General features: G+C 40.4%; 2 protein-coding genes and 2 pseudogenes across 2 annotated transcripts; 2 read left to right on the top strand and 2 right to left on the bottom strand.

Annotated features, from left to right (window-relative positions):
- Nucleotides 1-5,668: 5,668 nt before the first annotated feature.
- Nucleotides 5,669-6,751, bottom strand: LOC134485752 (TD and POZ domain-containing protein 2-like). The gene has a single exon (XM_063282777.1). The coding sequence runs from the start codon at nt 6,749-6,751 to the stop codon at nt 5,669-5,671; it is 1,083 nt and encodes a 360-aa protein (XP_063138847.1).
- Nucleotides 6,752-26,564: 19,813 nt separating this feature from the next.
- LOC134485801 (60S ribosome subunit biogenesis protein NIP7 homolog) lies at nt 26,565-27,894 on the top strand (annotated as a pseudogene).
- Nucleotides 27,895-49,108: 21,214 nt separating this feature from the next.
- LOC134485800 (60S ribosome subunit biogenesis protein NIP7 homolog) lies at nt 49,109-49,722 on the bottom strand (annotated as a pseudogene).
- Nucleotides 49,723-70,440: 20,718 nt separating this feature from the next.
- Nucleotides 70,441-71,535, top strand: LOC134485799 (TD and POZ domain-containing protein 2-like). The gene has a single exon (XM_063282819.1). The coding sequence runs from the start codon at nt 70,441-70,443 to the stop codon at nt 71,533-71,535; it is 1,095 nt and encodes a 364-aa protein (XP_063138889.1).
- The last annotated feature ends 554 nt before the right edge of the window (nt 71,536-72,089 follow it).

Below are 72,089 nucleotides of genomic sequence, written 5' to 3'. Positions count from 1 at the left end.
TTTCGATTGTTCTTCCCCTTCACTGCTTCCGGGGAAACATCCCCCGAACCCCTCCCCCTCCCCTCTATATGGGTGTTCCCCTCCTCATCCTCTCCCCATTACCACCCTCCCCCCAACAATCACGTTCACTGGGGGTTCAGTCTTGGCAGGAACAAGGGCTTCCCCTTCCACTGGTGTACTTACTAGGCTATTTATGGCTACCTATGAGGTTGGAGCCCAGGGTCAGTCCATCTATAGTCTTTGGGTAGTGGCTTAGTCCCTGGAAGCTCTGGTTGGTTGGCATTGTTGTTCATATGGGGTCTCGAGCCCCTTCAAACTCTTCCAGATCTTTCTCTGATTTCTTCAACGGGTGTCCCATTCTCAGTACAGTGGTTTGCTGCTGGCATTCGCCTATGTATTTGCTATATTCTGGCTGTGTCTCTCAGGAGACATCTACATCCAGTCCCTATCAGCCTGCACTTCTTTGCTTCATCCATCTTATCTAATTGGGTGGCTGTATATGTATGGGCCACATGTGGAGCACGCTCTGAATCTGTGTTCCTTCTGCCTCTGTTCTAAACTTTGCCTCCCTATTACCTCTCAATGGTATTCTTCTTCCCCTTTTAAAGAAGAAGTGAAACATTCGCATTTTGCTCATCCTTCTTGAGTTTTATGTGTTCTGTGTATCTAGGGTAATTCAAGCATTTGGGCTAATAGCCACTTACCAATGAGTGCATACCATATGTGTTATTCTGTGATTGGGTTACCTCACTCAGGATGATATTTTTCAGTTCCATCCATTTGCCTATGAATTTCATAAAGTCATTGTTTTTGATAGCTGAGTAATAGTCCATTCTGTAGATGTACCACATATTCTGTATTCATTCCTCTGTTGAAGGCAATCTTGGTTCTTTCCAGCTTCTGGTTATTATAAATAAGGCTGCTATGAACATAGTGGGGCACGTGTCTTTGTTATATGTTGGGGCATCTTTTGGGTATACGTGCAAGAGAAGAATAGCTGGGTCCTCAGGAAGTGGAATGTCCAATTTACTGAGGAACCTCCAGACTGATTTCCAGAATGGTTGTACCAGTCTGGAATCCCATCAACAATGGAGGAGTGTTCCTCTTTCTCCATATTCTCTCCAGCATTTGCTGTCACCTGAGTTTTTGATCTTAGCCATTCTCACTGGTGTGAGGTGAAATCTCAGGGTTGTTTTGATTTCCATTTCCCTTATGACTAAAGATGTTGAACATTTCTTTAGGTGTTTCTCAGCCATTTGGCATTCCTCAGCTCTGAATTCTTTGTTTTCATCTGAACCCCATTTTTAATAGGGTTATTTGATTGCCTGCGGTCTAACTTCTTGAGTTCTTTTTATATTTTGGATATAAGCCCTCTATCAGTTGTAGAATTGCTCGAGCTTACCTCTGATCTCTTCACATATTGTGGTCTAGGGTAGCATGATTTTGGGCCAATGCACCAAAATGTTGTAAGACCCTATAGTGGCCTTACCCCAGGAGTGCCACCCACAGAGCACAGATTGACTAAGTGACAAGTGCAATAGCCTAAGGGTATAAGGTTTTAATCCACATGTGTTGGGTTGTAGGGAGAGGCAACCGGAACCCAAAAAGCGCACAACTTTTATTCATTACAGAGGACAGACTTCAGCAACAGTGTTAGCTGGCTTATTCTCATTGGTGGTACACAGGACAAAAGATTTTGTCAGGTATTGTCTGTCCTGCTCAAGGGGCAGTTCTTGCCTCAGTTAGATATTTTCCTCATCCAGTGCTATGATTGGCCTTGGTGAATCACTGGGAAAGGGTTAAGTTGGCATATCCCTTGTGGTGGAGTTGAACTGGGTGGTCTGGCAGGGTCAACATGGCATCTTTGGTCGTTCTCAGAACTTACCACAAGGAGGGGTAAGGAGTCTTTCTGAGAAAATTTGTTTTTGTTTTGTCCTAATTAGCTTGGCCTTGGTCTGTGAGGCCTGGTCATTCTTGACTCAATACCTTGATCACCGAAACTACATCATATCACTTGGCATCCTGACATCAGATGTATCTCTCAGAAAGGTCATAAGTTTGTTATAGGCATCCTGACCACCAGATATATCTCTCAAAACCTTGTTTATACAGCTTTGTTTCTCATATCGATGAAACTATGATACTTTATTTCATCAGCATCAATTCTCTTCTTCTCCTCTTAAATATAAAGCCAGAGACACATGGCTAAATCTGCTCAGTTCTGCTTGCAGGAACTGGAACATGGACCCCTTACTCTATTATACTATCACTAGCCTCCACTTTTCTAACTCCTTCACTGTCTAAACTTGGCTGTCCTGGATATTGCTCTGTAGATTGACCATGAATTTAGACATCTATATGCCAGTCTCCTGGGATTAAAAGTGTGTACCACCACACCTGTATTTAAGCTTGGCCTCACCTAGAACTTGCTCTGCTCTAGTCTGGCCTTGAAATCAGAGCTCTGCTTGTCTTTGCCTACTAGGATTAAAGGTTTGTAGTAGGTTGCCTGGAGCTAACTTAGTTGAGTGGGATCTTGCTCCAAGGTCATTACTTCCTTAATTAAACTTAATATCCTTGAACACAGGATTCAACTCCATTTTACTTCCTGGTATCCCTTTAATACTTGAATCACATAATTTGTTTCCTCCTTTTTAAACTTCCTTTTCTCATTAAAATGCTCTTCGTAACAGTGAATTTTAGTAACCGTACAAGAGAAGTTACACTAGGCTGTTTTGAGTCTTTCTTTTGCAAGGAAATTAATCTAAATCTCTTCACCTTAACCTCAGGCAGACATTTCAGATACGGGCAAAAAGTGGCCACATTCTTCACCAAAATACCACACAAGCAGCCTTTATAGCAGATACAGAAATTCTCTAAAACCTCTGGGGCCAGGCCTGCACAATTCAAATTACTCTCAGTAACAAAATCTTCCCCATTTCTACTAAGATGGTCCATTAAGCGCCATTTAAAACATTATATGGCTTTCCAAATCCAAAGTCTCCACATCTATATTCCCCCTAACAAAATCTTGGTCAGCCCTATCACAATACCCAGCTCCTGGTACCAACATCTATCCTAGTTAGGGTCATATTGCTGTAAACAGACACCATGACCAATGTAAGCTTTATAAATGACAACAATTATTTGGAGCTGGCTAACAGTTTCCAAGGTTCAGTCCATTATCATCAATGAGGGAGCATGGCAGCATCAAAATATCCAGGCAGGTATGGTGCAGGAGGAGCTCAGTTCTACATCTTTACCCAAAGGAAGCCAGGAACACACTCAGCATCCTCAAGTAACTAGTAGGAGGTCATCCAATCCCAACCCCACGATGACACACTTCCTCCAACAAGGCCATGCCTTCCAATAGTGAGAGTCCCTGGGCAAAGCATATGCAAATCATCACAAATGGAAATATTTTATCCAGCACTTTCACACCCTCTGGGTCAAAATGGAACTGTGCTCCTTTTTGGTGAAGAAATGTTTTCCATCTGGGAGTATGGTCATTCAGAAATAACCATGAATGAATCAATTTATTACAAAATCAATCTTTCTTTGGCTAGACCTGGATAGGTCGTGGTGGCTATTGCCCCTGTACCCATATTTTTTTTACTTGAAATTAGTCCCAGTGCTTGTTAAAAGACAGAATTTTGTGCCCTGTGCCCACCAAAAACTATCTGGCTTTCCCCTCCTTCTTTAAGTTTACCCAGGGCATGGAATGGAGCTGAGCCACAAGGCTCTCGGTCATATCGCTCTTCTTATATAAAGTTATAGAACGTTGCTTACCAGCAAAACAATCCAGGCACTGAAGTTCCTGACAGATATCAGGGTCTGTTTGTTGAAAAAAAAAAAGCCAAGCTTCCCATTGACAATTTTCTCTCATTTCTGGGTCTGAGAGAATGTAAATCTTATGGGTCAAACAATTCTTTTTAAATATTCTGTAGAGCTCTCATTATTTCACCTGGTTACCATAGGCAAATTTATAGGCCAACTTGATTGAAGCTTCCCTGAGGCTCATCCAACAGAATCTGGTAGTAGACACTTATATTCTCCCTACCTTCAACAGCCTTAAAATCCCAGTTGGGTATGGTCAAAGTTAAGGCTGTATCAAGATTTGCCTGGACTTGTGTGGGCAGACCATTTACCTCTGGAACCAATTTCCAAGCTTCTCCAACAATTCTCTCACTTTCTTCAGTTGTGAAAAGAACATGGAACTGTTGTTGACAGTCATCCAAGGTGGGTTTATGAGTCAACATGATTGAATCTAAAAGACCTAGGGGATCTGAGGGTCTTTTTGAAAATGGAGGGAGGAGGACTATAACTTCCAATTATAAAGGTCATTACTGGTCAATGGTACATAGGACACAAACTGTCTCCCCTGTACATCTGGGTGTTCAGATGACTAGAGGAGTAAGGTCATAGTAGAGTCAATCCCTCTGGGCAGTATCGCATGAATGTGTGTTGAACTCATATTAGGTAAGGACACTAATACTCATCAAATTAAAAATGCCTAAGCTGCCATTTAAATTCTCACTATGTGTGCACCAAATCAAAGGCATCAAAGTATAGCAGCAGCCATTAAAATCTCCCCATCCAAAAATGCCCAGGACCATAATTTTCCCCTGCTAAACTAAGAGGTGTTATGGCATATATTCCTCAAATCATTTCACAAAATAAAAAAAGAAGGAATATTTCCCACTCTATTTTATGAGAGACTACAGTTACACTGATATGTAAAACACGAATCAATTTAACTTATGGACTTATGCAAACATAATCATAATTATTTAATAATTACAAGAACACATTAAAAAATATCATTAACAAAACCAAAGTAGGCTTTATCTCAAGGTGAGTAAGGGTGGTTCAATATACAAAAATCAATAAAATTCAATTGACCACATAAACTAACGGAAAGAAAAAAGCAAAACAAAAGGAAACAAAGAAAAAGCAAACATGATCATTAAACTGGATCAGGAGATGGACTTTAGGAAGTGATCCCTTAATGATAAAACTTCTCCAGAGATTGGCACAGAGATTATATGGCTAAATATAATAATGGTAATATAGAAGAATCCCGTATCAAGATCAACTTAAATGGGGAGAAACTCAAAGCCAGTATACAAAAGCAAAGGTAAGTCAAGGTTTTTCATTCTCTTAAGTAGACTCAATACAAGAATTGAAGTCTTAATTAGAACAATAAGGCAACTGGCAATTAAGAGGACAAATACAGTAAAGTTGAAAGAATTTTTATTTGCAGATAGATAATACACATGAATTAGGTGGAAAACTTTACATGTCAGTTAATGCATACAAGTTAGGTCACCTATTCTGCTCAGTCCAATGCAAACAGGTTTCTCCAAAGAAAGTCAGGCTCTGCTTCAGGCCAGTTGAATGCCAGTTCCAAGACATCAGACAAGAATAAGACAACATCAACAGGATAGATGTCAGGTAGAATGTCCAAGACCCTAGTGCTGCCCTTTCCCCACACACCATTTTGAAATATTACAGCTGTATGAAATCCATTGCCACCATGCTACCTTGCCCCAGATTCACTGTAAATGTTCCAGCAAAACTGTAATCTAAACAGAAGTCATTGTTAAAAACACTAGTTGTAGCTGTTAGAAACCAGGTGTCGGTCATATCTGTCAAGCTCCTAAAATATCTTTCAGTGTTTGAGTGAAGGCTCCGAGGAAAAACACTGTATAGAAGCCAGGGAGAGAAATGCTTCCTCCACCAAGTGGGGATGTGACTCCACCATTGACTTCCACTCCAAGGTCTTAGAGACTTCAGAAGCATGAAGTATAATGAAATCCATGACCCTAGTCTTCAGGTGCTCTGTGCTGTGGAGGTCAGCCAGGATCAGAGTTGGTACAGCATTCTTCACACTGAGGTTCCTGCACAGGGAATCCTCACACATGACCTTCAAGTCCTGCAGGTCATACATGTCAGCAGCTGCCAACAAATCAGTGGCCATTGAGTGGCTGTGGAGGTGTGGTGCCTTCCCTGTGTAAATGAAGGCCATCATTTCCTTAAAGACTTGCAGGTGAATGTCATGGATCTCCACACGGTTTGTTAGGCTCTCCAGCATTTCATGTTCAAACATGGCTCTGAAAACTGGAGAGCGAGCTGCTAGAATGGCCTTGTGAGCTCTGAATTCCTGGCCAGCTACCACCAGGCTGCAGTCTGTGAAGAGGGAATATTCCCACAGCTCTCCTATGTCATCAGCAAGCTTCTGCCTTGGATCCTTGTTTGCAGGTGTCATGTTATGTCCAGGTGTGCTAAAGGAGGGTCCTACTATGAACACCTTACAACACAGGATGAGCTGGTCTTCAGGGAGAAGCCAATGCCTAAGGGAGAGGAGGAAATCTCGAAGGATGAACTTTCTCAATCCCCATTGTTGTTTTGGACTAAAGCTTAAAATATTTGGGATCTCTTCTATTTGATGTTTCTCTCCTTGGGCATTTATGATCCAGAAGTGCACCTTTGCCAAAACTGGGCTCTTTGGACAACTGTGCAAACACAGGGAAACAGACAGGTAATCTTTGCTTTCTTCATCAACACCATTTGGGAATATTCTCAAACACCATTTTACTTCTTCATTGGCCTCTAATGAGAACTCTGGGCTTGTAATATTTTCCCAAATTCCATCCATGCAAAATGAAAAGTTGCTAATGGTCCACTTGTAGTAGAATTTTTGAACACTGATATGTGTGTAGCCACAGATCTTGGCTTCCAGGTCCCCTGACATGTCTTCTGGAGGTAGTTTGGAGGTTAAAGTTGATCTGAAAGAAAGTAATAGAATTTACTCAGTCCTTGTAAGATACAATTATAGATACCATTTAGATTTTATTTTCATTTTCTGCTAAATTTCCCCTTTTATATACTTGGAAATGTCTATTTCTATGTAGGTTCTGTAGGTTTTCATATTTGATCTACCAAAGATAAAACAGACCCACTATGACTGTTAAATCTCTCTCTCTCTCTTTCTCTCTCTCTCTCTCTCTCTCTCTCTCTCTCCTTGTTTGTTTGTGTCTGTATGTCTCTGTCTTTCAGTGTTCGTGTCTCTCTCAGACTCCACTACCCCCACCAAACCTACCTTGGTTCTATATATCTCTGTGGATGTTTATTGAATCTTAGGTCAATGTTAACTGGTTTTGACTATTGTATCCAACTGTGGAACTGTTTGGAAATGTGTAAACACTATCATTTCAACTGTGTTGTACTAATCAGGGTCCTCTACTAAACATAAGGGATAAATTTCTCTATATAAATAGAAAGTGGTTGTATGAGAAAAATCTGTAGGCAGAAGTCAAACTAATATAAAGTTAGCTAATGTCAATACGTACTTATTCCACAAGGTTTGAAGTCTCAGGTCCTCTTCAGAATTAAAAAGAATCCTGCAGAATTAGGTTCGGATGCCAGTGAAGAAATGAGCTTGCTATTAAAATGAGAGCAAGCAGGCAGACTCACAGCTTCCTTCTTCTATGTATTTTTATAGGCCTGCAATAGAAGTGGGCCCAGTTAATGGTGTGTCTTCTAGACTCAGATTAAAGGTGTGTTTTTCTACCAAAAGAGTCTGTAGATGAGCTGGATCTATCTACTTCAACTTAAGCCAAAAACTATTAAAAGGCATCCCCTCCAGCTTTATAGGTTACTTAAGTCCACAGTAGTCAAAACAGGAAGACATTTGGTACTCCTTCACCACCAAAATGTTGTTTCATGACTGTGTGCATTGGGGTGGTGAGAGAGGTGGGGGTGCCTGAGGTAGAAAGGAAAATAAAGACACTGCTATAAGTTTTGTCAGATAGGCTCCTGTCTGTTATTTGGGGGAAGGGAGTGGTGAAGAACTCTGCAAGGATAAACTGGAATGGGGTAACATTTGGGATGTAAAAAACTAAATAAATAATGAAGGAAAAGAAACCAGTACAGAGAGAAAAGTAAGAAAGGAGGCAGTTTTTCCGGGAGAGTTTTTCAGAGACAGGTTGAAGAGAGAGAAATGGAGACACAGGGAAAGACAGAATGATTCAGAGAACAAGAAAGGAGCCAGAAGAGTATAATAGTTGGTGAAAGTTAGTATGAGGCAAAGAAGAGCAGCTCAGGAAAAACTGAAATAATTCAGATTGAATCAGGTACAATGGAGAAGAGTTTTAAACTACCCATCCAGACCTCAGAAGAAACTAAATAGGAGTGACTTATTCACCTATAAGTTTCAGAGGCTAAATTTTCTCTAGGCCTAGAATAGACTAAGAGTCTGGAAGCTTTAAGCTCTAAGCCTAGGTCGACAGGTAAAGGGAGAAAATCTCACAGATGACAATAAATACAGATAATAGTCGATATTTTTACTATAAAAACACTAGAAAGTCTTTAGCAGCTCTAAACCAGATGTGACAGCTGAGATGCCACGAGAACAGGTCAAACAGTCTGCTCTGCATTCAGCAATAGAGGATGAATGACCACAGGGAGAGGAAAGACCACTTATCCCTCAAAGAACACATGCCCATTTATCTCTTTGTGTTTTTCTCTCTTTTTTTTTTGCTGATACACAGCCATTTCTGCCAATTTCAAGATATAACAAAGCTGTGACTTTCCTTCAGACAGAGGTGTAGCTTCAGCACCATCTTCATTAAGGGCAGTCCGCTGAGTGACTGCCATCTTTGTTGTGGGCAGGCAAAGTTTTCCTATGCTATTGTTTCAGCACCATCTTATCTAAGGCAGATCATATGACTGGTTGTAGCTTCAGTGCCATCTTAGTTAATGACAGACCCTTGGCCATCTACCGTAATTGTTATAGGCCCTTACTTAAACACTGCTTCCTTATATTAGAACAGCCTTAGAATCTCTAATTTCTATCCTGACTTGGTAAATCTTTATTTAATATTAATTTAAAGATTTACAGCAGTAAAAACTTAAGATCACAGCATTAATGATTCCATAACTCATATGCTTAATAGATATTCACTATCAATCTTTTCAGAAATCTGCTAAATGTAACCTTACATGTTTAAAGTTATTAGGACAGAGAATCCCATGGATAGCAGTTACAGCTGCCCCACCCGCACCCACCAAGGTCTCTGAGAAGAAATAGGCATCCTGACAAGACTGCCTAGATTGTGGTATGAGAACCACTGAGAAACAGTGCTCAGTTGCCTTGCTGCTGCCAGATATCAGCCTACAATGCTGTCAAACTGAGGATACAAGAGTGTTAAATGTCTCATATTGCCTAGGACAAGATGACTCATTTTTTCCAAAGTTCCTACTCCACAGGAAAAATCTTCTCCTCTACTGGGCCTAATGACTGCACTATCTCTGGCCGAGTTGTGATGGAGACCACAGGGACCTGGGAAAACTGTCTAGATAGTAGACTATTGACTAACCTCTGACATTTTAATTAATGACATCTAGATTAAAATTCATGTTTTTCAACTTTCTGACTGCATTTGTAGCTAAGCTAACTACGACTAGAAAACATACGTCTACTTCCTTAGCCAAGGTAATCTACCACCTTATTACCTCAGTAGTCATTCATTAACTAGTTAAGACTACCAGATTTCAGAAAGGCTTGCATGAGTCACAGGCTTCAGGACAACGGATACGCATATTCAGATATACTCATGCTAAACTATATGATCAATTATCTTCAAAATGTTGTCAAATATTCAAGGTCCTTTAATTTTCTTTTCAATACATACCTAAAAATATTTCCCATTATACTAAATTTATATACATTCAGTCTCCCAGACAGAAGTAAAAGCCCTTCTTGCTTCTTTCTGTTCCTGGAAAGGTTTTGTCATCCCTAAGTTCATCTTAAAGACTACTCACTCTGTTAACGAATCTATCTATCTCTTCTGTAATCATATAAGCTCCAAGAAACACAATAAGACCTACATCCCACAAACCAATTAGACTGCATCTGCATAAGTAACCTGTCAATCAGAGCCTAATTCCCACTTGTAACCTATTCCAGAGGGTGAGATTCCTCTCCTGTTCCCTGGGATTGGAATGTTCCTCATCCAAACCAACAAGAACTAAGGGTTTCAAATGTACAGCTAAGAAAAATTCTTTTCTCCCAAATACACTTAACTTTAGTCTATACTATATATAATCTACTACGATTACTATTAAATCCACCTCCACACCCTAGCCTCGCACACATAATGTTTCAAAATCATGTCAGGTTCAAGAATTTACTCATAATCAATATTCATGACAGTTCTAGAGGAGCAAGCTACATGCTCCAATCTACTTTCACAGATAGAGACTCTTCAAATGGACCTGCTCATAGTACCTACAAATGGTTCCACAGACCCTTGATAGCAAGGAAACAGTCAACTCTCCTAAGACTGGATCAACAACATCCACATTTTCTTTGTTTTCCCAGAGACATGTCATTCCAAAGTCTGCAAGAAGTAGTTAAAGATCATGATGAACCTATTCCTGTTCCACCATAGTTTCTATCAAATTATTCCTCTAACTTTAAATTAATTCATAATGATGGAATTTTAGCATTCCTCCTAGGCTCCACCTAACAATAACCTGGCAAAAGACAGATACACATGACTCACTATAAAAAGGCTGCTAGCCCCCTTCCTACTCTCTCATTCTCCTACTCCTAATCTCCCTGATTCTTTAACCCCTATCTCTATCTCTTTCCCCCTTTCCCCATTCTCCCTCTTTCTCCACGTGTTCCTGGCCAGCATTTCTGTTTCTTTTTCTCTCTCTTTTTGTCTTCCTCCCTCTCTGACTCACACAGTCTCCTCATATGTATGTATATAATAGTATTTGTATATCCAACTACCTACTGATCTATCATCTATCTGTACTATCTATATTAAAAATAAACTACATCTAAACCATATAATAAACTATATTCTATACAATGGCTGGTAACCCTGGGGGAAAGGATACTTCAGGATGGGCCTGAAAGTGCAACCCTCCAACCCACATAATACCTAGTCCTAACAAATCTATCCTGGCTCAATTTTCATAAAACAAAACAGATGTAATGTCGACCTATCAATGGGTTTCAAAAATGTTCTACATTCTGATTTCAAACTTGTTATGTTAGTCAGAGGCCTCTAGAGGATGAACAGAATGTTTGTCTGTATGAATAGAAACTGGATATATGAGAAAAATTTAAGGGTGAGGTCCAGCTACCCAACAATGGCTAAAGCCAGTACTTACCTAGTCAACAAGGTTTGAAGTATCAGGTCTTCTTCTTCAATATATAATAGAATTCTGAAGAAGTGGGCTCTAAGAGGAAATGGGCTGCTAGTAAGATGAAAGCACTCAGGCAAAGACAGAAGGCTTCCTTCTTCCAAGTGCTTATATAGGCTTCCAGCAGAAGGTGTGGCCCAGTCCTGTAGTCCCAAAATCTGGATTAAAGGTGGGTAAGTTTCTGACTCAGCTTTCAGATTAAAGGCGTGTTTTTCTAGCGAGTCTCTATTTGAACCAGCTATATGTATTTCAACTTATGAAAAAAATAAAGTTATGTATGCAAACTAATTTTTGACTTGAATTAATTCCAGAGTTAGTCCAGATTGGAATATGAGTAGCCATAACCAGTGTACTTCGGGAACTGTGGTCAATCTTCCATAAATGAATGGAATTTTCTGCAGAGCTACTATGTACACTTGTGCTAGTCTTACAATAATTCCTTCCACAAACATCATCAGAGATGGGATCTGAACTTGTTACAAGTCTGAGTGTTCACAAAATGGAGAGCAGGTGGTAGAACTCTTATATGGTGGGCATAGCAGAGCCCCAAACCTCTGATAGTGGCTTTCTTCTATCATGTAGTCCAATAAGACCCACAGACCTTGTGGTGACTCCTCCAAATTTGTTTGAGGGGGTTGTAATTTCCTCTGAAGGATTCCTACTTAAAAATCCTTTCCAAGATTTACTTAAAAGTGTGGTTTAGGAATATCCTAATTGCTTTTCAATTCAATCACTTTAACTATCAGGATTCACCTCATTAGTACTTCATAGTCTACATCCTCTACAGGTGAGTTCTGAGGTGGACAGAGCAGGAGAGAGGAGAGAGGAGAGAGGAGAGAGGAGAGAGGAGAGAGGAGAGAGGAGAGAGGAGAGAGAGAGAGAGAGAGAGAGAGAGAGAGAGAGAGAGAGAGAATGAGGTAGAGAGAAACAAAGATGTACAGAGAGATAAAGAGACACAGTGACACTACACAGACAATGAGTTGTGGGTGGCACACGTCCATACTCCTAGAGAGAGGAGAATCTGGTGATGTCTTTCACACTCTGTAGAAACTGGTACCTAAACTGAATAGGCTTTATCCATACTTACCTCTAGAGGTTTCAGTCCAGGCAGCAGTCAAATACTTTCCTGTAAAAGTCACTTTTATTTACACATATTAATTGTCATCTTTGAGGCTTTTTGCCTTGGTCTGCTGACATAGGACTAGTCCTGGAAGGTTCTAGCCTCTGTCCAATCAAACTAGGCTTAGAATGTTCTCAGCTTCTGATATTTATGGCTAAATAAGCTCACCACTTTCTAGTGATTTCTGATCTCTGGCTGCCTGATTTCATTTGTTCTGGTTTCAAACTTCCCTCCACTGTAACTGATTCATTTTGGCTTTTCTCAGCTTCCTGTGAATTGCTCATTTGGTCTCATACTAACTTTGGAAATCAGTTCTAATCTTCTGTCTCCACCTCACTCTCTGATTTGTTCTGTCTTTACCTGTGTCTCTCTTGTACTCTCTTCAACCTCTCTCTGTACCATTGTCCCATTAAAACTGGACTCTCTATCCTTTACTCATAGCACTGACTTCTTGAATAGCTTCCCTTCCTATATCTTCTTGTCAAAGTTGGGCACATCCTTTTCTGTCTAATACCTCTCTGATTTTTCACTTTCCATTCACGCTGGTGCTTCTTTCTACAAACTAACTCTACCTTCAGTGTTTGGAACTAATGGTGGATACTAAGGGTTTATCTGTATTACAACCAGAGGGATGAAAGTTGTCTCCCAAAGCTGAGCCACTTCACAACTAAAAATTTCATTTATATCAATGGAGTTTTGATTTCTTTTTGTAGGCATTTTGGGGTCGAGGATTTACTGTTATAAATCTGGCTAATAAATTACAAGCTGGGGAAGATTTGATTTTATGGGGTCACAGGTACTTGTACAGACTGGCAGCCGGCTTTCTGGTGGCTAGTCAAAGCTTTTGTTTGTTTGTTTGTTTGCTTTTTGTTTTTTTTTCAGGAAGTAAGACAATTATGATCAAGTATGCTGTAACAGTTTCCTTTTTGTGGTAGAGGTGTCAGGCTCCTTGTAAGTGTTTTAGGAAAAAATGGATCTAACAAAATCTTCCCAATCTGGAACTCAGGTTGAGCACACTCTGGAATACCTTGTTCACTGCCCGCTCTTCCTTGCTCTGAAGGGGTTAGACCCTAGCATCACAAAGTGAAGTTTCTAGAATTACTGTGGAGCCTCCAGGAATCTTGTTTGAGAGTCTCCTGAGAAGTCTTGAACATGAATCATTTTCTATGGTATTTTCATATTTATTGATTTTTTTCTCTTATATATTACACCTTAGCAAGAGTTTCTCCTCCCTCATTTCCTCCATATACCACCCCAACCCCAATATTCCCTCTTTCACATCAACTCCTTTGGTTCCTTCCAAAAGAGAGCAGGCCTCCCACGGATGTCAACCAAACAGGACAGGTTACATTAAGCCTGGCACATGCCATCATACTGAGGTGGGACACTGCAAACCAGTAGGATGAAAGAGGTCCCAAAAGCAGGCAAAACTGTGAGAGACACATACCTGGTGATTATAAAAAATGGTCCATGGTATATCCTGCTGCCAACAACAGTGATCTTTTCTGCCCCCTTGGTTCCCATGGATAGCAGGGTTCAGAAATGCCCTGGTCTTCCCAGGCCAGCCTGGAGAAAGAGGGATCCTGCTGGAATAAGTCCTCATAACCCCATTGAATCAAATGTACAGAGTCTTGTAATTTATCAGCCAGATTTATATCAGTAAATCCTCAACTCTGAAAAAGCCGAAACTAAAAACTGAAAACTCAATTGATATAAATCCAAGCCGCATACCCAGATGGGGCAAATGTAGCCTACATTACTCTTCTGCCTTTGATAGCAACTTGGGGCTCTTTCAGGCCATGTGGTTCTGGTTAAACATTTCTCTCAATATCCTGTCTCATCTCCCCCTCTATCTAACTCTGTCTCTCCCCTCTGTAAACCTTCAGCTCTGCCCCTTCCTCCCACTCCCCTATTCCATGCTATAGCCTTATCTGACTAATTAAGATCTTACCTGACTTCACCTGAATAGAGGCACTCTTGAGAAAGCAGAACATACACACAGCAATCCACAATAGAGACAGGCTGACTTCCAGTTGTTACGAATACCACCAGAACACCAATCTACTCAACTATAAAATATATAAACAGGGCATGTGTGAACCGATTCAGGCTCCCTAATTTTACGTGAAGGCTCTGCAAGCTCCATGGGACTAGGTTAGGTCAGTTGATATTTTGAGTCCTGAGCTTGTGGTGTCCTTGACACTTCTGCCTTCTACAATGCTTCTTCCCCTCTTTTGCAGGATTCTCTGACTTCTGCATAATAGTTGGTTTTAGGTTTCTTCCTTTACTCCAATCTATTGCTGGATGAAAACTCTCTGGTGACAGTTATGATAGACTCCTTTCTACAAGTATAGCAGAGGATCATTAGGAACAACTCCATTGACATTTTCCCCAGTTGTATTTGATTCTACCTAACATCTCTGGACTATTCATCCTCTGGGTCCTGGCCCTCCAGACACTGCCAGGTAGGTATGGGCTCCTGCTTGAGGCATGGGCTCAGGTTGTACCAGTCACTTGGTATCCACACTCACAATTTCTGTGTGATTATTACCCTAGGACACCTTCCATATGGAATAGATTATAGGTTGAAGATTGAGTGGCTGTGTAGGTGTTCCAATTCCTTTCACTGGATGCCATACCTGTTTACAGAAGATGGCCAGTTCAGGCTTCAAATCCCTACTAAGGGTCTTTGCTAGAATTGCTCTTGTAGATTCCAGGGAGTTTCTATTGCACTGGATTTCTTTCCTCACCCCTGAAATGAGTCTAACTTCCACTGATCTCTCCCAGTACTCTCTGCTTCCATAATGTTCCCTCATCTTTGCTTTATCCATCTCCACCTGCCCACTGTCACCAGGGAATCTATACTATTGTCCCTCCGTGGAGAGGACCCTGTATTCCACACTTGAGCTCTCTTGGTATTGATCCCATGGGTCTGTTGTATGATTGTTCTTTGCATTACAGCTAATAACCAATTTCAAGTGAATTCATTTCTGTGTGAATTTCTGGGAGTGGATTACCTCACTACAGCTTTTGCCTGCAAAATTCATGATTTTTTTTTTCAACCTTGTAATGCTCCATTGAGTAAATATGCAATTTTCCCTATCCGTCCTTCTTTTGAGTGTCATCTAGGTTTCCAGTTTCTGGGTATTATGATTAAAACTGCTCTGAACATATTTAGGAAATGACCTTGTGGTAGGATTGAGTGTCCTTTGGGTATATGTCCTGGAGATGGATTCCCAGTTATCTGAGAAACGGACATAGTGATTGTCATAGCGTCTGTACATGTTACCATTTCTACCAGCACTTATTTCATAGCCTTAACTGCATGGGCTCTCACTTGTGTTTTTGAACTTAGCCATTCTGAGAAGTATCAGATGGATTTTTAGAGTCATTTTGATTTGCACTTTTCTGAGAACCTAGGATGTTAAACATTTGCTTAAATGCTTCTTAGATGTTTGAGATTCCTCCATTCAGAATTTTCTATTCAGATCTGTACCCCATTTTTAGTTGGTTTATTTGGTTTCATAGTGTTTAGATTCTTGAGATGTTTGTATATTTTGTAAATTAGTCTGCCATCAGATGTTGGTTTGGTGAAATATTTGCATTTCAATAAGCTGCCATCTTGTCCTATTAACACTCTAAAAATCTCTCATAGAAGCATTTCAGTTCCGTGATGTCCCACTTATTAAGTCTTGATCTTGGTGCCTGGGCTCCTGTTGTGTTAAACAAGCTATCTAAGCAAGTTTCAGGGCTCTCATGGTTATTCATGTAAACTTTTCAATAGAGGAAATGAAAATCCTACTGATTTATGAATATGGGAGATCTTTTCACCTCAAATGTTCTTCAATTTGTCTCTTAAAGATGTGAAGCTTTTATTATGTAAGACCTTCATTTGTTTGGTCACAGTTAGAGTATTCTATTTTGTCTGAGGCTATTTCTTTCTCAGGCTGTTTGTCCTTTGTATAAAGGGGGACTGCTGAGTTTCTTTATTTGTAGTTAATGTTGTATCCAGTTCCTTTGCTGAAAGTGTTTTTCAGCTGTACGAATTCTCCAGTAGAGTTTTAGGGTCAGCAATGTTTCTCATATCATCTGCAAACAATATTTTAATTTCTTCCTTTCTGAATTGTGTCCCCTTATTCTCCTTCACTTTTCTTAGTGCTCTACATAAGACATCAAGTATTATATTAAATGAGTATGGAGAAAGTAGAAAATCTTACCTTCATTTTGTTTTTGCTGGAATTGTTTTGAATTTCTCACCATTTAACCTGATGCTGTTTATGGTTATGGTCTAAATTGTGCTCTTATTTTTAGCTATGTCCCTTGTATCCCTAATCTCTCCAAGACTTGTATTAGTTACCACGGGGTCCTGATTTTTGTCAAAGGCTTTTCTACATGTAATGAGATCTTCATGTGGCTATTTCTTTCAGTTCTTTTATATGGTAGATTGCATGTATTGAATTTTGTCTGCAGAAACGTCCCTGCCTCTCTGGGATGAAATTTTCTTTGTCCTAGTAAGTGTTTCTCTTGATGTGGTCTTGGATTTGGTTTGCAAATACTCTATTTCTTGTTTTTGCATCTGTGTTCATAGAGGAAATAGGTTTGTAATCTCCTTGCTTTTCTGGGTCATTGTGTGATGTGAGTATCAAGGTAACTGTGGCCCTCTAGAATGTATTGTCAATTTCTTCCTCTACTTCATTTTGTGAAATCATTTGAGGAGTACTGATGCTAGCTCCTCTTTGACATTCTGGTAGAATTCTGTCCTAATGTCACCTTATCCTGAGATGTTTTTTTTCTTGTGGAGAAGTGATTTATAATGACAGGTTCTATTTCACTAGGGCATATAAGTCTCTTTTTATTCTTTTTTTCAAAAAATTTGTTAGTTATATTTCTTTACTTACATTCCAAATGTTATTCCCCTTCCTCGTTTCCTGTCCATAAGCTGCCATCACTTCCCCTCTCCCTCCCCCATGATCATGATTTTACTGTTGTAAGTGGGAGCTATTGACGAATTTAACCCTATCTCTTAGAGATTTCACTGTAATGGAGTAAAGGTTTTTAAATATGTCCAGAGGATTCTCTGGCTTTCTCTAACGTTTAGTTAATTTCGATAAGGGATTGCTGATCTTATGATTTTCTCAAAGAACAAACTCTTTGTTTTAGTTTACCTTTTTTTTATATGTCTGTGATTTGTTTTGACAATATTCAGCCTCCGTATCCCTCTCTTGTCCCCCTCCATTCACCCTGGAATGCTTCCCTTCCAAATATCTCCCTGATTCTTCAATATGTATGTGTGTATGGGGGGTATGCAAAGTGCATAATGTGTAATGATCAAATCATGGTAACGATGATTGCCATATTTTTAATTGCTATCATTTGTAATCTGAGCATCTCTACTTGTTTTTTTTTAATTACACTTATTTTTTATTGAATATTTCTATTTACATTTCAAATGTTATTCCCTTTCCCGGTTTCCCAGCCACAGGCTCCCCTCTCCAATCCCCTTCTCTTTCTTCTGTGAGGGTGTTGCCCCTCCCCAACTATCCACCTGTCTGACACCCTCCTTACATTCATCTGTCCTTTTGGGGTCCAGCCTTGGCAGAACCAAGGGCTTCTTCTCCCATTGGTGACCAAAAAAACCATCCTCTGCTACATATGCAGCTGGAGCCATGGGTCTATCCATTATAGTCTTTGGGTAGTGGATTTCTGCCTGAGAGACATTTGTTTTATTGATACTTTGTATTGTTTCAACTTTATTAACATTAACGTTCAGTTTGACTATTTCTTTCTGACTACTCCTTTGTATGTGTTTTGGCTTTTGTTTTGTTTTTGTTTTTTTTTTTTTTTTTCACATTTCTATCTAGAGCTTACAGGAGTGCTCCTATGTCTCAAGTATGATATCTCTCCACGTGTTTTCTGTTCTAAATTATCTTTGACAGTTGGGTTGATGGTTTCTATGGAATCTTCTGCTCCTCAGATTCTCTCTTATATCTTTTTATTCTGTTGGTGATGCTTGTATCTATGGCTCATTGTCTCTCCTTTGGTTTTCTATATCGAGGGTTGTCTCCCTTTGTGCTTTCTTTATTGCTTCTATTTCCATTTTTAATTCCTTCACCTGTTTGATTGTATTTTCCTGGATATCTTTCAGGGATTTTTGTGGTTCCTCTCTGTAGGCTTCTACCTGTTTATTTATGTTTTCCTGCGTTTCTCTAAGGGAGTTCTTTATGTCTTTTTAAAGTCCTCCATCATCATGATCTAATGTGATTTTAAGTCTAGATCTTGCTTTTCTGGTGTGTTTGGATATTCAGTGTTTGCTTTGGTGTAAGAATTGGGCTCCGATGATGCTATGTAGTCTTGGTTTCTGTTGCTTGGGTTCCTGTGCTTGCCTCTTGTCATCAGGATGTCTCTGGTTTTCCCTTATTCTGCTATTTCTGACAGTGGCTAGACCGTCCTATAGGCCTGTGTGTAGTGAGTGGTGTAGACCTGTTTTCCTGTTTTCTTTCAGCCAGTTATGGGAACAGAGTATTCTGCTTTCAGAGAGTAGTCTTTCCTGTCTACTTGTCTTTACCTGTTCTTGTGGGCCTGTGTCCTGAGTCCACCAGGCAAGTCACTTGGATCAGAAAAGTTTGTCTTGTCTGTGGTCCCAGGGCTGAAGTTGCACATGGGGGGGCTGCTTTTGAACTCTCCATGAGGGCTGCAATCAGGAGGGCCTGAACTGGTTTTCCCGGGGATTCCAGTGCACTGGGGTCCTAGATGGCTTTAGGTGGATTCCACTGGAGTCAGAAATGTGGGAAGAGTGTAGTCTCTTCTGGCTTCCCAGGCATGTCTGCCCCTCTGAAGGTTTAGCTCTCTCTCCCACAGGTTTGGGTACAGGGAGCTGTTTGACCTGGTCCCTTCAGATCTGGGTGGTGTCTGAACTGCAATGTTGAATGCCCCTAACTTCCTGTTTCCAGAGGCCCTATACAATTTCCTCTTGGGCCAGAGATGTGGGCAGGGGTGTGCAGTACTTGTGGTCTCTCCTGCCCTGAAGTCTCAGGAGTGCCTACCTGTCTGGGTGGTGAGCTCTCTCTCAACGGGTTTGGGAGCAGGGAGCTGTTTGACAAGATAAGCAAGGTGCCAGCTCCAACTAAAGACCGGAAGTGTCCGATCCCAGAAGAATTTTGCCCCTGTGAGTCCTGAGTCCACCAGGCAGGTCGCTTTGAGCATAAAAGTTGGTCTTATCTCTGGTCCTGCGGCTGAAGTTGTTCCTTGGGGGCTGCTTTTTAGCTCTCCGTGAGTGCGGCAACCAGGAGGGCCTGAACTGACTTTTCCCTGGGCCCCATGCACCGGGGTCCCAGATGGCATTAGGCATTTTTCTCTGGAGTTAGAAATGTGGGCAGAGTGTAGTCTCTTCTGGCTTTCCAGGCGTGTCTGCCCCTCTGAAAGTTTAGCTCTCCTTCCCTCGGTTTTTGGGTGCAGGGAGCCGTAGATGGGGTCTGTTCTGGTCCAGACAGTGTCCCTGGTGCTCCAGGCCTGAATGCCCCAATCTTCTGGTTCCTAGAGGCCCTATACAGTTTTTCTTGGGCCAGGGATGTGGGCCGGGGTGAGCAGTATTGGTGATCTCTCCTTCTCTGCAGTCTCAGGAGTGCCCACCTGTCCGGGGGGTGAGCTCTCTCTCCCACAGGGTTTGAGAGCAGGAAGCAGTTCTCTCCACTTTTCAATTAGTCACATATTGCTATGAACTTTCCACTTATATCTACATTCACTGTGTCACATAAATTTTGGAATGATGTATATCCATTTTCACTTAATTCTAGAAAGTCTTTGATTTTTCTTTAAGTGCCTCTATCATTTTCATAAGGCTGCTCTAAGGTCTTGTCCCATTCTTTAGCTGTGTTGAAATATTTCTGCTATGGTAGGGTTGCTGGGTTCCAATGGGTACATGCTGTCCTGGATGTTATTAGTTGTGCTCTTCAGGCTGACATCTAGGCACCTGAAGCTCTGAAGATTATAGGTCTGGGTGATGAGATCTGCTTTTGTCTCTCCAGGATGAGTATTTTGTTCTTTCTCTCTGATTCCTGGATTTTAGGAGGATAGTATGGTGGCTTTCTGGTGCATTGTAGAAACTTTGTATGCATCTGTTCTTATAGCCTGCTCTGCTTGCATGTTTCCAGCCTGTGCCTGCTGGGATTGGTGGGTGCGATCATGGGGTCATTAGGAGGAGTTAGAGTTAGAGATCTTTGTGATCCCTGTGATCCCCACTAATATAGCAGGGAAATGGAGACTGCAGCAGGTTTTATGCTACAGAGCTGGGGATGGGACTCAGAGTTTGTGTTTGGAGAAGCAGAAGGATTTCTATGGATCCAACATCATCCTACATGTAGCCCTGGCAGTAGTGACCTTTGAAATTAGCAGGAATGGGAACAGTGGTTGTGTGTTCGGACAAAGCAACAAGTGAGGAGAGGGAGAACAAGTGAGGAGAGGGAAGGTCTTTAGGATCCACTGATGAGAGGAAAGGATGGGGCAGGTAGAAAGCCACAGGGGTTTGATGCATTCTAGGAGGTGAGACTGCGGTTGAGCATCTATGGGAACTGAGGGAGAAATGAAGTTTGATAGGCAGCCTGCCAGGTTTAAAAACTTTCAAGTTAAACTAAGTTTAATAAAATAGAATTAACATTTGATCTAGCCAACATTGATATACTTTTTAAAATAGTTAACATAGGCCCACATTCTAATCTTCTAGCTTTACACATAGAAGGTGTAATTATAGGCTGTAATTTATGAATAGGTAAACAATATGAGGAACTAAGTGTCTTCCTAAGGGCACAGTACTATGACTTTATAAAAAATAAATCTTAGAAAGGACTGAAAGAGCTTGAAGGGGCTTGAGACCCCATATGAACAACAATGCCAGCTAATCACAGCTTCCAGGGACTAAGTCACTACCCAAAGACTATACATGGACTAACCCTGGGCTCCAACCTCATAGGTAGTAATGAATAGCCTAGTAAGAGCATGAGTGGAATGGGAAGTCCTTAGTCCTGCCAAGAGTGAACCCCCAGTGAATGTGATTGTTGGGGAGAGGGTGGTAATGGGGGGAGTATAGGGAGGGGAACACCCATAGAGAAGGGGAGGAGCATTCGTTAGTGATATGTTGGTCCAGAGACCAGGACAGGGAATAACAATCAAAATGTAAAAAAGAAATACCCAAGTTAATAAAGATGAACAAAAAAAAAATTACTGACCTATCAACAGTTTGTATTTGAAGGAAAATAAGCTTGTGTCCTGTAGGATTCTGGGGTCTTCCTGGTGGACACCCACAACTGTAGCAAACACTGTTTTCATTGACATTACTTTAAATGTTTTTGTCTGGTGTTTGAATTATGTATATATGAGACATCAATGGAATCCTGTATGTTGGGATTCTTCTCTACACTGGGGTGTGAGATTCACATAGGCTGAGTTGTCAGGAGGGCCTTTCACCATCCTTGAAATAAGGAAACTATTCCTTAAGTTTGCAGCAAATCGAGGCTTCTGCTCACAGACACCTTGCTTGTTTCTACTTCAGTGTTGTGGTAACTGTGAGGGACACAGGGGAGGGTCCTCCTTGCCTTTTTATTAACTCATTTATGTTGCAGATATCATAGGAGTGGAAATATTAGGGCCAGAGCATCCTGAAATTTTTCAGGTTGGAGGGACTGCCAAAAAAGTAATTTTGTCAACTCAGACGTTTTCCAGACTAGACAGTGGAAAACTTCATTTTTCCACAGGTTCACTACTGCCTGGTTCTGACAGATTTTAAGGATAATTGTGATAGATGATTAACTTGTGATTTTCATTTCCCTGTTGTTTTGTATCATTGAAAGGATTAGTATTGCTGTTAGAAACACTATGACCTGAAATACTTTAATCAGCCTACACCTACACGCTCACATTGCTATTAATCCCTGAAGGAAATCAGGACTAGAATTCACACAGGAAGCAGGAGCTGATGCAGAAGGCATGGAGAAAAGAGACTTATTGCCTTGCTTCTCCTGGCAATGTCAGCTTGCTCTCTTATGGAACCCAAAGACTACCAGAACAGGGAACACACCATTAACAATGGTCTGGCCCTCTCCCATCAGTCAATATAGAAAATGCCTTGTAGCTGGATTTCCTGGAGGCATTTTCTCAGTTAAGATTCCCTTCCATCAGATCCCTCTACTCTGTCTTGTTCGTTAATATAAGACAGGCCAGCATTTGTAGTAAAGCTGGAGATCCCTTGACTTTATTATGAATCATGTGCACATTCTCCTTGATGATGATGTGCCTGCTCGACTGTTGTCATAATTGCGCAACTTTTTTTTGTTGTTTCTTTTATTTAATATTTGCTTGGCTGTTTTTGTTTTGTTTTTTGATATTAATTTGTTTAAGAAGAATGACATCAATTCAAATAAACTAATTTCCCATGGCAGCCTTACTCACTGTGCATTTCATGCCACCACTTCAGTTTAGGTCCTTCTGCTTCTACTTCTTGAATATAATGTTTAGAAGGACACCTCTGACTTTTCAGAGTTGATCTTTTGGGGAGTTATAAATAATAGTGTGAATATTCATGTGGAATCTGTGAGTTTGTTTTCGTTTTGGAGAGAGAGAATCAACATATATGTGAGAGACACACCTATCAAACATCCAGGAGACTGACTTTTTCCAACGCAGGCCCCTTAGAATATACAGCTTTTCGGCATATAGAGAAAACAGAGATTTTCATCTCTTCTAGGCCTAATTTTGAATCATTTTTCACAATGACCTTCTTGTATATAAGCAATTTCCTCTGACAATCACAAGAAAATTGTGAACTAAAACATTAATCACTCCAAACATAACCACAGACCAATTTCAGGTTGATTCGTTCTCTCTCTCTCTCTCTCTCTCTCTCTCTCTCTCTCTCTCATTTGAAATAGAATATCTTTATATAGCCTTGGCTGTTTTAAATTCACTCTATAGAGCAAGCTGGTCTAAAAATAACACAGAGATGTTCCTACATCTCCCCCTGAAGTCTGGAATTTAAATGCTTAACTTCTTAATTCATAAGGCACAATATTAAGAATGGGAAAGGATATGAAAATGGAAAATATATAATGTAAATGTATTTTTATATATATGAAATGTACATGGTTGTCGTGCAGGAATTGGGACCTATCAGTGCAGAGACAGAGGAAGAGGAATAGGTGTCCTGTAGTTTGGGCTGCACACGGAGCTCACCACAGTAGAAAGAGATGAATGGAAATATCAATGTATATCTTTCCACCCCAAAATTTGCTTGATATGATTATTCCATCTGGCAAATGCAAAAGGAGATCTTTCTCATGCTCTCTTCTTCTCCTCATATGTATACATTCTCAGTTTGTTACTGTTGTAACATCTTTCTGCACTTCAGGATAGCCTTCATCCTCCTATCCTATCTCTGTCTCCCTGTTAAGATTAGTCATGAGTACCACACACCCTGACTCACTTACTCCATTAATGAATGCCCCAGAGAACAATCAAAGTAAATGTTCAGTGTGCCTCTGGCATCCTCTGCTTAGTCTACAGGCAATTTTCTTTTTTCTGGAATCAATCTACAAATACAGGCAGGAAAGTTGCATCTGTGTGTTTAGCAGAAGAGAGAATTGGGGACCTCAACATGCTAGGCAAGTTCCCTACCATTGAACTAAGTTTTTACACTTCATAAGTTTATTACTCCTATGAGTTCTTTTAAAAGAAGTGTACAGCAAATCAGTAGCCAACATTAAATAAAATGGAGAGGAATTAGAATCAATATCACTAAAATCAGGGACAAGACAAGGTTGCTTACTTTCTCCCTATGTATTCAATATAACACTTGAAGTCCTATGCAAAACAATTAGAGAACAAAAAAGGGTAAAAAATACAAATTATAAAAGAAGTATTCAAAATACTACTATTTGCAGATGATATTGTAAACTTAAGGAATACCAAAAATTCCACCAGAAAAGTCCTAAACCTGAAAAACAACTTCAGCTAGGTGTCTGTATATAAAATTAACTTAAACAAATCAGTAGCCTTTTTCTACTCAAAGGAAAAACATGCTGTGAAAGAAACTAGGCCAATGACACTCTTCACAATAGTCACAAATAATAAAAAAATAATACCTTGGTGAAACTCTCACCAAGAAAGTGAAAGGTCTGTATGACAAGAACATCAATTGTCTTAAAAAAAAATTGAGGAAGATCTCAGATTTTGGAAAGAACTCCCATGCTCATGGATTGGCAGGATTAATATAGTAAAAATGGATAACTTGCTGAAAGCAACATGCTGATTCACGGCAATCCCCATTAAAATTTCAACTCAAATCTTCATAAACTTAGAAAGGGAAATTTGCAAATTCATTTGGAATAACAAATACACAGGATAGCAAAAACTATTCTTAACAATAAAAGAACTTCTGGGGCAATCACCATCCCTGACCTCAAGCTGTATTACAGAGCAACAGTGATAAAACTGTATGGTATTCGTACAGAGTCAGGCAGGTAGATCAGTGGAATAAAATTGAAGACCCAGAAATGAACCCACATACCTATGGTCGCTTTACCTTTGACAAAATAGCTAAAAGAATCCAGGGGAAAAATGACAGTATTTTCAATAAATGGTACTGGTTCAACTGTCAGTCAGCATGTAAAAGAATGCAAATTGATCCATTCTTATTGCCTGGTACAAAGCTCTAGTCCTAGAGGATCAATAACTTCCAAATAAAACCCAGATATACTGAAACTAACAGAAGAGATAGTGGGGAAGAGCATCAAACACATGGGCACAGGGGAAATTTTCCTGAACAGAACACCAATGGCATATGCTCTAGGATCAAAAGTAGATGAATGCGACCTCTCAAAATTGCTAAGCTTCTGTAAGGTAAAGGATACTGTCAATAGGAAAATATCCCAACCAACAGATTGGAAAAGATCATTACAGATCTCACATGCAATAGAGGGCTAATATACTATATACACAAAGAACTCAAGAAGTTAGACTCCAGAGAATCAAATAACCCTATTAAAAATGGGGTACAGAGCTGAACAAAGAATTCTCAACTTTGGAATATTTAATGGCCGGGAAGCTCTTAAAAGAGATATTCAACATCCTTAGTCATCAGGAAAATGTAAATTAAAACAACCTTGAGTCACAAAAGTCAGAATGGCTAAAATTAAAAACTCAGGTGACAGTAGATGCTGGCAAGGATGTGAAGAAAGAGGACTACTTCTCCATTATTGGGGGATTACAAACTGATATAATCATGCAGATATCAATCTGGCAGTTCATCTGAATTGGACATAGTACTTTCCCCCAATATTACAAGGATATATGCACCATTATATTCCCAGAAGCCTTACTTTTAATAGCCAGCAGCTAGAAAGCACTCAATTGTTCTTCAACAGAGGAATGGATTCTGAAACTGTGGTACATTTCCATAACCAAGTACATTGCAGAGGCCAAGAAGTGCTTGCTGACAGGAGCCTGATATTGATGTCTCCTGAAGATGCTATTCCAGAGCTTTACAGATACAATGGGAATGCATGCAGCTAAGCATGGGGCCCCAATGGTAGAGTTAGAGAAAGGACTGAAGGAGCTGAAGGGGTTTGGAAAACCATAGGTAGAAAAACAATATCATCTAACCAGAGAACTCAGAGCTCCTAGGGACGAAACCACCAACCAAAGAGTACACAGGAGGGACCCATGACTCCAGCAGCATATGTAGCAGAGGATGGCCTTATCTGCCAACAGTGGGAGGAGAAGCCTTTGGTCCTGTGAAGGCTGGATTCCCTAGTGTAGAAGAATGCCAGGGCATGAAGCCAGTAGAGAAATGTTGGTGTTAGGGGGCACATCCTTAAATGAGCAGGAGGATGGGAATGGGAGTGGGGGTAACCAAAAAGGAGATAAAGTTTGAAAAGTAAATACATGAAATAAAATAAAAATTCTTAACCAGTTTTTCTAAAGAAATCTTAGGTCAAGAAGGACACAGAGCATATATTACTGTGTTTCTGAGACTGATGTCACTTATAATTTGTTATATCAGTACATGGGGCAGCTGAGGTCTCTAATCCCAGCACTGCAGAGTATAAGACAGAGCAATCATTATTACTTAGAGGTCAAAATAATCTACATCAAAAATTGTAATATAACAAAAAAATGTAGGTTTCTGTAAATCCAATAGAGGGGATTCAAAAAGTTCATTTATTGGGCTTTCTATTCTCCCATGGTCATTGGTTTCTCCCTAAGACCAGCGCAGGCTCTGCTGCAAGGTGAGCATAGTACAAGGGTCCTTTAGCATTTCTGGACAAACCAGTAAGTTTTTAATCAACATTCCAAGAAATGTGAAGCCCCACCTGGCTTGTTATGTCTTCACAATGATGGGTAAAAAAACCTTCTATTTGGAAAAATAGGAGAATTCAGCCAGGATCAGCTGATTCAGTGTCCAGAACATTTATGAGATGCTACCAGATTTTTAGTGTAAGTCAGTCTGCAACCTCTGCACACACAATGCACTACCTGTCAAATCAGAAACCAAGGAGTATTTGATCATAATCCATAGTGTTGGAGTGTAGTGCCAGGGAACTCTTCGTAATCTCCTAAAACATGGACAGAAGCTAATCTGAAACAAGTTAAATCAGGGTCTTTATTCTATTCTAGCTAACGCAGGCCCCTCTAACACATCACATTTACTGGCACAGAATGATTATATCAAATTTGATATCAGGGCCTACAGGAGGACTCCTTTTCTGATGTTAAAGGTAACCTTGCCTATCCCTTGTTGATCTGCATTCATCAGTCCAGTGGCAGAATTTGACACACTTTTTGCATTTTCCAGAAGGCTGAAGTTTTCTCTTTGTATTGTTTCTAGGTTAAAAAATTGTTTCTAGTCATGTCTTGCCTATAATCCGTTTTCAAATTACCTTCCTTACCACAATTAGAATATCTCCCATTAGGGATGAAGATCCCGGGAGACAAGCTAGGGGAAAAAGAAGCCTTTGATTGAAAAAGAGGCCCGGGTTCTGTTTGAGAAGATTTCAAAACACATTGGAGAGAATCTACAACTCCTACTGGACAGACTGGACGGCACCTACTTTTTCCAGCTCCACAAAGACCAAGTGTATTATCTGAGTGAGATGAGCCCTAAACTGGATGCCAACATATCCAGAATAAGCTAGTGTCCCTGGGGACATGTTTTGGAAAGTTTACTAAGACCCACACTTTCTGGTTGCACATTAAAACACCTTGTACCCTATGCCAAGTATGGACAAAACTGGAGCAGAGCAATCCTTCTTGTATGGAAACCTGGTGTGAAATCCTGTCTGAGTTGAATCACTGAATACACGGCTCAGTACCAGGGAGTAGTGGTTTATTCCATGGCAGACATTCCTTTGGGTTTTAGGATAGCAGTGAAGTCTACCCAAGAGTGCAGAAAAGTGGACCCCATTGTAGTGGTCATGTTCCATCAAGCAGATATTGGAAAGTACGTATGCCAAGAAGAGACACTGATTTACAGTAGTCATCCCAAGAACATTTTGCTGTGTGAGAGGACTTAGCTTTGTTTCCTATGTGCTAGCCTTCATGCTAAATCAGGATAACACTGAGATATGCAGCTTGGATTCTTATCAACAGAAATGGCTCAAAAATAGGGTTTCTGGAACTCTAGAATCAAATCCAGGTGGATAACAAAGGTAAGGCCAGCTCAGGCTATTTGGCAAGTTCAAGGCTATCTTGGGCTACCTAGTGAGATTTTTCTCAAAAATCTAAAACATGCAAACCAGAACCTGTGACTGTTTGTGTGAACAAATAGAGTGTTTCTATTTTGTATCTGCATCATGTTTGTTTGAATCAGGAGACTTGTTCTAAGTGACAGCTTCTCAGACACTTCAGTGAGAACAGGGGTAATCTTACTGTTAACTGTGATACCACTTTTCCAGGATGATAATAGCACAGTTGACTTTAAGGATAGTGTGCCATGCCTGTGGTTTTATATATGAAGTTTAATAAATTTTAATGGTTTAAAAATATCTGCCATTTTGATTTTTCTTGATACCTTTAAAAATTACTTCTATCATATTATCACTATAAACGTGAGATTCAATAGCAGCTATATCTCTCATTTATTCATCTATTGGGCCTGATCTTGCCTTTAAATGTCTAATCACCCTCTTCAATCTGAATTTCAATTTTCAAAAATTGAATTAGTCTTTTTCTGACTTTTGAATCTGATATTATTCTATTGTTGCTGAAGTCAATCTTTGCAAAAATTCAGGGAAGACTTCCTTTGGACCCTGTATAATTATAGTATGTGACACAGACCTCTCTCTGGACTCTTCAATTTTATCTCAAGCATTTAAAGCTGCTAGACAAAATTGCATTAAACTATGATCATGAAATCCAAGCTGGATTTGTAATTCAGCATTCTATGATAAAAAAATTCAAGTCTTTGAACAAATTGAATGAGTCAGATGACAAAAAGTTCTGTTATGTTTATGAATCAGTTGAATTAACAAAATAAAATAACAGATATCCTACCACAAGTGATAAAGAGATTCAATGCAATGTCTATCAAAATTTCCTGGATGGCTGTATGTAGAAGAATGAAGCCCAAGAAGAAGGAAAACCAAAATTTGAATGCTTCATTTCTTCTAAAAAAGAGAACAAAATACTCATAGGAGGAAGTACAGAGACAAAGACTTAAGGAAAGGTCATCCAGAGACTGCACCACCTGATGATTCATCCCATATGCTTCTGCCAAACCTAGTCACTATTGCTGATGCCAAGAACTGCTTTCTGACAGGAGCCACATATGGGTGTCTCCTGAGAGGCTCTACCAGAGCCCTACTGATACAGATGAGGGTGCTTGCAGCTAATCATTGCACATCATAGGAACATCAATGGAGAATTTATAGAAAAGACTGAAGGAGCTGAAGGGGTTTGCAATACCATAGGAAGAACAACAATATCAATCAAACAAATGTCACCAGATGTCCCAGTGACTAAATCACCAAACAAAGAATACATATAGAGGGACCCATGACTCCAGCCACATAAGTGGAAGAGTATGGCATTGTCCAGCTTCAATGAGAGGAAAATCCCTTCGTCCTGTGAAGGCTTGATTCCCCAGGGTGTTGAACTTTGTGTAGGTGGATGGGAATGGGCACATCCTCGTAGAAGGGTGAAGGGGGAGGCAGTATAGTACAGAGGGGAAAGGGGATAACATTGGAAATGTAAATACATAAAATATCCAGTCACCAAACTAGATAAAATGAATGAAGCAAAGAAGTGCAGGCTGATAGGAACTGGATGTAGATCTCTCCTGAGAGACACAGCCAGAATACAGCAAATACATAGGCGAATGCCATCATTAAATCACTGAACTGAGAATGGGACCCCCGTTGAAGGAATCAGAGAAAGGACTGGAAGAGCTCGAAGGAGCTTGAGACTCCATATGAAAATCAATGCCAACCAACCAGAGCTTCCAGGGACTAAGCCACTACACAAAGACTGTACATGGACTGACCCTGGGCTCCAACCTCATAGGTAGCAATGAATAACCTAGTAAGAGCACCAGTGGAAGGGGAAGCCCTTGCTCCTGCCAAGACTGAACCCCCAGTGAATGTTATTGTTGGGTGGAGGGCAGTAATGGGGGGAGGATTGGGAGGGGAACACTCATCTAGAAGGGGGGGTAGGAGTTAGGGGGATGTTGGCCTGGAAACCAGAAAGGGGAATAACAATCGAAATGTAAATAAGAAATACTCAAGTTAATAAACATGGGGGGGGGGGAAAGTGACTTCAAGCTGACAGGACTAGGTTTTTTTAGCAGATGCTTGTTTACCCAGCTGGCTTAGCCCCAGTAGCAAGTCATATCTCCAGTTCATCGTTGACATGTGAATTCCTGTTCTACCTTCTCTGGACATTGGGTATTTCCTGATCCAGACTGGGGTAGCCTCAGCCTTCAACTGGACTAGAACTGAGGTCTTATGATGGGCAAGTCCTATTGGGTTCTTTTTTTTTTGTCCAAACCTCAAGGAATTTTTCAAGGATCATCTGAAGATAAAGAAAGGCTTAGAAATGTGACTGGAAAGGGAACAATTTGTACTCTTGTTCTTTTGTAAGACACCAAAGTGGCCCTAACACAGGAGTGCAGCCCACAGAGTACAGATTTGCTTGAGCTTATCTCTGATCTCTTCCCCAATTGTGGTCTGGGGGAGCATGATTCCTGGCCAACATACCATAATGTTGTAAGAACCCATAGTGGCCTTACCTCAGGAGCGCCACTCACAGAGCACTGATTGACAAAGTGACTGATGCAATAGCCTGAAGGTATAAGGTTTTTAAATCACATTGGTGGGGTTGCTCTTCCACACAGGGAGAGGTTAAATGACCACTAGGGTGGGAAAGAACACCACTCAAATCTCGAGACGACAGAAACCCCCCAAAACTAAGGAGAAACCTGTGTTGATGTAATAAACAAGAGGTGTAATTGAGGAACCAGAGCTCTGGGGACGACGTGTATCTCACACATTAGACAAAGGAGTTGACCCCGAGCCCAATTAGGGGAAGGTATTTATAGGGAAAATTACAGAGGCAGTTGGCAACAGTCACACAAAGCAATTTCATTGGTTGGTTTACGTTGGCACACATGATCTAACTTGGGCTCAGTTCAACTCTAGGCCACCCTGCTTCTGGGACAAGCTGCCCCTAGTTCTTGTTTTTCTCAGGACTCAAGTCAGGCCTTATCGATGGTTTGTGGTGGCTATAGCCAGGCTACATCCCCAAAACATGTTATGTTATTCTTTGCAGTGAGATACACGTGTCCTCACAGCATGGTCAGTGGGGGATAGTTTAAAATTTTTATTCTTTCATTCCTCACTTCTGCTTGTGACTAGTTCTAATCTTAGAACTCAAGGCCTTCTTCAATTTTTCCCCTAAGGTCTTCTGAGGCATGATATTGTTGGCAAAGCATTAAAATCTGCACTGCACTAACTCTTTCTCTAATAAAGGCTATTAACTTATTAAAAATACAGGGTCCAAATGTCAAAAGTAACAAGAGAATTACTAAGGGTCCTGGGAGTGTGGAAATTAGTCTGACATCCCCAAGCAGAACAGTATAAACTTTCTAAGCACCCACAACGTCGGATGGTAGCCCAGTCTCGGCCATCTCGGGGGCAAACCTAAAACCCCAGTCTCCCCAATTGGCAACTTGCTTCTGGACTTCCGCATCTGAACCTGCTCCCAGGTGAAAATCTCTTTGGGACTTTTAAGGGCATACTCTGAGGATCTGTGTCAGGAGTTTCACAGGTGTCCAGCCCAGCTACCAACTTACAAAAGTCAGGGGTGAGAGTGGGCAACCATGTGTATTGTGGGACCACCTTGGAGATGGACCATATTACCTCCCAGGCCTGGGAGGAAATTTGCCAAATCAGTTTCTGAGGGATATGGGGATTATAAGCTCTTACAACAGAGATAAAGCTTAAGAGGATTAGCAGTCTTTTCTAACTTCCATTCATTTCTGAGAATATCTGGTGCTGTCTTCAAATGGGAGGCGTGGACCCATGCAGCATTCCCATCTACCTAACAACAGTGGGAGTGGTTAACAGTACTAGATAGGGTCCTTTCCAGTGAAGTTATCTGGTGTTGCTGGACCAGGACTGTGTCTCCTGCTGGGAATTGGTGAGGTGCCCTGGACTTCCCATCTTGTAGGCGTCCTTCACTTGGCTCCAAATTCCACTTTGGACTGTTTCTAAAGACTTTAAATGAGCAAACACATTTTAGGAAAAACCTCAGGGTAAGGGACCCCGCCCAACTTAATGAGGGAGGGTTCTCATACATAATCTCATAAGATATTAGGCCAAAAGGGTGAGAAGTGTTCGGTACATGGAACAGAACAATAGGAAGGAGGACAGTCCAGTCTTCTCCCAACCCGTCTCTAAGTCCAATTTTGTCAAGGTGTCTTTTAGAGTTCTATTTATCTTTTTTACCTGCTCAGAACTCTGTAGTCTCTTTGGGGGCATGGGTAAGGCTGAATCTGGAAGGGGCATTTCTTGGTCTGAATAGAGCAAGAGGGAAGAAGTGTCACCCAGTCTGTGCCAGTCTCCATGGTCAATTTGGTCAGGGCCTCTTTTAGAATTTTATTTATTCTCCCGACCTGTCCTGGACTTTGAGGTCTGAAGATGTAATATAATTTTTTAATCGACCTCTAAATGCCTGGCCAAACCCTGGCTTACCTTGGGAATGAAGGCAGGGCCACTGTCTGACCCAATTACCTTGAGCACTCCAAACAGGGGGAAGATTTCTTCCAGTATCTTCTTGATGACTACCGAGGCCATCTCTTGCTTGGTGGGGAAAGCTTCTACCTATTCCTGAAAAGGTATCTATAAACACTAGGAGATATTTGTAACCATATTTTCCTGGTTTTATCTCTGTGAAGTCCACTTCTCAGTAGGATCCAGGTCATTCCCCATGGAGCCTCCTTCCAGAGTCAACTTTCCTGAAAACAGTTACCTTTTGGCATGGTATACATCAGTGCACTATCTGTTCCACAAGATACTTGACAGCTGTGACATAATATTTAGTTTTTGAAAACATCTGGATGAGTTTGCTTACCCCTAAGTGAGTCCATTGATGCATTTGTTTTATCATGGCCTCTGCCTCCTTTTGTAGCAGGATCTTTTTTCCCATTGAGTTATACAAGAGTCTCTTCGTCAGCCTCGCTGTGTCATGGAGGACCCTTAACATAGCCAGAAGCTCTTTTTTTCTTGCCCTCAGATATCAGTAGGCCCCTCTGCTGATGGGCTATAGCAAAGGCATACCTGCTGTCCACATAGATGTTAAGTCTCTTTCTCAGCTCAAGAGCTTTGGTGAGGGGAGCAAGCTCTACCCTCAGAGTAGAGGTGCCTTCTGGTAGGGCCTGAGCCCATATGACTCTGTTTCTATCTACCACTGCTGCCTCAGCCCATCTTTTTCCTCCTCTAAGAAGCTGCCTCCCATCTATGGACCAGATATCATCTACCCCCTCTGGTGGCTCTTCAGTCAGATCTTGATAACGCCCCTGTGCTTTAGCCAGCACCTGCTAATAGTCATGAAGTGGGGGTCTAGTTCAGGGTGCGGAGCAGGGTTGCCAGGTTCAGACTCATAGGGGCAGTCTGGAATCACAAGGAACAAGTGGGATATCTGGCCCATGCCAAGGTCCACGGTTCTTCGGGTAGTCCATGAGTATTGTTTGTTGCCGGTAGTACCCTGTACTCAAGGTCTTTTGCTGGACACTAGCCTATTTCGTCATAGGAGCACAGAGTGTTGGACCCCCATATTCACAAAACAATTGGATGGGCTTCCCTTCTATCTTTGCTCATAGACAGCACTCTAGGCCTTCTGGCCACTGGAGAGGCCCCTTGTTCTTCCTGGGGCAGTCCTTGACCCAGTGTCCTTTTTCTTTGTATTAGGCACACTGATCTTTAGCCAGGAATTCTCTTCTGTTGCCAGGTAATGTCTTCCTAGGTTCCATAACTACTGTTGCCAGTATATGTTCCTCTCCTGTCTTTTATCTCTCTTTAGCTCTCTAACTTCCTCTTCTCTTTGTCTCTTTTTTGTCCCTAGCTTCCTGCTCTTTTTACCTTCTTTCCTCTTTCTCTTCCTCAGTCTCTCTGTTATGATATCTTCTGCATCTTCCTCTACAGCTACTAGATGCTGTCCACTTAGGTGCTCAGACCCTGAACCATACTTCAACCTTACTTTCTCTGCAACTTACACTAACTCTCTCAGCAACTTATCTTAACCCCTCAAGTTTCTGTAACTTTTTCTTTATATCTTTTTCTTACCTTAGCCAGATTGGTAGGACATTTTCCAGCCCCTCAGAGACCTATCCTTGGAGCCTGGTGGTAGACCAGGAGCACTCCCTACCTTCAGGAAGTCAACAGTCAGGAGTGAAGGTTTTCCGTCCATGTCTGGAACATTTTTTCTGGCCTCTAGTAGGATTCTGTCTTTCCTTGGTGGTAAAGAAGACCCGGAACAGTTACTAACAGGCATCTCAAGTGGGATGGTGACAAAACAAGAAGAGAATCTAGAGAATAGAGGTCCACTGAAGAGGACAAATAGCATTTAGTCACACAGCTAAATCAGGAGGCCATTTTGGGACAAAAAGGCCATTGTAAAAATAAGCAGAAGCTTTTTGCCTGTGAAACAGAAAGGCAGGCAGAGAGGCAGTTGATCTGTTACCGATTGTCTCTCAGGACTTAGATTTTCCCTCAAGGGGTATCTCTCTTCAGTGTCAGCTTGGTGGCTTTGCCTCTCAATATAACCAGCCTCCAAATGACACTAGGCTTCTAGTAAGAACTAATAACAAAATGATGAAGAGATGATTAGGACCTGGCTGTTAGATGCCAAGTGGCTGACATAAGAATTGTAACCAGCTCACCTGGGACATTCAGGACCTCAGTAGCAGCCCTTTACCAAACTGTCTCACTGGATTAAAGGCCCATGGAAAAGAAAACATTAATCCTGACCTTGGCCATAACCAAAGCCTGAAATCTAAATTTTGACTGGCAAAACAAAGTTCTTCACAGCTTTAGTAGATTCTTTTTGAAACTATTTTATGGGCTTCCTTGCCCCCCAACCTGGGGCATTTTGACCACATGGGCAGGAACTGGCTGCTGAGGGGATAGGATCCCCTCAGCACTCTCCATGTCAATGATGACTTAACAGGGAAGGTGACTTAATGTTGGAGACAGACTCTTCTCTTGCAATAGGGCCAGCAGATAAGGGGAGGAAGGCAGGCTCTCTCAAAGAAAGTTCTCTTAAGGCACTCTCTTTTTGCTGTCAAAGCATCAGCCCTGGATGGAGGCCCCTTCACCTTGAAACTCTTTCCCAATGGCTCAGGCTGCTGCCCATGCACAGCCTGCAGGTTGCTTCCCTGTGCACTTGCCACCCTCAGCCCCACACTTCCCTACTCTGTGCTGTTCCTTCCTTAGAAGCTGTGAATGTTTAAGCAACAGGTAGAATTTCTCTTCAGGATCCAAGTTAAAGCTTTCAGGTTCTTGTTAATACCCGCTTCAGACAGGGTCCCTCACTAACCTGGAGTCCTTCATACACAACTGTCAACAGCAGCTTGACTGGTCAAGGGCAGCAAAGGGAGGGGCATCTCTCCATGGGGAGGAGGTTCAAGAGAGAAAGATAAAACTCCCTGGCAGAAAACAATTTTTCTCAAGCAAATTATTTTTAACTTCTAAGTTAAGTACCAAGAGGACCAAGTAAAACTCTTTGATGAACAAAAGAAATAGTTCCGTGATTAAGTTTCCAGTTATAAAGATCAGAGGAGGAGAAAGGCTAATACTGAAGGGGCTGCATCCCCTTCCCTGGACCTGGGGGAGGTCTATAATCCTTCAAGGCAAAAACAAGAATCTGGCCAGTAGAGGAGTCAGGGGTGAGTGATAGCCGACTTCATGTCCCCTGGGCTGGACCAGAAGTGTCTGCCTCCAGAGGGGCAGAGGATTCAAAAGGTTGGGTACACCATAAGTGTGCAAAGGCATGGTTATCGTGGAGTCAGGCTCTGTGGGTCTCCAAGCCCTTCGGCTTCAGGTACCTGTAACCGAACATCTACTCCATGCTTCTTTTACCTGTGGAGCAGAGAATAGAGGCCACTGGGGAGAAAATGGGGGATATGAGGGAGGAGATGGCCATTCAGGAGTCTTTTCAATCTCAGGATAGGTCTTGGAGGAGCAGAGGCTGCTGGGGATTTTGAACCAGGTTTTGCCAAACCGAGATATAAGGTTGCTGGTCCCGGTGAGCTCCTGGATTTTCCTGAAAAAAACAATAGCTTTATCATCAAGAATCATAGTCAGGTCAAAAGAGCCCTTGGGGGGCCAGCCGACACTGAAAGTCTGCCACTTTCCCTTCTTAACTTCAACTGACATATTATGTGCTCTGTCCTTAACTTCACTCCACTGATCTAATGTCAGGCTTAAGGGGGTCATTACCATCTGTCCCATCATCACAAAAAACACTAAACATATAAACAGCAGACAACACAAAGAGACCACAATATCCACAATATCCAGACTACAACTGCCATGCCTAGTCTGCAGGCACCAGCCAAGACAGTTTCAGATAGAAAAGGTCTTTGAAGTTTCTCTTCCAAGAGGAACACACTATCCTCTTCTACCAGATAGGAGACCACCAGGAATCCCTCGCTCTCCTGTTGCTCTGAAGCATCCCCAGGGCTGTAGCTTGCAGTCCTCTGGACACATCTGTCGGCCACAGCTTCTGAGCTTTACAACTCCAGAAAGCATCTGCGAAACCAAACCACTTTTCAGATAATAACCAGAACCAGAACAGAGAAAGACACAGACAGTGGCCACACACTCAGACACAATTGGAGAGCCCCCTTACCTCCAAGAAGGACTTTAGAGTCGTGGGTGGTTGAGAGATCCTGGATGAGCCCCCAAATTAAAGTCCACCTGGGTGGTGAAGACCCCCACTCAAATCTTGAGATAACACAACCACCCAAGAACTCACGAGAAACCAATCCTGATGTAATAAAGAAGAGGAGTATTTGAGGAACCAGAGCTCTGGGGATGACACCTATCTCACACAGGAGACAGAGGAGGCGACCCCGAGCCCAATTAGGGGAAGGTATTTATAGGGAAAATTACAGAGGCAGTTGGCAACAGTCACACAAAGCAATTTCACTAGTTGGTTTACATTGGCACACATGATCTAACTTGGGCTCAGTTCAACTCTAGGCCACCCTGCTTCTGAGACAAGCTGACCCTAGTTCTTGTTTTTCTCAAAACTGTTGAGTCAGGCCTTATCAAGGTCAGATGGTTTGTGGTGGCTATATCCAGGCTACATTCCCAAAATATGTTATGTTATTCTTTGCTGTGAGGTGCACTTGTCCTCATAGCAGGGTCAGTGGGGGATAGTTTAATTCTTTATTCTTGCAAGGCAACCCTGGACCCAAAAAGCACACAACTTTTATTCATTACACAGGGCACACTTCACCAACAGGGTTAGCTTGCTTATTCTCATTGCTGGTACACAGGACAAAGGATCTTGTCAGGTATTGGCTGGCCTGCTCAAAGGGCAGTTCTTGCCTCAGTTAGATATTTTCATCATCCAGCACTACACCTGGCCTTGGTGAATCACTGGGAAAGGGCTAGGTTGGCACTAACCCTTGGGGGTGGGGGGAGGTGAGCTTCATAGTCAGGCAGGATCAGGATGACATCTTGTGGTTGCTCTCTGAATTTACCATAGGGAGGGTTAGGGAGTCTTTCGAAGGACAGGTGTTTTCGTTTTGTCCTAATTAGCTTGGTCGTCATCAGTGAGGCCTGGTCATTCTTGACTCATTATCTTGATCACCAAAACTATATCATATCACTTGGCATCCTGATGTCAGAAGTATCTCTCAGAAAGGTCACAAGTTTGTCATAGGCATCCTGACCACCAGATATATTTCTCAAAACCTTGTTTTTAAAGCTTTGTTTCTCATATCTATGAAACTATGAAACTATTACTTCAGCATCAATTGTCTTTTTCTACTCATAAATATAAAGCCAGAGACATATGTCTAAAGATGCTGAGTTCTTCTGCTTGCAGGACCTGGATCATGGCCCCCTTGTTCTATTATACTCTCACTAGCTTCCTCTTTTCTAAATCCTTCACTGTCTAAACTTGGTTGTCCTGGATATTGCTCTTTAGTTTGATCATGAATTTAGACATCTGTATGCTGGTCTCCTGGGATTAAAGGTGAGTACCACTACACTTGTATTTAAGCATTGCCTCACCTAGAACTTGCTCTGCTCTAGTCTAACCTTGAAATCAGAGCTCTGCTTGTCTTTGCCTCCTAGGATTAAAGGTTTGTAGTAAGTTGCCTGGAGTGTGAACTTACCTGTGTGGGATCTTGCCCCAAGGTCATTACTTCCTTATTTAATTTACTATCCTTGAACACAGAATTCAGCTCCAATTCACTTCCTGTTGTTCCTTAAATACTCAAATCACATATTTTGTTTTCTCCTTTTTCAACTTCCTTTTTTTATTAAAATGCTCTTCGTAAGAGTGAATTTTAGCAACTATACAAGAGACCTTGCACTAGGCTGTTTTGAGTCTTTCTTTTTCCAGAAAATGAGTCTAAATCTCTTCACCTTAACCTCAGGCAGACAGTTTAGACAAGAGCAAAAAGTGGCCACATTCTTCACCAAAATACCAGAAAAGCAGCCTTCATAGCAGGTACAGAAATTCTTCTCCTCTGAAACCTCTTGGACCAGGCCTGAACAATTCAAATTACTCTCAGTAACAAAGTCTTCCACATTTCTACAAAGATGGTCCATTAAGCCCCATTTTATAACATTATAAGGCTTTCCTAATCCAAAGTCTCCAAATCTACATTCCCCCAAACAAAAGCATGTGTCAGGCCATCACAAAAATACCCGGCTCCTGGCACCAACTTCTGTCCTAGTTAGGGTCATATTGCTGTAAACAGACACCATGAGCAATGTAAGCTTTCTAAAGGACAACAATTATTTGGAGCTGGCTTACAGTTTCCAAGGTTCAGTCCATTATCATCAATGAGGGAGCATGGCAGTGTCACAATATCCAGGCAGGCATAGTGTAGGAGGACATCTTTACCAAAGGAAGCCTGGAACAAACTCAGCAACCTCAGGCACCTGGCAGGAGGTCCTCCAAGCCCAAACCCACAATGACACACTTACTCCAACAAGGTCATGCCTTCTAATAGTGACACTCCCTGGGCCAAGCATATGCAAACCATCAAAAAGGGAAACATTATATCCAGCATGTTCATTCCCTCTGGGTCAAAGTGTATCTGTGCTCCTATTTAGTGAAGAAATGTTTTCCATCTGGGAGTACTGGCATTCAGAAATAACCATGAACGAATCTGACTTATTACAAAATCAATCTTTCTATGGCTAGACACGGATAAGTCTTGGTGGCTGTTGCCCCTGTACCCATTTTTTCATTTGAAATTGGTGCCAGTGCTTGTTTCAAGACAGAATTTTGTGCCCTGTGCCCAAAGAAAACTATTAGGCTTTCCCCTACTCCTTTAAGTTTACCCAGAGCATGGAATGGAGCTGAACCACAAGGCTGTCAGTCATATAGTTCTTCCTACATAAAGTTATAGGACATTGCTTGCCTCTAAACAATCCAGGCACTGAAGTTCCTGACAGATATCAGCGGCTGTTTGTTGAAAAAAAAAAGGCAAGCTTCCCACTGATAATTTTCTCTCATTTCTGTGTCTGAGAGAATGTAAATCTTATGGGTCAAACAATTCTTTTTAAATATTCTGTAGAGCTCTCATTATTTCACCTGGTTACTGTAGGTAAATTTATAGGCCAACTTGATTAAAACTTCTCTGAGGCTCAGCAAATGGAATCTGGTGGTAGACACATATATTCTCCCTACCTTCAACAGCCTTAAAATCCCCAGTTGGGTATGGTCAAAGTAAAGGCTGCATCAATATTTGCCTGGACTTGTGTGGGCAGATTATTTGCCTCCGGAACCAATTTTCAAGCTTCTCCAACAATTCTCCCACTTTCTTCAGTTGTGAAAAGAACCTGGAACTGCTGTTGACAGTCATCCCAGGTGGGTTTATGAGTCAACATGATTGAATCCAAAAGATCTAAGGGATATGAGGGTCTTTTTGAAAATGGAGGGAGGGGGTCTACAACTTCCAATTATAAAGGTCATTACTGGTCAATGGTACTTAGGACACAAACTGTCTCCCCTGTACATCTGGGTGTTCAGAAGTCTAGAGGAGTATGGTCATAGTAGAGTCAATCCCCTGGGCAGAATGGCATGAATGTGTGTTGAACTCATATTAGGTAAGGGCACTAATACTCATCAAAGTAAAAATGCCTAAGCTGCCAATTCATTTCTCATTATGTGTACACCAAACCAAAGGCATCAAAGTATAGCAGCAGCCATTAAAAGTCTCCCCATCAAAAATGCCCATGATTTTCACCTGCTATTCTAAGAGGCATTATGGCATATACTCCTCAAATCATGTCACAAAATAAAAAGAGAAGGAATATTTCACACTCTATTTTATGACAGATTACAGTTACACTGATATCTAAAACACATATCAATTTCCCTTATGGACTCATGCAAACATAATCATTAAATAACTGCAAGAACACATTAAAAATATCATTTTCAAAAACTAAGTAGGCTTTGTCTCAAGGTGAATAAGGGTGGTTCAATATAGAAAAAAATCAATAAAATTTAATTGACCACATAAACTAACTGAAATAAAGCAAAACAAAAGGGAGCAAACAAAAAGCAAAAAACATGATCATTAAACTGGATCAGGACATGGTCTTTAAGAAGCAACCCGTTAATGATAAAAGTTCTCCAGAGATTGGCACACAGGTGATATGGATAAATATAATAATGGTAATATAGAAGAAGCCCATATCAACATCAACTTAAATGGGGAGAAACTCTAAGCCAGTATACAAATGCAAAGGTAAGTCAAGGTTTCTCATTCTCTTAAATAAACTCAATAAAAGAATTGAAGTCTTTTTTTTTCAGTTTTTCTTTATTTATTTAATACTTAATAATAATTCTTTGGTTTCCGGGCAAACATCCCCCTCACCCCTCCCCTTCCTTATGGGTGTTCCCCTCCCAACCCTCCCCCCATTGCCGCCCTCCCCCCAACAGTCTAGTTCACTGGGGGTTCAGTCTTAGCAGGACCCAGGGCTTCCCCTTCCACTGGTGCTCTTACTAGGATATTCATTGCTACCTATGAGGTCAGAGTCCAGGGTCAGTCCATGTATAGTCTTTAGGTAGTGGCTTAGTCCCTGGAAGCTCTGGTTGCTTGGCATTGTTGTACATATGGGGTCTCGAGCCCCTTCAAGCTCTTCCAGTTCTTTCTCTGATTCCTTCAACGGGGGTCCTATTCTCAGTTCAGTGGTTTGCTGCTGGCATTCGCCTCTGTATTTGCTGTATTCTGGCTGTGTCTCTCAGGAGCGATCTACATCCGGCTCCTGTCGGTCTGCACTTCTTTGCTTCATCCATCTTGTCTAATTGGGTGGCTGTATATGTATGGGCCACATGTGGGGCAGGCTCTGAATGGGAGTTCCTTCAGTCTCTGTTTTAATCTTTGCCTCTCTCTTCCCTGCCAAGGGTATTCTTGTTCCCCTTTTAGAGAAGGAGTGAAGCATTCACATTTTGATCATCCGTCTTGAGTTTCATTTGTTCTAATTTGGGCTAATAGCCACTTATCAGTGAGTACATACCATGTATGTCTTTCTGTGATTGGGTTAGCTCACTCAGGATGATATTTTCCAGTTCCAACTATTTGCCTACGAATTACATGAAGCCGTTGTTTTTGATAGCTGAGTAATATTCCATTGTGTAGATGTACCACATTTTCTGTATCCATTCCTCTGTTGAAGGGCATCTGGGTTCTTTCCAGCTTCTGGCTATTATAAATAAGGCTGCAATGAACATTGTGGAGCACGTGTCTTTTTTATATGTTGGGGCATCTTTTGGGTATATGCCCAAGAGAGGTATAGCTGGATCCTCAGGCAGTTCAATGTCCAATTTTCTGAGGAACCTCCAGACTGATTTCCAGAATGGTTGTACCAGTCTGCAATCCCACCAACAATGGAGGAGTGTTCCTCTTTCTCCGCATCCTTGCCAGCATCTGCGAGGATGAGCAACCTGAGTTTTTGATCTTAGCTATTCTCAATGGTGTGAGGTGAAATCTCATGGTTGTTTTGATTTGCATTTCCCTTATGACTAAAGATGTTGAACATTTCTTTAGGTGTTTCTCAGCCATTTGGCATTCCTCAGCTGTGAATTCTTTGTTTAGCTCTGAACCCCATTTTTTAATAGGGTTATTTGTCTCCCTGCGGTCTAACTTCTTGAGTTCTTTGTATATTTTGGATATAAGGCCTCTATCTGTTGTAGGATTGGTAAAGATCTTTTCCCAATCTGTTGGTTGCCGATTTGTCCTAACCACAGTGTCCTTTGCCTTACAGAAGCTTTGCAGTTTTATGAGATGCCATTTGTCGATTCTTGATCTTAGAGCATAAGCCATTGGTGTTTTGTTCAGGAAATTTTTTCCAGTGCCCATGTGTTCCAGATGCTTCCCTAGTTTTTCTTCTATTAGTTTGAGTGTATCAGGTTTGATGTGGAGGTCCTTGATCCACTTGGACGTAAGCTTTGTACAGGGTGATAAGCATGGATCAATCTGCATTCTTCTACATGTTGCCCTCCAGTTGAACCAGCACCATTTGCTGAAAATGCTATCTTTTTCCATTGGATGGTTTTGGCTCCTTTGTCAAAAATCAAGGGACCATAGGTGTGTGGGTTCATTTCTGGGTCTTCAATTCTATTCCATTGGTCTATCGGTCTGTCTCTGTACCAATACCATGCAGATTTTATCACTATTGCTCTGTAATCTGCTTGAGTTCAGGGATAGTGATTCCCCCTGAAGTCCTTTTATTGTTGAGGATAGTTTTAGCTATCCTAGGTTTTTTGTTATTCCAGATGAATTTGCAAATTGTCTGTCTAACTCTTTGAAGAATTGGATTGGTATTTTGATGGGGATTGCATTGAATCTGTAGATCGCTTTTGGTAAAATGGCCATTTTTACTATATTAATCCTGCCAATCCATGAGCATGGGAGATCTTTCCATCTTCTGAGGTCTTCTTCAGTTTCTTTCTTCAGTGTCTTGAAGTTCTTATTGTACAGATCTTTTACTTGCTTGGTTAAATTCACAACGAGTTACTTTATATTATTTGGGTCTATTATGAAGGGTGCCGTTTCCCTAATTTCTTTCTCGGCTTGTTTCTCTTTTGTGTAGAGGAAGGCTACTGATTTATTTGAGTTAATTTTATACCCAGCCACTTTGCTGAAGTTGTTTATCAGCTTTAGTAGTTCTCTGGTGGAACTTTTGGGATCACTTAAATAAACTATCATATCATCTGCAAATAGTGATATTTTGACTTCTTCTTTTCTGATCTGTATCCCCTTGACCTCCTTTTGTTGTCTGATTGCTCTGGCTACAACTCCAAGAACTATATTGAATAAGTAGGGAGAGAGTGGGCAGCCTTGTCTAGTCCCTGATTTTAGTGGGATTGCTTCAAGTTTCTCTCCATTTAGTTTAATGTTAGCAACTGGTTTGCTGTATATGGCTTTTACTATGTTTAGGTATGGGCCTTGAATTCCTATTCTTTCCAGGACTTTTATCATGAAGGGGTGTTGAATTTTGTCAAATGCTTTCTCAGCGTCTAATGAAATGATCATGTGGTTTTGTTCCTTCAGTTTGCTTATATAATGGATCACGTTGATGGTTTTCCGTATATTAAACCATCCCTGCATGCCTGGGATGAAGCCTACTTGATCATGGTGGATGATTGTTTTGATGTGCTCTTGGATTCGGTTTGCCAGAATTTTATTGAGTATTTTTGCGTCGATATTCATAAGGGAAATTGGTCTGAAGTTCTCTTTCTTTGTTGGGTCTTTGTGTGGTTTAGGTATAAGAGTAATTGTGGCTTCATAGAAGGAATTCGGGAGTGATCCATCTGTTTCAATTTTGTGGAATAGTTTGGATAATATTGGTATGAGGTCTTCTATGAAGGTTTGATAGAGTTCTGCACTAAACCCATCTGGACCTGGGCTCTTTTTGGATGGGAGACCTTTAATGACTGCTTCTCCTTCCTTGGGATTTATGGGGTTGTTTAACTGGTTTATCTGTTCCTGATTTAACTTCGGTACCTGATATTTGTCTAGGAAATTGTCCATTTCCTGTAGATTTTCAAGTTTTGTTAAATATAGGCTTTTATAGTAAGATCTTATGATTTTTTGAATTTCCTCTGAATCTGTAGTTATGTCTCCCTTTTCATTTCTGATTTTGTTAATTTGGACACACTCTCTGGGTCCTCTCGTTAGTCTGGCTAAGGGTTTATCTATCTTGTTGATTTTCTCAAAGAACCAACTTTTGGTTCTGTTGATTCTTTCTATGGTGCTTTTTGTTTCGACTTGGTTGATTTCAGCTCTAAGTTTGATTATTTCCTGCCTTCTACTCCTCCTGGGTGTATTTGCTTCCTTTTGCTCTAGAGCTTTTAGGTGTGCTGTCAAGCTGCTGACATATGCTCTTTCCTGTTTCTTTCTGCAGGCACACAGCGCTATGAGTTTTCCTCTTAGCACAGTTTTCATTGTGTCCCATAAGTTTGGGTATGTTGTACCTTCATTTTCATTAAATTCTAAAAAGTTTTCAATTTCTTTCTTTATTTCTTCCTTGACTAGGTTATCATTGAGTAGAGCATTGTTCAATTTCCATGTATATGTGGGCATTCTTCCCTTATTGTTATTGAAGACCAGTTTTAGGCCGTGGTGGTCTGATAGCATGCATGGGATTATTTCTATCTTTCTGTACCTGTTGAGGCCCGTTTTTTGACCAACTATATGGTCAATTTTGGAGAAAGTACCATGAGGAGCTGAGAAGAAGGTATATCCTTTTGCTTTAGGATAGAATGTTCTATAAATATCCGTTAAGTCCATTTGGCTCATGACTTTTCTTAGTCTGTCTACCTCTCTGTTTAATTTCTGTTTCCATGATCTGTCCATTGATGAGAGTGGGGTGTTGAAATCTCCCACTATCATTGTGTGAGGTGCAATGTGTGTTTTGAGCTTTAGTAAGGTTTCTTTTACATATGTAGGTGCCCTTTTATTTGGGGCATAGATATTTAGGATTGAGAGTTCATCTTGGTGGATTTTTCCTTTGATGAATATGAAGTGTCCTTCCTTATCTTTTTTGATGACTTTTAGTTGGAAATTGATTTTATTTGATATTAGAACGGCTACTCCAGCTTGCTTCTCCTGACCATTTGCTTGGAAAGTTGTTTTCCAGCCTTTCACTCTGAGGTAGTGTCTGTCTTTGTCTCTGAGGTGTGTTTCCTGTAGGCAGCAGAATGCAGGGTCCTCGTTGCTTATCCAGTTTGTTAATCTATGTCTTTTTATTGGGGAGTTGAGGACATTGTTGAGAGATATTAAGGAATAGTGATTATTGCTTCCTGTTATATTCATATTTGGATGTGAGGTTATGTTTGTGTGCTTTTCTTCTCTTTGTTTTGTTGCCAAGACGATTAGTTTCTTGCTTCTTCTAGGGTATAGCTTGTCTCCTTATGTTGGGCTTTACCCTTTATTATCCTTTGTAGTGCTGGATTTGTAGAAAGATATTGTGTATATTTGGTTTTGTCATGGAATATCTTGGTTTCTCCATCTATGTTAATTGAGAGTTTTGCAGGATACAGTAACCTGGGCTGGCACTTGTGTTCTCTTAGGGTCTGTATGACATCTGTCCAGGATCTTCTGGCCTTCATAGTTTCTGGCGAAAAGTCTGGTGTGATTCTGATAGGTCTGCCTTTATATGTTACTTGACCTTTTTCCCTTACTGCTTTTGATATTCTTTCTTTATTTTGTGCGTTTGGTGTTTTGACTATTATGTGACGGGAGGTGTTTCTTTTCTGGTCCAATCTATTTGGAGTTCTGTAGGCTTCTTGTATGCCTATGGGTATCTCTTTTTTTAGGTTAGGGAAGTTTTCTTCTATGATTTTGTTGAAGATATTTACAGGTCCTTTGAGCTGGGAGTCTTCACTCTCTTCTATACCTATTATCCTTAGGTTTGATCTTCTCATTGAGTCCTGGATTTCCTGTATGTTTTGGACCAGTAGCTTTTTCTGCTTTACATTATCTTTGACAGTTGAGTCAATGATTTCTAGGGAATCTTCTGCTCCCGAGATTCTCTCTTCCATCTCTTGTATTCTGTTGGTGAAGCTTCTATCTACAGCTTCTTGTCTCTTCTTTTGGTTTTCTATATCCAGGGTTGTTTCCATGTGTTCTTTCTTGATTGCTTCTATTTCCATTTTTAATTCCTTCAACTGTTTGATTGTGTTTTCCTGGAATTCTTTCAGGGATTTTTGTGTCTCCTCTCTATGGGTTTCTACATGTTTATTTATGTTTTCCTGGAATTCTTTCAGGCATTTTTGCGATTCCTCTCTGTAGGCTTCTACTTGTTCTCTAAGGGAGTTCTTCACGTCTTTCTTGAAGTCCTCCAGCATCATGATCAAATATGATTTTGAAACTCGATCTTGCTTTTCTGGTGTGTTTGGATATTCCATGTTTATTTTGGTGGGAGAATTGGGCTCCGATGATGCCATGTAGTCTTGGTTTCTGTTGCTTGGGTTCCTGCGCTTGCCTCTCGCCATCAGATTATCTCTAGTGTTACTTTGTTCTGCTATTTCTGACAGTGGCTAGACTGTCCTATAAGCCTGTGTGTCAGGAGTGCTGTAGACCTGTTTTCCTGTTTTCTTTCAGCCAGTTATGGGGACAGAGTGTTCTGCTTTCGGGCGTGTAGTTTTTCCTCTCTACAGGTCTTCAGCTGTTCCTGTGGTCCTGTGTCTTGAGTTCACCAGGCAGGTCACTTGCAGGGGAAAAGTTGGTCCTACCTGAGGTTGCGAGGCTCAAGTGTGCTCGTGGGGTACTGCCTAAGTTCTCTCCGCGGCGGCAGCAACCGAGAAGATTTGCGCCCCTCTTCCCGGGAGCGTCTGTGCACCAGGGTTCCAGATGGCGTTTGGTGTTTTCCTCTGGCGTCTGGATGTGCGCAGAGTGCAGTCTCTTCTGGTTTCCCAGGCGTGTCTGCCTCTCTGTAGGTTTAGCTCTCCCTCCCACGGGACCTGGGTGCAGAGAACTCTCTATCCGGTCTGTTTCCTTCCAAGAATTGAAGTCTTAATTAGAACAATAAGGCAACTGGCAATTAAGAGGATAAATACAGTAAAGTTGAAAGAATGTTATTTGCAAATAGATAATACACATGAATTAGGTGGAAAACTTTACATGTCAGTTAATACATATAAGTTACGTCAACTATTCTGCTCAGTGCAATGCAAACAGGTTTCTCCAAAGAAAGTCAGTTAGGCTCTGCTTCAGGCCAGTTCAATCCTAGTTCCAAGACATCAGACAAGAATAAAACATCCACAGGATAGATGTCAGGTAGAGTGTCCAAGACCCTAATGCTGCCCTTTCCCTACACACCATTTTGAAATATTACAGCTGTATGAAATGCATATTCACAATGCTGCCTTGCCCCAGATTAACTGTAAATGTTCCAGCAAAACCGTAATCTAAACAGAAGTCATTGTTAAAAATACTGGTTTTAGCTATTAGCAGCAAGGTGTAGGTCATAGCTGTCAATCTCCTAAAATATCTTTCAGAGTTTTAGCAGAGACATAGACTAACAGAAGTTATGAACCAAATGCTCTTAACTGATGTTTATAGAACATTCCATCCTAAAACAAAAGGATATACCTTCTTCTCACCACCTCATGGTACCTTCTCTAAAACTGACCATAAAATCATTCACAAAACAGGATGGAACAGATACAGAAAGACGGAAATAGTCACATGCATACTATCAGACAACCAGGGACTAAGAAAGTTCTTCAATAACAAAAATAAGGAAAGAAGGCCCACTTATACATGGGGGTTGAACAATGTTCTACTCACTGATAACTTGGTCACGGAAGAAATAAAGAAAGAAATGAAAGACTTCTTAGAATTTAATGAAAATGAGGTACAACATACTGAAACTGATACGACACAATGAAAGCTGTGCTAAGAGGAAAACTCATAGCTCTGAGTGCCTGCAGAAAGAAATAGGAGAGGGCATACATCAGCAGCTTGATGGCACACCTAAAAGCTCTAGAACAAAAAGAAGCAAATACACACATGAGGAGTAGAAGGCAGGAAATAAACAAATTCAGTGCTGAAATCAGCCAAGTAGAAATATAAGAACTATAAAAAGAATGAACAGAACCAAAATCTGGTTCATGGAGAAAATCAACAAGATAGATAAACCCTTAGCCAGACTAACCAGAGGGAACAGAGAGGATGTCCAAATTAACAAAATCAGAAATGAAAAGGGAGACATAACAAAAGAATCAGAGGAAATTCAAAAAAACATCAGATCCTACTACAAATGCCTGTATTCAACAAAACTTGAAAATCTGAAGGAAATGGTCAATTTTGTAGACAAATACCAGGTACCAAAGTTAAATCAGGAACAGACAATTTAAACAACCCCATAGCTCCTAAGGAAATTGTAGCAGTCATTTAAAGTCTCTCAATAAAAAAAATGCCCTGGATCAGATAGATTTAGTGCAGAATTCTATCAGAACTTCATAGAAGACCTCAGTCCAATACTGTCCAATCTATTCCATAAAGATGAAATGGATGGAGCACTACCAAATTCCTTCTATGAAGCCACAATAACTCTTATACCGAACCACAGAAAGACCCAACAAAGAAACAGGACTTCAGACTGATTTCCCTTAGGAATATGTACACAAAAATACTCAATAAAATTATTGCAAACAGAATCCAAGAACACATCAAAACGATCCTTCATCATGGTCAATTAGGCTTCATTCCAGGTATGCAGGGATGGTTCAATATCCAGAAAAGCATCAATGTAATCCCCTATAAAAACAAACCCCAAGAAAAAAAACCACACAATCATTTCATTAGATGCAGTGAAAGAATCTGACAAAATTCAACACCCCTTCATGATAAGAGTCCCAGAAAAAAAAAAAAAAGGAATTCAGGGTCCATACCTAAACTTGGTAAAACCATATACAGTAAAACAATAGCTAACATTAGCCTAACTGGAGAGAATCTTGAAGAAATCCCACTAAAATCAGAGACTAGACAAGGTTGCCCACTCTCTCCATACTTATTCAATATAAACACTACTCCCTGGTATTGTAAATCAATGTCTCTTCTTGGCATATGTACTCTCCAATATCTGCTTGATGGAACATGACCACTACAATGGGGTCCAGTTTTCTGCACTCTTGGGTAGACTTCACTGCTATCCTAAAACCCAAAGGAATGTCTGCCATGGAGTAAATCACTACTCCCTGGTACCAAGACGTGTATTCAGTGATTTGACTCAGACAGGATTTCACACAGGGTTTCCATTCAAGAAGGAGTGCTTTGCTCCAGGCTTTATCCATACTTAGCATAGGGTGCAATGTAATCCAATGTTGTAATGTGCAACCAGAATGTGTGGGTCTTAGTAAAGTTTCCAAAACATGTCCCCAGGGACACTAGCTTATTCTGGATATGTTGGCATCCAGTTTAGGGTTCATCTCACTCACACTTGGTCTTTCTGGAGCTGGAAACAGTAGGTGCCGTCCAGTCTGTCCAGGAGGAGCTTTAGATTCTCTCCAATGTATTTTGCAATCTTCTCAAACAGAACCTGGGCCTCTTTTTCAGTCAAAGGCCTCTTTTTTTCCCTAGCTTGGCTCCTGGGTTCTTCATGACTAATGGGAGATATTCTAATTGTGGTGAGGAAGGACATTTGAAAACGAATTATAGGCAAGACATGACTAGAAACAGTTTTTTTTTTTAACCTAGAAAGAATAAAAAGAGAAAACTCCAGCCTTCTGGAAAATGCAAAACGTTTGTCAAAGTCTGACACTGGCCTGATGAATGCAGATCAACCAGGGATAGGCAAGGTTACCCTTTAACATCAGAAAAGGAGTCCTCCTGTAGGCCCTGATATCAAATTTGATTTAATCATTCTGTGCTTGTAAACGTGGTGTGTTGGAGGGGCCTGAGATAGCTAGAATAGAATAAAGACCCTGATTAACTTGTTTCAGATTAGCTTCTGTCTGTGTTTTAGGAGATTACGAAGAGTTCCCTGGCACTACAGTCCAACACTATGGAGTATGATCAAATACTCCTTGGTTTTTGATTTGACAGGTAGTGCATTGTGTGTTTGGAGGTTGTAGACAGAATGACTTACACTAAAAATCTGGTAGCATCTCATACATGTTCTGGATACTGAATCAGCTGATCCTGGCTGAATTCTCCTATCCTTCCAAATAAAAGGGTTTTTTTTACCCATCTTTGTGAAGACATAACAAGCTAGGTGGGGCTTCACATTTCTTGGAATGTTGAATAAAAACTTACTGGTTTGTCCAGAAATGCTAAAGGACCCTTGTACTATGCTCACCTTTCAGCAGAGCCTGGACTGGTCTTAGGAGAAACCAATGACCATGGGTGAGTAGAAAACCCAGTAAATGAACTTTTTGAATCCCCTCTATTGAATTTACAGAAACCTATATTTTTTGTTATATTATAATTCTTGATGTAGATGATTTTAACATCTAAGTAATAAAGATTGTTCTGCCTTATAATCTGCAGTGCTGGAAATAGAGACCTGAGCTCCCCATGCACTGATACAACACATTATGAGTAACACCAGTCTCAGAAACACAGTATTATATGCTCTGTGTACTTCTTAAACCAAGTTTTCTTTAGAAAAACTGTTTAAGAATTTTGATTTTATTATTGGATATTTTTATGTATTTACTTTCGAATTTTATCTCTTTTTTGGTTACACCCACTCCCATCCCCATCCTCCTGCTTATATAAGGATGTGCCCCCTAACACCAACATTTCTCTATTGCCTTCATGCCCTGGCATTCTTCTACACTAGGGAATCCAGCATGCACAGGACCAAGGGCTTCTCCTCCCACTGTTGGCAGATAAGGCCATCCTCTGCTTCATATGCTGCTGGAGCCATGGGTCCCTTTGTGTACTCTTTATTGGTGGTTTCGCCCCTAGGAGCTCTGAGTTCTCTGGTTAGATGATATTGTTTTCTACTTGTGGTGTTCCAAACCCCTTCAGCTCCTTCAGTCCTTTCTCTAACTCTACTGGGCCTCATGATTAACTGCAAGCCTTCCCATTGTATCTTTAAAGCTCTGGAATAGCATCTTCAGGAGACATCAATATCAGGCTCCTGTCAGCAAGCACTTCTTGGCCTCTGCAATGTACTTGGTTATGGAAATGTGCCACAGTTTCTGAATCCATTCATCTGTTGAAGAACATTTGGGTGCTTTCTAGCTTCTGGCTCTTATAAGTAAGGCTGCTGGGAATATAGTGGTGCATATATCTTTGTTATATTGGGGAAACGTACTATGTCCAATTTAGATGAACTGCCAGATTGATATCTGCAGTGATTATATCAGTTAGTAATCCCCCAATAATGGAGAAGTATTCCTCTTTCTTCACATCCTTGCCAGCATATAGTCACCTGAGATTTCAATCTTAGCCATTCTGACTGTTGTGAGCTGTAAACTCAAGGTTGTTTTAACTTGTATTTTCCTGATGACTAAGGATGTTGAATATTTCTTTTAAGAGCTTCTGGGCCATTAAATATTCCAAAGTTGAGAATTCTTTCTTCAGCTCTGTACCCCATTTTTAATAGGGTTATTTGATTCTCTGGAGTCTGACTTCTTGAGTTCTTTGTGTATATAGTATATTAGCCCTCTATTGCATGTGAGATCTGTAACGATCTTTTCCAATCTGTTGGTTGCCATATTTTCCTATTGACAGTATCCTTTACCTTACAGAAGCTTAGCAATTTTGAGAGGTCTCATTTGTCTACTTTTGACCTTAGAGGATATGCCATTGGTGTTCTGTTGAGGAAAATTTCCCCTGTGCCCATGTATTTGATGCTCTTCTCCACTATCTCTTCTGTTAGTTTCAGTATATTTGGTTTTATTTGGAAGTTATTGATCCTCTAGTACTAGAGCTTTGTACCAGGCAATAAAAATGGATCAATTTGCATTCTTTTACATGCTGACCGACAGTTGAACCATTACCATTTACTGAAAATACTGTCATTTTTCCCCTGGATTCCTTTAGCTATTTTGTCAAAGATCAAGCGACCATAGGTATGTGGGTTCATTTCTGGGTCTTAAATTTTATTCCACTGATCTACCTGCCTGTCTCTGTACGAATGCCATGCAGTTTTTACTACTATTGCTCTGTAAAACAGCTTGAGGTCAGGGATGGTAATTGCCCCAGAAGTTCTTTCATTGTTAAGAATAGTTTTTGCTATCCAGTGCATTTTGTTATTTGAAATGAATTTGCAAACTGCCCTTTCTAACATTATGAAGATTTGAGTTGAAATTTTTAATGGGGATTGCCTTGAATCAGCATGATGCTTTCAGCAAAATATCCATTTTTACTATATTAATCCTGCCAATTCATGAGCATGTGAGTTCTTTACAAATTATGAGATCTTCAATTCTTTTTTTAGACAATTGATGTTCTTGTCATACAGATCTTTCACTTTCTTGATTAGAGTTACACCAAGGTATTTCTTTTTATTATTTGTGACTATTGTGAAGGGTGTCATTTGCTTAGTTTCTTTCACAGCATGTTTATCCTTTGAATAGAAAAAGGCTACTGATTTGTTTAAGTTAATTTTGTATACAGACACTTTGCTGAAGTTGTTTATCAGGTTTAGGACTTCTCTGGTGGAATTTTTTATATTCCTTAAGTTTACAAAATCATCTGCAAATAGTAGTATTTTGAATACTTCCTTTTGAATTTGTATTGATTTGACCCCTTTTTGTTGTCTAATTGTTCTGGATAGGAGTTTGAGTGTTATATTGAACAGATAGGGAGAAAGTGGGTAACCTTCGATAGTCCCTGATTTTAGTGGGATTGCTTCAAATTTCTCTCCATTTTATTTAATGTTGACTACTGATTTGCTGTACACTGTTTTTAAAAGAACTCATAGGAGTAATAAAGAAATGCAGTGTGAAAATTTAGTTCAGTGGTAGGGAACTTGCCTAGCATGTTGAGGTCCCCAATTCTATCTTCTGCTAAACACACAGATGCAACTTTCCTCAGTTGACTACCTGTATATGTGGATTGATTCCAGAAAAAAGAAAATTGCCTGGAGACCAATCAGAGGAGGCCAGATGCACACTGAATATTTGCATTGATTGATCTCTGGGGCATTCCTTAATAGGGTCATTGAGTCACGGTGTGTGGTACTCATGACTGATCTTGCCTGGGAGACCCAGATTGGATAGGAGGATGAAGGCTAGCCTGGCGGGCAGAGAGATGTTACAACAGTAACAAACTGAGAATGTATACATATAAGGAGAAGAGGAGAGCAAGAGAAAGATCTCCTTCTGCATTTGCCAGGTGAAATAATCATATTAAACAAAGATATCAACTGATATTTTCTTCCATCTCTTTCTGCTGTGGTGGAGCTCCATGTACAGACCAGACTAAAGGACACCTATTCTTCTACCTCTGTCTCTGCATTAATAGGGCCCACTGACAGCACGTCAACAATGAACATTCCATACATTCCAAAATACTTTTACATTATATATTTTTCATTTGTAATAACCTTTCCCACTTTTAGTATTGTGCCTTACAAATTAAGAAGTTAAGCATTTACATTCTAGTCATAAGTGGGAGAGGTAGGAACATCTCTGTCTTATTTTTAGACCAGCTTGTTCTATAGAGTAAGTTCAAAACAGCCAAGGCTATATAAAGATACTCTGTTGCAAATGAGAGAGAGAGAGAGAGAGAGAGAGAGAGAGAGAGAGAGAGAGAGAGCACAAATCAATCTGAAATTGGTCTGTGGTTATGTATGGAGTGATTAATGTTTTAGTTCACAATTTTATTGTGATTGTCAGAGGAAATTGTTTATATACAAGAAGATCATTTTGAACAATGATTCAAAATTCTCCCTGGAGAGATGAAAATCTCTGTTTTCTCTATATGCAGAAAAGGTGTATATTTTAAATGGTCTGCACTGGAAAATTCATAAAGTCGGACTCCTGGGTGTTTGATAGGTGTGTCTCTCACATATATGTTGATTCTCTCTCTCCAAAATGAAAACAAACTCACAAATTCCACATGAATATCCACACCATTATGTATAACTCCCCAAAAGATCAACTCTGAAACTAAAGTCAGAGGTGTCCTTCTGAAAATTATAGTCAAGAGGTAGAAGCAGAAGGACCTAAACTGAAGTGGTGTCATGGAAAACACAGTGAGTAAGGCTGTCAGGGGAAATTAGTTTATTTGAATTGATGTCATTCTTCTTAAACAAATTAATATCTAAAAAACAAAACAAAAACAGCCAACCAAATATTAAATAAAAGAAACAACAAAAACAGGTTGAGCAATTATTACAGCAGTTGTGTAGGCACATCATCATCAAGGAGAATGTGGACATGATTCATAGTAAAGTCAAGAGATCTCCAGCTTTACTACACATGTTGGCCTGTCTTATATTAACTAACAACACAAACTAGAGGTATCTGATTGAAGGGAAACTTAACTGAGAAAATGCCTCCAGGAAATCCAGCTGCAAGGCATTTTGTATAATGACTTAAGGGGGAGGGCCAGATCATTTTGCATGGTGTGTTTGCTGTTCTGGTAGTCTTGGGTTCCATAAGAGAGCAAGCTGAGCATGTGAGGACCAGCAAGGCAATAAGTAACATTTCTCCATGTCTTCTGCATCAGCTCCTGCTTCCTGTGTGAATTCTAGTCCTAATTTCCTTCAGGGATTAACAGCAATGTGAACGTGTAGGCTGATTAAAGTCTTTCAGGTCATAGTGTTTCTCACAGCAATACTAATGCTTACAATGACACAAAACAACAGTGAAATGAAAATCACAAGTTAATCATCTATCACAATTATCCTTAAAATCTGTCAGAACCATTCACTGGTGACCCTGTGGAGAAATGAAGTTTTCCATTGTCTGGTCTGGAAAAAGTCTGAGTTGACAAAATTACTTTTTTGGCAGTCCCTCCAACCTGAAAATTTTCAGGATGCTCTGGCCCTAATGTTTCCACTCCTAGGATATCTTCAACATAAATGAGTTAATAAAAAGGCAAGGGGGACCCTCCCCTGTGTCTCCCTCAAAGTTACCACAACACTGAAGTAGAATCAAGCCAGGTATCTGTGAGAAACCTCGATTTGCTGCCAACTTAATGAATAGGTTCCTTACTTCAAGGATGGTAAAAGGCCCTCCTGACAACTCAGCCTGTGTGAATCTCACACCCCAGTGTAGAGAAGATTCCCAACATTCAGGAGTCCATTGATGTTTCATTTATACATAATTCAAACACCAGAAAAAACATTTAAAGTGATGGCAATGAAAAACAGTGTTTACTACAGTTGTGTGTAACCATGAGGAAGACCACAGAATCCTATAGAACACAAGCTTATTTTCTTTCAAATGCAAACTGTTGAAAGGTCAGGAATGTTTTATAAATCATAGACCTCTGCCCTTAGGAAGACACTTAATTCCTCATTTTGTTTACCTGTTCATACATTACAGCCTACAGTTAAATCTTCTAGGTGAAAAGCTACAACATTCGAAAGTGGTCCGATATTTATTATTTTAAAAATTATATCAATGTTAGCTAGATAAAATTTTAATTCTATTTTGTTAAACATAGTTTAACTTGAGCGTTTTCAAACCTGGCAGTCTGCCTGCCAATCTTCATTTCTCCCTCAGTTCCCAAAGATGCTATAACACAGGCTCACCTCCTAGTACGCATCTAACTCCTATAGCTTTCTACCTGCCCCATTCTTTCCTCTCATCAGTGGATCCTAAAGAGCTTCCCTTTGTGTTCTCCCTCTCCCCATTTGTTGCTTTGTCCCACCACACAACCACAGCTCTCATTCCTGCTAATTTCAAAGATCATTACTGCCAAGGCTACATGTAGGGTGATGTTGGATCCACAGAAATCCAACATCTCCAAACACAAACCCTGAGTCCCATCCCCAGCTTTGTAGCATAAAACCTGCTGCAGTCTCCATTTCCCTGCTATATTGCAGGAGATTAAAAGGATCACGAAGATCTCCAAGCCTACCTCCTCCTACTGACCCCATGATCACAGCCTCCAATCCCAGCAGGCATAGGCTGGAAACATGCAAGCAGAGCAGGCCATGAGAACAGGTGCTTACCCAGTTTTCTACAGTGCACCAGAAAGCCACCACACCCTCCTAAACTCCAGGAAGCAGAGAGAAATAACAAAATACTTATCCTGGAGAGACAAAAGCAGATCTCATCACCTAGACCTATAAAAGTCTTCACAGCGTCAGGTGCATCGATGTCAACGTCAAGAGCACAACCAATAACATCCGGGACAGCATGTACCTATTTTAACCCAGCAACCCTACCATAGCTGACATGGAATATTCCAACATAGCTAAAGAATGGGACCTTAGACCAGCCTTATGAAAATGATAGAGGCCCTTAAAGAATAATCAAAGACTTTCTAGAATTAAGTGTAAATGGATATACATCATTCCCAAATTTATGTGACACAGTGAATGTAGATATATGTGGAAAGTTCATAGCAATAAGTTACTAATTAAAAAGTGGAGAGAACAGCTTCCTGCTCCCAAATACCGTGGGGGAGAGAGCTCACCACCCAGACAGGTGGGCACTCCTGAGACTGTAGAGCTGGAGAGACTGCCAATACTGCCCACCCCTGCTCACATGCCTGGCTTAGGGGAAACTGGATAGGGCCTCTGGAACTAGAAGACAGGGACACTCAAGCCTGGAGCACCAGGGACACTGCCTGGACCTGAAGTAACCCGATCTACAGCTCCCTGCACCCAAAACCTGTGGGAGGGAGAGCTAAACCTTCAGAGGGGCAGACATGCCTGGGAAGCCAGAAAAGAGTACACTCTGCCCACATTTCTGACTCCAGAGGAAACCATCTAATGCCATCTAGGACCCTGGTGCACAGGGACCTGGGAAAAGGTGGTGCAGGCCCTCCTGGTTGCAGCTGTCAAGAAGAGCTCAAAAGCAACCCCCCAGGACCACAGGTAAGACCAACTTTTCTGATCCAAGTGACCTGCCTGGTGGACTAGGGACACAGGCCCACAGGAACAACTGAAGAACAGTAGACAAGAAAGACAACACTTCTGAAAGCAGAACACTCGGTTCCCATAACTGGCTGAAAGAATACAAGAAAACAGGTCCACAACACTCCTGACACACAGGCCTATAGGACAGTCTAGCCACTGTCAGAAATAGCAGAACAAGTTAAAACCAGAGACATCCTGATGGCAAGAGGCAAGCGCAGGAATCCAAGCAACAGAAACCAAGTCTACATAGCATCATCGGAGCCCAATTCTTCCACCAAAGCAAACACTGAATGTCCAAACACACAAGAAGAGCAAGATGTTGATTTAAAATCACATTTGATCATGATGATGGAGGACTTTAAGAAAGACATTAAGAACTCCCTTAGAGAATCGCAGGAAAATATAAATAAACATGTAGAAGTCTACAGAGAGGAATCACAAAAGTCCCTGAAATAATTCCAGGAAAACACAATCAAACAGGTGAAGGAATTAAAAAATGGAAATAGAAGGAATAAAGAAAGCACAAAGGGAGACAACCCTGGATATAGAAAACCAAAGGAAGAGACAAGGAGCCGTAGATACAAGCATCACCAACAGAATACAAGAGATAGAAGAGAGAATCTGAGGAGCAGACGATTCCATAGAAATCATCAACCCCACTGTCAAGATAATTTAAAACAGAAAAAAACATGGAGAGATATCCTATTTGAAACATGAGAGCACTCCTTAAAGCTCTACATAGAAATGTGAAAAAAAAAAACAAAAACAAAAACAAACAAAACAAAAACAAAAACACACCCAAAGAAGTAGGCAGAAAGAAATAGTCAAACTCAACGTTGAAGTCAATAAAGTTGAAACAATACAAAGTATCAATTAAACAAATGTGTCTCAGGAAGAAATCCACTACCCAAAGATTACAATGGACAGATGCATAGCTTCAGCTGCATGTGTAGCAGAGGATGGTCTTGTTGGTCACCAGTGGGAGAAGAAGTCCTTGGTTCTGACAAGGCTGGACCCCAACAGGACAGGGGAATGTAAGGAGGGGGTCAGAGAGGGAGATGGTTGTGGTGTGGGAATATCCTCATAGAAGAAAGAGAAGAGGGATTGGAGAGGGTGGCCTATGGCTGGGAAACTGGGAAAGGTAATAACATTTGAAATGTAAATAAAATATTCAATAAAAAATAATTGTAATTTAAAAAAAAACAAGTAGAGAGGCTCAGATTACAAATCTTAGCAATTCAAAATATAGGAGTCCAAGTTACCATAATTTGGTCATTACACATTATGCACTCTGCACACATACACACACACCCCCACACACAAACCTATTGAACAATCAGGGAGACATTAGGAAGGGAAGCATTCCAGGGAGAATGGAGGGAAATAAGAGATGGGTACAGAGGCTAAATATTGTCAAAACACATCACAGACATATAAAAAAAGTAAAATAAAAAAAGAGTTGGTTCTTTGAGAAAATCAGTAAGATCAGCAAACCCTTATCCAAATTAACTAAATATTGGAGAAATCCAGAGAATTCTATGGACATATTTGGAAGCCTCTACTCCACTAAAGTGAAATCTCTAAAAGATAGGGTTAAATTTCTCAATAGCTCCCACTTACCACAGTAAAATCAGGATCATGGGGGAGATGGAGGGGAAGGGATGGGGGTTTATGGACAGGAAACCATAAGGGGAATAACATTTGAAATGAAAGTAAAGAAATGTAACTAATAAAAAATTTTAAGAAAGGAAAAAAGAGACTTATATCCCCTAGTGAAATATAACCTGTCATTATAAATCACTTCTCCACAGGAAAAAAATAATCTCAGGTTAAGGTGACATTAGGACAGAATTCTACCAGAATGTCAAAGAGGAGCTAACATCAGTACTCCTCAAATGATTTCAAAAAATGAAGTAGAGGAAACAATTGCCAATACATTGTAGAGGGCCACAGTTACCTTGATACTCACATCACACAAAGACCCAGAAGAGCAAGATTACAAACCTATTTCTCTTATGATCACAGATGCAAAAATAAGCAATAGAGTATTTGCAAACCAAATCCAAGACCACATCCAGAGAATCACTTACTAGGATAAAGAATATTCCATCTCAGAGATGCAGGGATGGTTCTGCATACAAAATTCAATACATGCAATCTACCATATAAAAGATCGAAAGAAATAGCCACATGAAGATCTCGTTACATGTAGAAAAGCCTTTGACAAAAATCAGCACCCCGTGATAACTAACACAAGTCCTGGAGAGATTAGGGATACAAGGGACATAGCTAAAAATAAGAGCATAGTCTACACCATAACAAGAAACAGCATCAGTTTAAATGTGGGAAGTTCAAAATAATTCCAGCAAAATCAAAATGAAGGAAAGATTTTCGACTTTCTCCATACTTACTTACTATAATACTTGATGTCTTATGTAGAGCACTAAGAAAAGTGAAGGAGACTAAGGGGACACAATTCAGAAAGGAAGAAATTAAAATGTTATTTGCAGATGATATGCAAAACATCGCTGACCCTAAAACTCTACTGGAGAATTCCTAGAGCTGAAAAACACTTTCATCAAAGAAGCTGGAAACAACATTAACTACAAATAAAGAAACTCAGCAGTCCCCCTTTATAGAAAGGACAAACAGCCTGAGAAAGAAATAGCCTCAGACAAAATAGAATATCTTTAACTAACTGTGACCAAACAAATGAAGGTCTTACATGATAAAAGCTTCAAGTCTTTGAAGAGACAAATTGAAGAACATCTCAGATGAAAAGATCTCCAATATTCATGAATCAGTAGGATTAACACACTAAAACTGGCCACCTTACCACAACAATCTACAGATTCCATGCCATTTCCTGCTAAAGCCAATGTAATAGTTTAAATAAGTTGAAAGCACAGTTCTCACCTTCCTAAGAAAACATGAGAAAACCCGGGGAAGATAAAACAAATGTGAACAATAAAAGAACTACAGGAGCTCTCACCTTCCATATTTTGAGGTACAGAGCTATAGTAATAGAAACATCATGGCAAAGTCGTTTATTGTTATTTCATAGTAGCCTTTCCTCTTCTGAGAGACAGAAAGGGGGGATCCATATGAGAGGGAAATTAGGAAGGAAATAGAAAAAAGGAAAGTGGAACTGTATTCTTATTATATAGATAATATATGTCTAATTAAAATGAAAAAAGGGGTATGGGCCAATGAGGTTTTGAGAACTTTCATGAGACAAAAATGTTTCTAAGTAGCACAGTTCTGGTTCAGTTTTAGTGTAATGTGACTAGGGACACTTATATTCATTAATATTAGCAGTAACTATGTATAAGGAAACATTTTAAAATACCTGAGAAAAATTAAAGTACAGAAGCTGGCTCCTGATTTTCTTGGCTGTTTCTTCCAACTGTGATGAAATTGTCTCAGTCACTGTTTTGGAAAATTAGTTCATTTCATATTTAGGGTGTTTATTCTGCATATGTATGTGCGTAATACTTGCATGTGTGCTACATATAGAAATAAGAAGGGAGTGATAGATTCCATGAGGCTGGCATCCAGATGGAATTCAGGAGCTTTTTTTTTTTTTTTTTTTTTTTACATTTTACTAGGAAGAAAACCTGTGTTCTCCTGAATAGCATCAAATATTCCTAACTACAGCAACATATGGGCTCAGCTTGGATTCCACATCTTCTGTTACTCTCCGCAGAAGCTCATGTGGTATGGAAACATGACAAATGAATTCAGAGTTCTGAAGCACCCCAAAGAGGGAGCACAATTTCCTCTTTTAGGTGCATATCTAAACGCTTGGTGTTACTGATACAGAAGTCTCTTCTCCTGCCCATCTTTTCTCTGTTTACCCACATTCAGTTGTATCAATGCACTTCTGTAACTATTAGGAATATTGAACTGTTTGGGTGTCAAGAGAAGTATGTTATCATTTCCTCTATTGAAATGTTTACAGGAATAACCATGAGAACATTGGAACTTGCTTAGATAGCTTGTTTAACAAAACAACAAGAACCAGGGCACCAAGGTTAAGAATTAATAAGTGGGACATCAAGGAACTGAAATGCTTCGATGAGAGATTTTGACAGTATTAATAGGACAAGATGGCAGTTTGTTGAAATGCAAAAATTTCACCAAGCCAACGTCTGACAGGAGACTAATTTACCAAATATATAAACATCTCAAGTATCTAGACACTATCAAACCAAGTAAACCAACTAAAAATGGGCTAGACATCTGAAGAGGAAATTCTGAACAGAGGAATCTGAAATATCTAAGAAGCATTTAAGGAAATGTTTAACATCCTCAGAAAAATGCAAATCAAAATGACTGTAAAAATCCATATGATACTTCTCAGAATGGCTAAGTTCAAAAACACAAGTGAGAGCACATGCAGTTAAGGCTATGAAGTATATGCTGGTAGAAATGGTAACATGTACAGATGCTATGACAATCACTATGTCTGTTTCTCAGATAACTGGGACTCAATCTCCAGGACATTCCATCCTACCACAAGTTCATTTCCTAAATATGTTCAGAGCAGTTTTAATCATCATACCCAGAAACTGGAAACCTAGATGACACTCAAAAGAAGGATGGATAGGGAAAATTGCACATTTACTCAATAGAGCATTACAAGGTTGATATTAAAAAATAACATCATGAATTTTGCAGGCAAAAGCCTTAGTGAGGTAATCCAGTCTCAGAAATTCACACAGTAATGAATTCACTTAAAATTGGTTATTAGCTGTAATGCAAAGAACAATCATACAACAGACCCATGAGATCAATACCAAGAGAGCTCAAGTGTGGAATGCAGGGACCTCTCCAGGGAGGGACAACAGAATTTCCCTGGTGACAGTGGTCATGTGGGGATGGATAAAGCAAAGATGAGGGAACATTATGGAAGCAGAGAGTACTGGGAGACATCGGTAGAATTTAGAATCATTTCAGGGGTGAGGAAAGAAATCCAGTGCAATAGAAACTCCCTGGAATCTACAAGAGCAATCCTAGCAAAGACTCTTAGTTGGAATTTGAAGCCTGAACTGGCCAGCTTCTGTAAGGCCTGGCATCCAGTGGAAGGAATTGGAACACCAACGCAGCCACTCAAATTTCAACCTATAATTTATTCCATATGGAAGGTGCCCTATGGTAATAATCACACAGAAATTGTGAGTGTGGATACCAAGTGACTGGTACAACCTGAGCCCATGCCTGAAGAAGGAGCCCATACCTACCTGGAAGTGTCTGGAGGGCCAAGACCCAGAGGATGAATAGTCCAGAGATGTTATGTAGAATCAAATACAACTGGGGAAAAAAGTCAATGGAGCTGTTCCTAATGACCCTCTGCTATACTTGTAGAAAGGAGTCTATCATAACTGTCACCAGAGAGTTTTCATCCAGCAATAGATTGGAGTAAAGGAAGAAACCTAAAACCAAACATTATGCAGAAGTCAGAGAATCCTGCAAAAGAGGGGGAAGAAGGATTGTAGAAGGCAGCAGTGTCAAGGACACCACAAGCTCAGGACTCAAAGTATCAACTGACCTAACTTAGTCCCATGGAGCTCACAGAGACTTCTCGTAAAATCAGGGAGCCACAATGGGTTCAGACATGCCCTGTGTGTATATTTTATAGTTGAGTAGCTTGGTGTTCTGGTGGGATTCGTAACAATGCAAAGACAGCCTGTCCCTGTTGTGGATTGCTGTGTGTATGTTCTGCTTTCTCAAGAGTGCCTCTATTCACATGCAGTCAGCAAAATCTTAATTAGTCAGATAAGTCTACAGGGTGTGATAAGGGAGTGGGAGGAAGGGGCAAGCTGTAGGTTTAGAGAGGGGAGAGACAGAGTTAGATAGAGGGGGAGATGAGACAGGACATTGAGAGAAATGTTTAAACAGAACCAAATGGCCTGATTGAGCTCCAAGTTGCTATCAAAGGGCAGTAGAGTAATGTAGGGTACATTTGCCCCATCTGGGTACAGCTTGTATTTATATCAATTGAGTTTTCTGTTCTTTGTTTGGGCTTTTTGAGAGTTGATGATTTACTGATATAAATCTAGCTGATAAATTACGAAGCTGTACATTTGGTTCTATGAGGAGATGAGGATTTATTCCAGCAGCATTCCTCATTCTCCAGGGTGGCCTGGAAAGATCTGGGTATTTCTGAACCCTGCTATCCATGGGAACCAAGGGGACAGAAAAGACAACTGTTGTTGGCAGCAGGATATAGCATGGACCGTTTTTTATAATCACCAGGTACCTGTCTCTCACTGTTTTGCCTGCTTTTGGGACCTCTTTCATCCTACTGGTTTGCAGTGTCCCACCTCAGTATGATGGCATGTGCCAGGCTTAATGTAACATGTCCTGCTTGGTTGACATCTTTGGGAGGCCTGCACTCCTTTGGAAGGAACCAAAGTAGTTGATGTGTAAGAGGATGTATTGGGGTTGCTGGGCCTACATGGAGGAAATGAGGGAGGAGAAACTCTTCCTAAGGTGTAATATATAAGAGAAAAGTCAATAAATATGAAAATGCCATGGAACATGAATTCATGTTCAAGACTTCTCAGGAGACTCCAAAACAAGAATCCTGGAGGCTCCACAGTAATTCTAGAAACTATACTTTGAGATGCTAGGGTCTAACCCCTTCAGAGCAAGGAAGAGAGGGCAGTGGTCAAGGGACTCCAGAGTGTGCTCAACCTGAGTTCCAGATTGGGACGATTTTGTTTGATCATTTTTTTCCTAATACACTTACAAGGAGCTTGATACTTCAACAAAAAAAGGAAACTGTTTCAGCATACTTGATAATAATTGTGTTACCTCCTGAAAAAAAACAAGCAAACGAACAAAAGCTTTGTCTAGTCTCCAGAAAGCTGGCTACAAGTCTGAACAAGTACCTGTAACCGCATAAAATCAAATCCTCACCAGCTTGTAATTTATTAGCCAGATTTATAACAGTAAATCCTCAACCCCAAAATGCCTACACAAAGAACTCAAAACTCATTTGATATAAAGAAAATTTTTAGTTGTGAAGTGGCTTAGCTTTGGGAGACAAGTTTAATCCCTGTGATTGGAATACAGACAAACCCTTAGTATCCACAATAAATTCCACACACTGAAAGTAAAATAAATTTGTAGAAAGAAGCAACAGTGTGAAAGGAAAGTGAAAAATCAGAGAAGTATTAGACAGAAAAGGATGTGCCCAACTTTGACAAGAAGGTATAGGAATGGAAGCTATTCAAGAGGTCAGTGAAGAGAGCAAAGGATAGAGAGGCCAGTTTTAATGGGACAAAGATACAGAGAGGTTGAAGAGACTACAAGAGAGACACAGACAGAACAAGTCAGAGAGTGAGGTGGAGACAGAAGATTAGAACTGATTTCCAAAGTTAGTATGAGACCAAGTGGGCAATTCACAGGCAGCTGAGAAAAGCCAAAATAAAACAGTTTCAGTGGAGAGAAGTTTAGAGCCAGAACAAATGAAATCAGGCAGCCAGAGATCAGAAAGCACTAGAAAGTGGTGAGCTTATTCAGCCATAAATATCAGAAGATGAGAACATTCTAAGCCTAGTTTGATTTGACATAGGCTAGAATCTTCCATGATTAGTCCTATGTCAGCAGAACAAGGCAAAAAACCTCAAGGATGACAATTAATATGTGCAAATAAATATGTCTTTTAGAGGAAAGTATTTGACTGCTTCCTGGACTGAAACCTCTGAGGTAAGTATGGTTAAAGCATCTTCAGTGTACATACCAGTTTCTAGAGCCTGTGAAAGACATCACCAGATTCTCCTCTTTCTGGGAGCATGGATATGTGCCAGCCACAATTTGTTGTCTGTTTAGTGTCACTGTATGTCTCTTTATCTCTCCGTGCATCTTTGTCTCTCTCTATCTCATTTCTGTGTCCTCTCTCTGTCTCTCTCTGTCTCTCTGTCTCTCTGTCTCTCTGTCTATCTGTCTCTGTCTCTGTCTCTGTCTCTCTGTCTCTCTGTCTCTGTCTCTCTGTCTCTCTGTCTCTCTGCCTCTCTCTCTCTCTCTCTCTGTCTCTCTCTCTCTCTCTCCTGCTCTATCCATCTCTCTCTTGAGCTTTCTATGTACATTTGTCTGTTTTTTAAATATCTCTCAATATTTTTACTTAGTTATTTATTTTTACATTCCAGATTTTATTCCAGTCCTGATCCACCCTCCCACCCAGGGTTCCACATCCCAAACTCCCAGCCCCCATTAAACCACATGCTCCAATCTCCACAAGGATCTCCCCTTTTCATACACTCCACCAGAACTCTAACCTTCCTGGGGCCTCCAGTCTCTTGAGGGTTAGTTTTGTCTATTCTGACTGAACCCAGACTCAGAGGTCTCCTGATGTGCATATGTTGGAGGCCTCATCTCAGCTAGTGTATACTGCGTGGTTGGTAATACTGTTTCTACTAGATCTCGAGGATAGAAGCTAAAAGAGACTGCTGGTCCTCATACAATCAGTTTGGATTTTTATAATAACTAGGTGCATTCTTTGGTATGAGGATAATTACTACCATTATCACCTGTCTTCCTACTGTGTGGTACAAAAGCCTTTTGTTTCTGGCAGGATTCTAGTAAATCACTCCTCCCATTCATGACCCTACAAATACTCTACCACTATCTTACCCTATGACAGAGGTTTCATTAGCAAAGCCCATGATTCATGCCCAGGGGGTCACACTTCCACTCTACAGGAGCCTGCTCCTGAGAGCTAAGAAAAGAACTATTTAGAGCATCTTTCCTGCAAAGGAATGGTTGCATAGTGATCATCTACAAGCATCTCCAATATTACGTATCTATCCAGGGATCCTCTTATTGAAGCCCCAAAAAACCAGAGACAGAGTCACTGATACTCATACTTTTCAATAAGTCTAACACAGGAATAAAGAGTAAAAATCAATTGATTGTTTTATCTAGTATTGAGAGATAAAGAAACTTGGAGCAAGTTATACACGAGAGCTAGGTGCTGTTGAACTGATTGAATCACTGAATATTTTTCTGTGTCTTCTGTGCCATGGATTTTTCCCAAGACATGACAAACTTGAGAGATGAGAGATCTAAATAGAATTTTACATGTACTTTACATCAATGTAAACATCACAAACTTCAATCTTTGATATCTATTCAATATATGCTGTAGCCCTTGGCAAACAGAATACTCTCTCCCTTCTCAGGACCAAGAGAACAAGCAGTGCAGTTCCAAGTCTGAAGAGGTGAGAACTCACCTGCACAGGATGTAGATTATGAAGTACTGATGAGCTGAATCCTCCCAGTTAAAGTGATTGAATTACAAAAGCACTTACGATATTCTTTAACCACACCCTTAAGTAAAACTGGGAAATCATTTTTAAGGAGGATGTACTTGAGAGGGAATTACAAGACCCCCCCCAACCAAATTTGGGGGAGTCACCACAAGGTCTGTGGGTCTGATTGGACAAATATACATGATAGAAGAAAGCCACCATCAGAGGTTTGGGGCTCTGCTTTATGCCCACCATATAAGAGTTCTTCCACCTGCCCTCCATTTTGTGAACACTCATACTTCTGACAAGTTCAGATCCCTTCTCTGATGATGTTTGTGTAAGGAATTAATGTAAGACCAGCACAAGCTTAAATAATAGCTTTGCAGAAAATTCCCTTCATTTATGGAAGATTCACCACAGTTCACTGGTCATGGCTACTCATATTCCCATCTGGACTAACTCTGGAATTAATTTAATTAATTTAATTAATTTAAGTCCAAAACTAGTTGGCATACATAACCTTTAATTTTTTTTCATAAGTTGAAGTACATACAGCTGGTTCAAATAGTGTCTCGCTAGAAAAACACGCCTTTAATCTGAGTGCTGAGTCAGAAACTTACCTACCTTTAATCCAAATTTTGGGAGTACAGGACTGGGCCACACCTTCTGATGGAGGCCTATATAAGCACTTGGAAGAAGGAAGCCTTCTGTCTTTGCCTGAGTGCTTTCATCTTACTAGCAGCCCATTCCCTCACCAGCATTAGAGCCCACTTCAGAATTCTATTATATATTGAAGAAGAAACCTGATACTTCAAACATTGTTGACTGGGTAAGTACTGGCTTTAGCCATTGTTAGGTAGCTGGACCTCACCCTTAGATTTTTCTCATATATATCCAGTTTCTATTCATACAGATAAACTTATTCTGTACATTCTCTAGAGGCCTCTGACTAACATAACAAATTTGAAATCAGAACGTAGAACATTTTTGAAACCCATTGATAGGTCGACATTACATCTGTTTTGTTTTATGAAAAGATTGCCAGGATATGTTTGTTAGAACTAGGTGTGGTGTGGGTAGGAGGGTTGCACTTTCAGGCCCATCCTGAAGTATTCTTTCCCCCAGGGTTACCAGCCATTGTATAGAATATAGTTTATTATATGGTTTGGATGTAGTTTATTTTTAGTATAGATAGTATAGATAGATGATAAATCAGTAGATACATGGATATAGAAATACATATATATATGTATATATATATATATATATATATATATATATATATGCACTTAGTATAGTTACAGTGTAGAATCAAGGTTATTTAGAGCATAGGAAGGGAAGTCGGGTAGGGAAGAGAAGAGAGTAGAGGCTGAAAAAGAAGACATACATTTAGAGAGACTGTGTGAGTCAGAGAGGGAGGAAGACAAAAAGAGAGAGAAATGGAGATAGAGTTGTTGGCCAGGAACACATGGAGAAAGAAGAGGAATGGGGAAAGGGGGAGAGAGATAGAGAAAGGGGTTAAAGTATCAGGGAGAGTAGGAGTAAGAGAATAAGGGAGTAGGAAGGAGCAAGCAGCCTTACCTTGTCTTAGGCAATATGAGACATTTAACTCTCTTGTATCCTCAGTTTGACAGCAGTGTAGGGTGATACAGACAGCAGCAAGGCAATGGAGCACTGTTTCTTAGTGGTTATCATACCACAATCTAGGCAGACTTGTCACTGTGTCTATTTCTTCTCAGAGATCTTGGTGGGTGGGGGTGGGGCAGTTGTAACATCTATGGATGGGATTCTCTGTCCTAATAACTTTAAACATGTAAGGTTATATTCAGCAGATTTCCAAAAAGATTGATAGTGAATATCTATTAAGCATATGAGTTATGCAATCATTAATGCTCTTTAAATTTTTACTGCTGCAAATCATTAAATTAATATTAAATAAAGATTTACCAAATCAGGATAGAAATTAGCGATTCAAAGAGTATTCTAATGTAAGGAGGCAATGTTTATGTAACTGCCTATAGCAAATATGGTAGATGACCACTGGCCTGTCATTAACTAAGACGACACTGAAGCTACAACCAGTCATATGGTCTGCATTAGCTAAATGGTGCTGAAACAATAGCATAGGAAATCCTTATCTACCAACAACAAAGATGGCAGTCACTCAGCGGACTGCCCTCAATGAAGATGTTGCTGAAGCTACACCCCTCTCTGAAGGAAAGTCATAGGTTTTTTGTATCTTGAAATTGTCATAAATGGATGTGTATGAGCAAAAAAACCATAAAAAGAGAAAAACACAGAGATAAATGGGCATGTTTTCTTTGAGGGACAAGTGGTCTTTCCTTTCCCTGTAGTCATTCATCCTCTATTGCTGAATGAAGAGGGTTTGACTTGTTCATGGAACAGCTCAGCTGTCACATCTGGTTTAGACCTGCTGAAGACTTTCTAGTGTTTTTATAGTAAAAATAACTACTATTATTTGCATTTTTTGTCATCTCTGGAAGCTTCTAGACACTAAGTCTATTCTAGGCCTAGAAAAAAAATTTAGCCTGTGATACTTATAGGTGAATAAGTCACTCCTTTTTAGTTTTTTCTGAGGTCTGGATGGGTAGTTTAAAACTCTTCTCCATTGTACCTGATTCAATCTGAATTATTTCAGGATTTCCTGAGCTGCTCTTCCTTGCCTCATACTAACTTTCACCAACTATTGTATTCTTCTGGCTACTTTCTTGTTCTCTGAATCCTTCTGTCTTTTTCTGTGTCTCCATTTCTCTCTCTTCAACCTGTCTCCGAAAAACTTTCCTGGAAAAACTGCCTCCCCTCTTACATTTCTCTCTGTACTGGTTTCTTTTTCTTCATTATTTATTTTATTTATTTACATCCCAAATGTAAATAAATATATTTGGGATGTAAATTCCAGTTTATCCTTGAAGAGTTCTTCACCACCCCCTTGCTCCAAATAACAGACAGGAGACTATCTGACAAAACTCATAGCAGGGTCTTTATTTTGTTTTCTAGCTCAGACACCCCCACCCCTCCCAACACCCCAATGCACCACAATCATGAAACATCATTTTGCTTGTGAAGGAGTACCTAACATCCTCCTTTTTAGACTCCCTGTGGACTTAAGTAACCTAAAAAACTGGAGAGGATGGTTTTTAACAGTTTTTGGCTTAAGTTGAAGTAGATATATCCAGTTCATCTACAGACTCTTTTGGTAGAAAAACACACCTTTAATCTGATTCTTGAGTCTGGAAAACATGTACCATTAATCCAAATCTTAAGTCTAGAAGACACACCATTAATTGGGCCCCACTTCTCTTGCAGGCCTATAAAAGTACATAGAGGAAGGCTGCTGTGAGTCTGCCTGCTTGCTCTCACTTTACTAGCAAGCTCATTTCTATACTGACATCTGAACCTATTTCTGCAGGATTCTGTTGAATTCTGAAGAGGATCTGAGACTTCAAATCTTGTGGAATAAGTAAGTATTGACATTAGCCAACTTTATATTAGTTTGACTTCTGCCTACAGATTTTTCTCATACATCCAGTTTCTATTTATATAGAGAAATTTATTCTTTATGTTTATTACACGCCCCTGATTAGTACAACAGAGTTGAAATGGTAGTGTTTATCCATTTCCAAACAGTTCAAAAGTTGGATAGAATAGTCAAACCTAGTTACTATTGACCTAATATTCAATAAAGATACACAGAGTCATACAGAGCCATGGTAGTTTTGGGTGGGGGTAGTGGAGAATGAGAGAGACATAAAAAAACAAAGACAGAGATATACAGACACAATCAAATGAGGAGAGAGAGACAGAGACAGAGACAGAGAGACAAAGAGAGAGAGAGAGAGAGAGAGAGAGAGAGAGAGAGAGAGAGATTTAACAGTCATAGTGGGTCTGTTTTATGTTTGGTAGAACAAGTATGGAAACCTACAGATCCTGCTTAGAAATAGACATTTTCAAGAATATGAAAGGGGCAATTTAACAGAAATTGAAAATAAAAACGAAAGGCTATCTATAATTGTATCTTGCAGAATAAAGAGTAAATTCTATTACTTCTTTCAGATCAACCTTAATCTCCAAACTACCTCCAGAAGATATGTCAGGGGACCTGGAAGACAAGCTCTGCGGCTACACACATATCAGTGTTCAGAAATTCTGCTACAAGTGGACCATTAGCAACTTTTCATTTTGTATGGATGGAATTTGGGAAACTATTACAAGCCCAGTGTTCTCATTAGAGGCCAATGAAGAAGTGCAATGGTGTTTGACATTATATCCAAACGGTGTTGATGAAGAAAGCAAAGATTACCTGTCTGTTTGCCTGGGTTTGCACAGTTGTCCAAAGAGCCCAGTTTTGGCAAAGTTCCAGTGCTGGATCTTAAATGCCCAAGGAGAGAAACATCAAATTACAGAGATCCCAAATGTTATAAGGTTTCTTCCAAATGAACAATGGGCATTGAGGAAGTTCATCCTTCGAGATTTCCTCCTCTCTCATAGGCATTGGTTTCTCCCTGAAGACCAGCTCATCCTGTGTTGCAAGGTGTCCATAGGAGGACCCCCCTTTAGCAGGCCTGGACATAACATGACACCTGCAATCAAGGATCCAACACAGATATTGGCTAATAACATAGGAGAGCTGTGGGAAAATTCCCTCTTCACAGACTGCACCCTTGTTGTAGATGGGCAGGAATTCAGAGCTCACAAAGCCATCCTAGCAGTTCGCTCTCCAGTTTTCAGAGCCATGTTTGAACATGAAATGCAGGAGCGCCTAACAAACTGCATTGAGATCCATGACCTTCACCTGCAAGTCTTTAAGGAAATGATGGCCTTCATTTACACAGGGAAGGCACCACACCTCCACAGCCACTCAATGGCCACTGGTTTCTTGGCAACTGCTGATAAGTATGATCTGCAGGACTTGAAGGTCATTTGTGAGGATTCCCTGTGCAGGAACCTCTCTGTGAAGAATGCTGTACCAACTCTGATCCTGGCTGACCTCCACAGCACAGAGCACCTGAAGACTAAGGCCATGGATTTCATTATACTTCATGCTTCTGAAGTCTCTGAGACCTTGGAGTGGAAGTCAATGGTGGGGTCACATCCCCACTTGGTGGAGGAAGCATTTCGCACCCTAGCTTCTGTACATTGTTTTTCCTTGGAGCCCTCACTCAAACGCCAAAAGATATTTTAGGAGCTTGTCAGTTATGGCCTGAACCTGGCTGCTAACAGCTATAACAAGTGTTTTTAACAATGACTTCTGTTTAGATTACAGTTTGACTGGAACACTTACAGTGAATCTGGGGCAAGGTAGCATGGTGGCTATGGATTTCACAGAGCAGTAATATTTCAAAACGGTGTGTAGGGTAAGTGCAGCACTAGGGTCTTGGACACTCTACCTGACACCTATCCTGTTGATGTTGTTTTATTCTTGTCTGATGTCTTGGACCTGGAATTTATGTGGCCTGAAGCAGATCCTATCTGACTTTCTTTGGAGAAACCTGTTTACATTGGACTGAGCAGAATAGGTGAACTAACTTAAATGTATTAACTGATGTGTAAAGTTTTCCACCTAATTCATGTGTAGTATCTATCTGCAAATAAAAATTCTTTCAACTTTACTGTATTTATCCTCTTTATTGATAGTTGCCTTATTGTTTCAATTAAGATTTCAACTCTTGTATTCAATCCATTTAAGAGAATGAGCAACCTTGACTGACCTTTGCTTTTGTACAGTTACTTTGAGTT

The sequence above is a fragment of the Rattus norvegicus genome, chromosome 2 (assembly GCF_036323735.1).
Source record: "Rattus norvegicus strain BN/NHsdMcwi chromosome 2, GRCr8, whole genome shotgun sequence".
Classification (NCBI taxonomy): domain Eukaryota; kingdom Metazoa; phylum Chordata; class Mammalia; order Rodentia; family Muridae; genus Rattus; species Rattus norvegicus.
The sequence above is the reverse complement of the archived record's forward strand: the minus strand, read 5'-3'. Positions and strand labels throughout refer to the sequence as shown.

Excerpts from the sequence above, each read along its gene's own strand:
- LOC134485752 (XM_063282777.1), bottom strand. The coding sequence starts at position 6,751 with ATGTCAGGGGACCTGGAAGCCAAGATCTGTGGCTACACACATATCAGT.
- LOC134485799 (XM_063282819.1), top strand. The coding sequence starts at position 70,441 with ATGTCAGGGGACCTGGAAGACAAGCTCTGCGGCTACACACATATCAGT.